At 37.7% G+C, this 71,587-nt stretch overlaps 5 protein-coding genes and 1 long non-coding RNA gene across 14 annotated transcripts; 5 read left to right on the top strand and 1 right to left on the bottom strand.

Annotated features, from left to right (window-relative positions):
* The first annotated feature begins 29,892 nt into the window (after nt 1–29,892).
* On the top strand, nt 29,893–36,278 carry LOC104239687 (serine/threonine-protein kinase Nek6-like). 3 transcript variants are annotated; one of them, XM_070170687.1, is made up of 14 exons: nt 29,983–30,072; nt 30,149–30,269; nt 31,239–31,305; nt 32,869–32,934; nt 33,053–33,099; nt 33,329–33,374; nt 33,465–33,545; nt 33,620–33,662; nt 33,746–33,798; nt 34,120–34,201; nt 34,276–34,325; nt 34,416–34,489; nt 34,615–34,666; nt 34,754–36,278. In XM_070170687.1, exons 2-14 carry the CDS (start codon nt 30,154–30,156, stop codon nt 35,927–35,929), a joined length of 1,953 nt encoding a protein of 650 aa, XP_070026788.1. In that variant the 5' UTR covers nt 29,983–30,072; nt 30,149–30,153; the 3' UTR covers nt 35,930–36,278. The 3 variants fall into 3 exon arrangements, with proteins under 3 accessions (XP_070026787.1, XP_070026788.1, XP_070026789.1); XM_070170688.1 differs by having other exon boundaries at nt 29,984–30,072; nt 30,153–30,269; XM_070170686.1 differs by having other exon boundaries at nt 29,893–30,269.
* A 2,490-nt stretch (nt 36,279–38,768) lies between these two features.
* Nucleotides 38,769–39,986, top strand: LOC138886846 (extensin-1-like). Its single transcript, XM_070168543.1, has one exon. It carries the CDS (start codon nt 38,769–38,771, stop codon nt 39,858–39,860), a length of 1,092 nt encoding a protein of 363 aa, XP_070024644.1. The 3' UTR covers nt 39,861–39,986.
* Nucleotides 39,987–41,476: 1,490 nt separating this feature from the next.
* On the top strand, nt 41,477–46,793 carry LOC138888719 (uncharacterized). The gene is made up of 2 exons (XR_011406000.1): nt 41,477–42,434; nt 45,840–46,793. It is a non-coding gene; the product is annotated as an uncharacterized lncRNA (long non-coding RNA).
* A 1,121-nt stretch (nt 46,794–47,914) lies between these two features.
* On the top strand, nt 47,915–55,852 carry LOC138888718 (pentatricopeptide repeat-containing protein At2g30780). 7 transcript variants are annotated; one of them, XM_070170685.1, is made up of 5 exons: nt 47,915–48,095; nt 49,033–49,469; nt 50,073–51,627; nt 51,739–51,792; nt 55,142–55,852. In XM_070170685.1, exons 1-3 carry the CDS (start codon nt 47,930–47,932, stop codon nt 51,186–51,188), a joined length of 1,719 nt encoding a protein of 572 aa, XP_070026786.1. In that variant the 5' UTR covers nt 47,915–47,929; the 3' UTR covers nt 51,189–51,627; nt 51,739–51,792; nt 55,142–55,852. The 7 variants fall into 7 exon arrangements, with proteins under 7 accessions (XP_070026786.1, XP_070026785.1, XP_070026782.1 ...); XM_070170684.1 differs by having other exon boundaries at nt 54,133–55,852; XM_070170681.1 differs by having other exon boundaries at nt 53,840–55,852.
* Nucleotides 55,853–60,962: 5,110 nt separating this feature from the next.
* On the top strand, nt 60,963–63,571 carry LOC138887098 (uncharacterized). The gene is made up of 5 exons (XM_070168814.1): nt 60,963–61,251; nt 61,786–62,347; nt 62,731–62,821; nt 63,379–63,443; nt 63,541–63,571. Exons 1-5 carry the CDS (start codon nt 60,963–60,965, stop codon nt 63,569–63,571), a joined length of 1,038 nt encoding a protein of 345 aa, XP_070024915.1.
* Nucleotides 63,572–64,240: 669 nt separating this feature from the next.
* On the bottom strand, nt 64,241–69,807 carry LOC138887097 (uncharacterized). The gene is made up of 11 exons (XM_070168813.1): nt 69,358–69,807; nt 67,967–68,035; nt 67,233–67,865; nt 66,729–66,968; nt 66,406–66,529; nt 66,045–66,323; nt 65,872–65,934; nt 65,351–65,699; nt 65,157–65,277; nt 64,549–65,039; nt 64,241–64,451 (listed from the first exon to the last, which is right to left on the bottom strand). Exons 1-11 carry the CDS (start codon nt 69,805–69,807, stop codon nt 64,241–64,243), a joined length of 3,030 nt encoding a protein of 1,009 aa, XP_070024914.1.
* Nucleotides 69,808–71,587: the final 1,780 nt, after the last annotated feature.

Raw genomic sequence — 71,587 nt, 5'->3', positions numbered from 1 at the left:
ATCATCATCATCATTCAAAACTCAATTCTCTCTCAGCTTCTGCAATTGCTCGTGATATTGGTTTTCCTGCACGGCACTGATAATCTAGTCTAGCATGCGGAGGGGACCTCATTGGCGGACAACAACCGCACTGACATCGGTTGCTTAGCCTTACGTTTCCCTTTCAAGGAATATCAGGAAGGCATTGCGTAACAGTAATCATGAGGGAGAAGATAGAAAGCCTCTACCCAAGAAGCCACCGATTGATAAAGATGCATAAAAAATAACAGTAAAAGAGAAAGAACAAAAAGAAGTCATGACACAAATGAGAGTAAGACTCTTGAGGTGGACACTAAGGACAACAAACAAAGCATTAATCCACCCATAAAAATACAGGAGAGGGCACGACCACACAGCCAAATAGGCCAAGTGAGGTCCCAGTTTAAACTAAGGAGGGAGATTCAAGGCTACCTCCATCAAAGAAGTAGAAAATAGTTAAGGTACATGGAAAGGGGAAGTCCGCACAAGTTATTGTGTCGGAGTCTAAGTCTGACTCATCTGATGATGAGACAATCATTCCACCACCTGAGGGTGTTATGTCACCCAATGAACGAGAGGATGGAAGGATAGATTTATGAGTAAAGAGTCATGGAAGTTGTAGGACAATATTCGATGAAAGCGAGTAAATCAGTAGTTATTTGAGAAGCACCTCAATTTAGATGCCACAAAGAGTGCTTGCCTAGAGATTGTGAAAGTTAAAACTTGAAAAACTTAAGAGAGTTCAAGTTTGGACCTTTATTCCTAGTTATGATATTTCTATACATGTTTTAAGCCCTTAGACAGGTTTGTATAGGATATATTCACTAGTCGAGATGGTTTATGGGGGTCTTAGGGGAGCTCGTGTGAGTTTCGGGGTGGTTTTGGAGTATTTTAGAGCAAAATGCATCTATAGATTTTCTAATGCATAGTAGTGCATCGCGATTGCGAAGGTAGGGCTCGCAATTGCCAAGAAAAAATTGGGCAGGGGGATATTTGTTCATCAGGGATGCGATGGGGGCCTTTGCAATTGCGAAGAGCAAATTTAGCCCAGGAGTATTAAATGTCCAAAATTTTGGGATTGTACTCATTTCTTCAGTTTTAAGTTTTGGACAATGGACTAAGGTAATTTTGGAGGATATTTTCATACAAACATTGAGAGTAAGTAAATCAAACTTGGATTTAATCATAGATCTTGAATACCTAGTAATTTTTGCATCTAGAATAAGGAATTAAAGAGTGGAAACTAGAGTTTTTATTTAAAACTTAAGAGAACGTATTTTGTGATTTTAAACCCGATTTGGGGCCGAAATTGGAAATAAACTATATATTGGGACTCGGGAGGTTATGGTTCACCAAGATTTGATCGTGCTTTCGAGTTTGGACCGCGTGGAATCAGATTGATATTTTTTTGAATTTTGAGATTGTTAAAGATCGAAACTTTATCATTTAGAATTGATTAGCTTTGTTTGACTTTCTTAGGTACTCTTTGGCTAGATTATGGACGTTTGGAGGCTAAAGATAAAGGAAAAAGAATTTTGAATGGTTAAAGCCTGCTTCGAGGAATGTAAATATCCTGATTTGAGAGAAATTCTTTCTAAAATAGATTTACATGCTATATGCTATATTTTGGGTGGGGTGGGAGGGGGGATGGATTATATGCAAGGTGACCAGCATATATGTGGTTACTGCAGTTATATCATGTTGGGATAGAATTTAGGATTCTTTATAACTTATTTTGATATTTATTCTACTTGTAACATGTATTAATTATTTTTATGACTACTTGAGCATTCTTATTCATGATAAAAATCATGTCTAGAATTTTAATTCCTTATTTAGGCATGATGGGATAAATTTGTATGTTATATTAAGTGTGATAGTCGTATTCATACTTTATGCACTTACATACATCTTTACATATTTATCTCTCTTGTACATATGCATTACTTATACTTATCTCCTGTACATATGAATACGCCCCTGTATATGATTCCTTTATATGGATTGGGGTTTTGACATGATGGAACATTTTGTGCAATTGAGCTGATTATAACACGATGCAATATTTCATGCTGATTAAAGACTAATTAGTGAGATATTGATATCTGATATGGCGCATGGATTTGAATCTATCCCTTCGAAGTCACGTGATCACCTTGGGTCATGTGTGTGCAGATTTGTTAAGTACTTAAAGGGTATTAGTTAATGTAAAGATTGAGTGTTTATCATGAATAAACATTTGAGACTCATGTAGAAGCATTCGTATAAATACTATTTGTTTCATATCATCTCTATATGCGGATACAATGCATTAATTATGCTCTGATTATTTTACCTAAAAACAAGCTAGTTATTATTCTCTTTAATTGTGCACCTTCATATATATATATATGTTGTTTTTATTATATTTATGTGTAGCTTATGATTATTAACTGCTTAGTTTATGGAAAGTGAGTATCATTTTTGTCAAATCTCGCCACTAATTTATCGGGGTTAATCTTGATACTTACTGAGTATACGTTATCTTTTATACTCACGCTATACCTTTATATATTTTTATGCAGATTCTGGTATTGGTTCTAGCAGTGTTTAGGATGGAGCTTAAGAGCGTGTTTGAAAACTTCCTAGTAAGTTATTGTGCTTGGATTTGCAGCTCATGAAGTTCCTCTTTATCTCATCTGTTGTTTCTTATCCCCGATAGTATTTTGTATTGGATACTATGTCGTATTTTATTTAGTGGCTCATGACTTATACTACCAGTTCTTGGGGGTTGGTGCGGTATTTTTGCACTTTTATGTTGATTTCAGACTTATCCCTACATTTATCTATATTACGACAGTTGGTCATCTCTTATGTAGTCTCGTTATGATTACTTGTTGTATGTTAGCTCGCTTAGCAGGTTGAATTAAGTGTAATCAAAGTCATGGTGAGATTTAGGTTGTGACAACAAATTTCAGTCTCATATGAGAATTGTATTCAAACTGGATCCTGTGAGCACGTGATTTTTGTTTCGCACGACAATCGCTCCAAAAAGAAATAAAAAATAATAATTGGCCCTGCTGTACAATTTTTGGATTTCTGTGCGGCACCTTGTTGATTTATTTGTGACTTCGGCCCATTTTTATTTATTTACTTTATTAAAACAAAATTCAAAAAAATATATGTGTCCTGCATAATTCGAACCGTAATCCGGTCGTTAAATAGAAAATCATGAATAGGCATCTTCGTCCGTGATTTTATTTTTGTTTGACTTTACCTATTTTGAAATATTTTAGTGTGTGTGCAAATAATTGTATTGAGTGTGTATTTAATTTTAATTTGATTTTTTGGCTTAGTTTTGTTTTAAAATAAATAAGAAAAAAGAAATAAAAAAAAATAAAGAAAGGACCCCTTCCCTTCCGGACTTGGGCCAATTTTAACAAAATTGGCCCAAACAAACAGCCCAAGACCCAGGCCTGCCCGGTCCAGGCCACCTGATGCCCAGGACGTCCAAACGACGACGTTTTAGTCCAGTGTGATCTGGGCCGTTGATCTCAGATTGATCAACGGCCAAGATCACTTCCCCACAACCCACTGAGGAACCCGACCCGTTTACACCCGGACCGAACCCAAACCCTCAACACTTGAAACGACACCGTTCCACTTAACCATCAGATCCAGACCGTAGATCTAAATTGATCTAACGGTCGAGATCCGTCCACCCACTAACTATATAAGTTCATAACCTTACCCTGCCCCCCCATCCGACACCCCAGCCTCCGTCTTCAAACTCATCCTCATCAAACCCTAGAGCCGCCCCTGTATCCCCCACCATGAAAACCGGCGGCATGAACGCCGGTGACCTTCCCCTTAACACCCTAGAACCCCATTGCCATCCTGAACATGGATCTGTTAACCATGTAGTTCGAATCATCCCCTAGGTCCTCGAATCTTCATTTGAAGATTCGAGTCAAAACTCGGTTTACACCAACCAACCCCAGCTTCACACCAGACACTCCCCAGACCCTCCTCGTGACCAAACCATACTTGGTTTGGTCCGAATCTGACCAGGGAAACATGAATCCCGGATCTGAGTTTTGGAACTTTGTAGCTCTTCATCACTGGCCCATGTCTGGCCGAGCCTAAGAGATTAAGGTCTAATGGACCTTAATTGAAGTGTTTCTCATCTGAGAAACACTTCAATTAAAGTCCATTCAGCCTTAAGAGAGGTCTGTCCAAATCCGGGTTCAAACTTTTAACTTTTCAAGTTTAAGGTGAGTCTGCTTTCTTTCCTTTATTTGTTTTAGTTCGTGTGATTTGTTTTAAGAGTCTATTCATATTTGTTTTAAATTTTATCGACTTTTGTTTGTCCACTTTACTTGAACCTCTGTGTTTGTCTGAATCCCCCCTCCTATTCTGATAAGGCCTGTGTATTGGTTGTATTCCAAATTTGTACTGACTAACTGATTCCTCGAAGTATAATTCTGTTTAATCAGTATAAGTCGAGTCATGTGTCCTATACTTTTGAATGTCTGATTTTTGGCTACGATTGTGTATGTTAATGCTAATATAGTCGAGTCGACATGTGTCGTCAATTAGTTTCAACTGTCTGAGCAAAGTAAATCGATTTGCTTCTGTTGAACATTTGTTGAATCAATTAAGAACCAGTTTTGTTTACTTATAGCTGTTGAATTGGATCAGTAGTGCTTAAATTCTGAATCAGAGGGCATGTGCACTTGTGCGCAGCATGTGTATTGGTGCACCTCATGTGTTTTGTGCACAGCCTGTTTTCCTGCATAAAAGGGCTTTTAATTTTAAAATGGTTTGATAGCATATGCTGTCAGACATATTCTACTGCCCATACTTGCTTTTAGTTAATAAAATGGAAAAGTTAAATCTGCCAGGGAAGGATGGGGTTTTAATACCTAATTAGCTAAAGTGGAACTGAAAAATGGAAGGCACATGGGAGGGTACGATGATATTCTAAAACAGGCTGTTAAAAGGGGTGGTGTTGGGGCTTATAAGAGGGGCACATTGAGAGATATAGGGGGGGAAAATCAGAGGATATAGAGAGGATTAGAGGGGAAAAAGAAAAAATAGATAGACTGTGAGGAATTCTTTGAAAGAGAGAGCTGGAATACACACTGATAGAGACACACAGACAGAGCACACAGAGATAGGGAGAGATACTAAGAGGGAATATCTGAGAGTTCAAATTTTTTGGAAACAGAAAACTGGAAAAGAATTTTTGTCTGATAACTCAGACAGACAAAACCAGAAGTTGCTTCCTTTCCTTTTGTTTCTGACTTCACTAAATCTGGACCTGTTCTGTGCAACATTGATTTCTCACAACTGAGTCTGCTTGTTTGTTGTTTGTTCTACTCGAAAGTTTGGTTTAGTTGGGGTTGATCTCACTCCAATTGTTTTGTGAGTTGTGGTTGCTACTCTACTGTTTCTTGTTGCTGTTGCTATACTGCCCTGCTGCTACTGTTAGTGCTGTTACTGCTGCTGCATTTGTTCATTGTTACTCTACTGATTGCCCTCTTCTTCAATTGCAAATATTCCCAGGTACACAACCTTTGAACCATGTATTGTTGAAAGTTTGAAGTTGAAGCAGAAATAAAGAAATGAACATCAGTTTATGTTATAGCATTGGTGTAAAAAGATAGTTCGAATGTTAGTTGGGCCTGTATTTTTACTGCAAACTGCAAATATTCTGTATAAACTAGCATACATTCTGTTTAAGATGAACTGTTAGATAGCATGGCTCAACAGTAATGACAGTATGACATAGACAGCATGTTTGATTTAGTATACATTCAGTTCAGTATAACACTTGTTTGGTTTAGTTATGACTCTATAACATAGAGTCATGGTAAGCACTTGTATGTATTTTTCCTAGACCACTGAATTGACAAATCTGTGGTACTAGGTCCGGGATAAATGTATCCCAAACAAATTCTCATGCGGTCGCATTAAGAGTTTGGCTATGAAGGCCAGCTTTCCTGTCAGATTATGTGCTCCAATATAAGTTCGATGTCGGGTCTCGGTATAGATTCCTTGTTTCGAAATAATGTGATGAATGTTGAGGGAAGCTAGTAGTCGTTTTGAGGTCAATTAGTCGTAATTTTCCTAATAAAACAGCCAATTTCGTTTATCAATTTCAAATAGGTTAGAGTTAAAAAACAGAACTTAGAGATCGTTAAATATAACTCAGTATATGTTGTTAGTTTGCTTGCAATCTCACTTAGCAAATTAATAAGCGCGTTCATTCGATGAAGACAAAGCATGAGGTGACTCTCACCTCATAAATATTCAATCGGGTAATCAAACAAACTTAGGTTCGGCAAACATAATAAAGATTCAGTCTGTATTTGTTCAAATAAGTAAGTTCGGTATCATCTTTCTTTTAGAGACACACATAGCAGAAATGTCGTCACTGTAGGATACCTTTCTAAAATAAAGAGACGAGCCTCGCCAAATAAAAAATGCAAATTGCGGGGCCCTCGATAAATAACCATAATAAATATTTTAGAATTCAGGCTAGGCCGTTTAGCGAATCTCACGGTCCTCCACTAAATAATAACGCGCTAGACTCTTCAGGCACGGTTTAAGTAAATTATATTCTTAAATTCGGGTGCACATTGATGTGACCCAAATTCAAATCTCAACGAAGTCGAAATGTGTTAACAACTACGGGTGCATTGATTGTGACGTGGTTCGAGATGCATTTTCACGACGTTGCAATTCTATAAAAATAAATGATAATGATAAAAGCGGTTTTAAACTTAATAAAAGCACATATAGTCATAACATGTACTTGAATCAGATATTTAGCCATTATAACAATTTAAGCGACCGTGCTAGAACCACGGGATTCGAGGGTGCCTAACACCTTCCCTCGGGTCAACAGAATTCCTTACTTAGAATTTCTGGTTCGCAGACTTCATTTGGAAAAGTCTAAAAATTCCTCGATTTGGGATTCAAGATAAACCGGTGACTTGGGACACCAAAAGCCAAACCTTTCCCAAGTGGCGACTCTGAATTAAATAAATAATCCCATTTCGAATATTGTCACTTAAATTGGAAAAACTCCCTCGCGCATTTAACCCTTCGGGGCGGGCGCGCAAAAAGGAGGTGTGACAGCTCTGGCGACTCCGCTGGGGAATTTTGACCCAGAACCACTAGTTCAGGGTCCAAGAATTCGAGCTTAGAATAATTGTTATATTTGGCTTTATTATCTGATCTTTATTACATGTTTTGCATAAAAGTGCTAAATGTTGTCTTTTACCGCTTTTGATATTATCTGAACTGTATATAAACTGTGCCGAAACCCTTCTTTTCTTACCTCCGGGGAGAAGCTCGCTGGTCGAGACTCCCTATTCTGTTAGTGTCAATACCTGAAATAAGAAAGAGGTCGGACAAGTTACAAAGCCGGACGATCTCGCGGGTCCCCGGTACGTAGCCCCCTCCTCGACTCGAGTTGTCCGCTCGGGTACACAGTCTAGAACAAATACCAAGGTTTAAACCTAGTATAACGAAACTTCATGCCGGATCCCTAGTAGGAACGCTTATTTGCATCATATTGCATTTGACTTAGGGGACTCAACACAGGGGTTGGGTCCGTCTAGGACAGGCAACCTGAAATGGAAAAGACCATCATGCTGCATTCCTATCTGTGTTGTGCATTTATTTGCTTCGGTTCCGCATGTCGACCGGTTCTTAAAAAAAAGGGGAAAATAGCAGCGTAGGGGAGATAATTACTTATTTTTGGAAAATAAAACCAATGTCCAAGTAGTGTCAAAACCTCGCCGGAATTTTTCTAAAAAAAAAACTGTCTTGTTTATTGAGAGTTATTAAAAAAAATATAAAATAAAAGAATTCTTTTATCACTTTCAAAATCAAAAAAAAAGAAAAGGTATTTATTTTAAAAGTAAAAAAAAAATCGAAAATTCATAATTCAAAAAATGTGTAGTTTCTTTTGTAGTACCCTTTTTACGAATTCAGACTAATAGTCCAATTTTTTTCTAAAAAAAAATATAAAAAAAAATATAAAAAAAAAATAGTTCCTTTAATCTTTATCTCTTTTCAAAAAAATATAAAAATACGTATTCCTGATTTCTAGGTTTATTCGATTTTTCCTATTTTTACGATATCCCCGAACTACGCGGGTTTGATTCTCACCGGATGTGAGATACGTAGGCAACCCTCATCGGGTCCAACCCCACCTTTTTGCTAAAAATCCTAAAAACAAATAATAATGAAAAACAAAAAAAAACATGTCAAAGATTTTCAATTCGTCGTAAATAAGTCTAGTAATGTCAAATTTTAATTTCATAAAGAAGTCGGGTGACGCTGTTTTATCAAGACATAGCCGAATATTCCCGAAAGGGACGCCGGAAGTCGGACTTTGCATAAACAGCCACCTTTTGGGTCTTGTTTAGCATTTTTGTCCAGTTGACCCGCACAGCCTTAAACTCTTCATCCCCGAAGTGTTTAAAGGCCGTGTTCAAAACTTGATCCCCTCTGTTTAAAATATTTTGAGTCAAGTCGCTTTGTTAAAATCACCTTAATAAATGTGCAGGATGAGCACGATGCAAAATGAACATTTTTCAATAATGACCAAAATCCCTGTCAAGTTACGGCTATGGTGGAATGATCTAGGTGTTGAAGGACAAAATGAGGTTAAGAAATATCTGAAAGGTCTTGTGGGTCTGTTGGAAGTCCAGCCCCGGGGAGATATCATAAGAGCTTTGATTACCTATTGGGACCCGGCGCACAATGTTTTCCATTTCTCTGATTTTGAACTCACCCCGACTTTGGAAGAAATGGCCGGATACATCGGGAATACTGAGCTTCCCTTGAGGGAAAAATACTTGGTCGCCCCAAGAGTCGTCACGGTACATCGGTTCCTAGATTCATTGAAAATACCTAGAACAGTCCACAACCCGGATCTAGCAGCCGGATTCTGTACTCCATGCTTCATATATGATAGGTACGGTCATGAGGGGGATTCAATAATCCAATCAACAAACTGTGCAGCAAAGGAGTTCGTCAGAAGTGGGACGAGCACAGACGGGTAGCATTCATGATGATGTTCCTGGGCCTTCTGGTATTTCCAAGGAAAGATGGAAACATTGATTTGAAGATATCTGGGGTCGTCAGCACTTTACTCACGCAAAGTGACAGTACTCTCGCGCCTATGGTGGTATCCGACATCTTTCGAGCTCTCACAGCTTGTAAAGCTGGGGGAAATTTCTTCGAAGGTTGTAACTTGCTCCTACAGATATGGATGACCGAGCACCTCTGCCATCATTCCGAGATTTTGAGCCATGGTTCCCCGGAAAAGACCCGCATAGAAGAATCTTACACGAGAACCAAAGAGATCAGTTTGCCCAAAGGAGTCCTGGCATGGACCTCGTTCTTTCAAGCTCTTACCGCCAGCCAAATACAATGGACGTTGGGATGGTTGCCTGTTAATGAGATCCTATATATGTCTGCAGCTAAAATTCATTTCTTACTGATGGGGCTTAAGAGCATTCAACCTTACGCACCCTGCCGAGTTTTAAGACAGTTCGGAAGATGCCAGACAGTACCTCATGAGGAAGATCTAAGCACTCAAGCAGTTGAGATAAGTCCTAACGGACAGTTCCCAGAAGCAAAGATTCGCCAAATCTGGAATGAGGGTCAATATTTGAAATCAGATACTTGCGTGCGGGATCGAGCCAAAGGAGAAACGGCGCCAGGTTACCTTGCATGGTACAGAAGGGAACTCGAGCATGAAAGGCCAGCTAAGAGACCCCACATCCGGAATTTTACCGAATCATCACAAAAGCAGTGGGATTGGTTAGCAAAAGAAAGAGGCTATTGCGCCGAAATCAGCAGGTTAAAGCAACAAGTGGAAAACTTGAAATATGAACACAACGTGCAAGTTGCTACCGATCTGGGAGAGCGGAACAGGTTGATTCAAGAAAATGAAAAGCTCAGAGCCCAGATCAAACAGATAAGGTTGGATGCAGATAAACAGCCAAGGCGTCGATCAGACGAGCACCTGATAAAAAGGCTAAAAAGCGAGATCAGAGAGTGGCAAGATGGTTTGGAGAAATCTGAAAACGTCATAGCAGAGCTCGAAGCACAGTGGGATACAAGAACAGATAAGCATCGCAGATACCTGAATCAATTGGAAGGCGACCACGAGAAGACTGTTGCTAAGATAAAGAGAGAGATGGCAGCACTTGAGATCAAAGCAGCTAGTCAGGCCAAGGATTTCCAAATTGAGAGCAGATACTGGTATGACTCAATAGCCCAGATGAAGTTGGAAGTACGGCGATTGGAGCATCAGCATATACAGGATATTCAAGTATTCGAGATATGCAGCGATCAGATAAAACGCCTACTCATAGAAAAGAAGCAAACCAGAGATAGGATCAAAGCCATTGCCCATGCCATCACCAGACGATGTCTGCGATGTGAGAACATGTCCAGTGTTACCTTCCCCTCGGCAGTAATGGTTTATGTCAAGCAGACTATGCACGAGCTGGAGCAACTTGAGAGGGATCTCACGCCTAGGACCGCGGCGAGGCCGAACGATGCCCCGCGGACACCAATTTTCAAAACCATAATGCACTCATAAGTCAAGCCTGTATCTTAGCGTCTTCTGTTTGTTTTTCCATCAGGGTGATTTTTAGTCTATTTTTGAGTCTAGGTTTATTTTTCAAAGTTTGATTTTTGCAGAATGTAGTTTGTAATAGACTGCTTCAATAATAAAGAGTTTGCTTCTTTCACGCTCATTTGTGTTTTTCGAACTACGTAATGATCTGATTCACGTAGGCATCGTCATACGTAGGCAATCCTCATCGGATCCGGTCGCATTTCTTTTACTGCAAAATAAATAAAATAAATAAAGGAAAAACAAAAGAGAAAAAGAAAAGAAAAGAAAGAAAAAAAAGGGAAGAAACTAATAAGAATGCCGGAATGACGCATGCTCTCGTAGCAAACATATAGTAATCCACTTAGCTGTATAGGTGCATCATGCCCAACGTGAGATTAACTATCTGTTATTTGCTACAAATTAACCGTGCGTTTGTCATTGAGCATTTTTCCAGGGTTTTTGAAAGGACGGTTGGTTTGGTGAAAGTCTGGCCTCGCACTCATATTTCACGAGGTCAAGGAGAAGTGTTCAACTACCTGTTGTTAGGGTCAGAAGCAGTACTCACACTTACTTCACCAGGTCAAAAGGAAGTGTGGAAATGTCTTCAGAAATTCCATTGCAAACGACCCCTGTTTCTGAGGAGAGCTCAATCTCAGCCGTCCTCACACCTGAATCCGCAACTGTGGAGGAAAATAGAATCCTACGGCTCCGCATGTTGGAAATGTTGGACGACTGGAACAACGGGAAAGAGCCGCCAAGTGTCGTCCCCGGATTCCCTGAATTATTCTCCAGGTCAAGTGGAACGTCCAATGTCCCCATAAATTATCCTGCTACTCCATTTGGGTACCCAGCCACCTCCGCCTTCTCTGCTGGATCACCTTCTGAGCCTCATCCCCGAATGTCGGCCACTGATGCAAGCATGAACATCTTTACTGCATCGCCTTGCCCGGTTACGGCACAACCTACCACATACAAGCCAAGCTTTGATTCATCCTCTTTTACATTCCAAGCCCCATCGTTCTCAATGGAACCAACTAGGTTCGCTACCAATACTAATCCTCTACCGCCTCAGTGCGAGCTTGCACCCGGGCAGGATCAGAACCCCAGATTTGCAGAACAAAATGAGATTGCCAAAAGGATGAGAAGCCTTGAACAAAGTCTGAAGAATATGCAAGGATTGAGCGGGCAAAAGAGCGTCTCTTACGCCGACCTGTGCATGTTTCCTCACGTGCACCTGCCAACGGGTTTCAAGACCCCCAAGTTTGAGAAATACGATGGGCACGGTGACCCCATTGCACATCTTAAGAAATACTGCAACCAATTGCGGGGAGCCGGCGGAAAAGAAGAACTGCTAATGGCATACTTTGGGGAAAGTCTAGTAGGGATAGCTTCGGAATGGTATATGGATCAGGAAATGTCCCGATGGCATATATGGGATGATCTCGCCAGAGATTTTGTAAAACAATTCCAATATAACATCGACATTGCGCCAGACCGAAACTCTCTGTCGAATTTGAAGAAGAAGCCTTCGGAAAGCTTTAGAGAGTATGCTATTAAGTGGCGTGAACAGGCGTCGAGAGTGAAGCCTCCCATGGATGAAGTGGAAATGGTCACTACCTTTCTCCAGGCTCAAGAGTCTGACTATTTCCAAAACATGATGTCAGCCATGGGTAAGCCATTCGCGGAAGCGATCAAGATTGGAGAGATGGTGGAAAATGGCTTGAAAACAGGTAGGATTCTGAGTCAGGTAGCCATAAGGGCAACCTCTCAGGCCGTCCAAAGCGGGTCTGGAGGAACGACAAGGGGGAAGAAGAAGGAAGAAGCGACTATGGCAGCCTCTGAAGCAAGGGAGTATCGTCATCCCAGGCCCCATTTTCCGGAAAGAGCCCCACAACACTACTACCCTCACTCAAATTTGGCATATGCTCATCAACCTTATATGGTCATGAATGCCCAACCTTATAACCATCCACCACAACAAGCCAACCGAGGCCCAGCTCCACCTCCCAGAAATCAGCCTCCTTACCGCAACCACTATAACCCACAACCCCCGCAGAATAACTTCCGCCCCCAGGAGCCACCTCGACGGCGGACTTTCACGCCCATCGGTGAACAATACTCTACTTTGTTCCCTAAGCTAGTCCAGTTGGGTTTCTTGCAACCAATCCCCCAAACGAGGCAAAACCCAACATCGCCTTCTTACAAAGCCGGAAGTCAGATGCGCCTATCATTCAGGGGCTGAGGGACATGATACAAACGATTGCTGGTCATTGAAAAGAGTGGTCGAAAATTTGATAGAGCAGGGGAAAATAGTGCTAAGGGACGAAGAGATCCCTAATGTGACTAACAATCCATTGCCCGCTCACAATAATGGGCCGCTGATCGGAATGATTTGTGAAGACAAAGAGTTCGACCCTGCTCTGAAAGCCATAATTGCCATTGTCGACACGGGGAAGAGGCCAGAAATAAACCAGAAATCAGAAAAGGGGGAGGAGGCCAAGGCTGTAAAGAGCAAGCCCGAAAAGAAGGTGGAGAAGAAAGTAGTACCAGCAAAGGGTGGAGTTCTTTACATACCACGAGGTCAAGCCAAGAAGACGCAGAACTTCGGGATCAAAAAGACAAAACCTATGTATGTGCCAAAAGGGGCCTATGTGGTCCGGGGGACGATTCAACCACCTCGGCTGAATGAGCCAGTGGTTATCGGACGCGTGCCACAAAAGCCAATGACCAACCCGTCCACAGTGCCGTGGAATTATCAAAAGACTTTGGTAATGTACAAAGGTAAAGAGGTCATGGGAGAACTTCCAGAAAATACTTTCATTGGAAGGTATTCAAATACCCAAGAACTGAACAACGCCACACAAAGGCGCTTCCCGCCAAAGAAGCCCGTAAGTGTTGAAGAAGCGGAAGTGTTCTTCCAACAAATGAAAATGCCGGATTACGAAGTGATAGATCAGCTGCGCAAGTACCCTGAGCAAGTATCCATGCTGTCATTATTGATGAGGTCAACCGAGCATCAAAAGATCCTGCTGAAAACCCTGAATGAAGCATATGTACCAGTTGAAACCTCGGTGGAGCAACTAGAGCGGATGACAGAAAGATTCTTCGCCGTCAACCAAATCTCTTTCAGCAAGAATGATTTACCCCCGGAAGGAGCAGCACACAACAAGGCCTTGCATTTAACAGTTAAATGCGAGGACTACTATGTCAAGCGGGTAATGTTGGACGGGGGATCAGGTGTTGACATTTGCCCGCTCTCCACGCTACAAAGAATGGAAATTGGGACAGGAAGAATCCGACCCAACAATGTCTGCGTAAGAGCTTTTGACGGCATCAAGAGAGATACCATGGGAGAAATAGACCTGTTGTTGGTCATAGGACCAGTCGAATTTCGAGTCACCTTCCAGGTAATCGACATGGACACATCCTACAACTTTCTCCTTGGCAGACCTTGGATCCATGCGGCAGGAGCCGTTCCTTCCACTCTTCACCAGATGGTGAAGTTCGAGTTCAAAGACCAAGAGATCGTGGTCCATGGGGAAGACGAGCATGCCATTTATCGGGACCCATCCATCCCGTACCTTGAACCAAGAGAAGGAAGCGAACATACGGTCTATCAAGCTTTCGAGGTTGTACTGGCAGAACAGCACGAAGAGGGAATACCCTGCCCCCAGCCTTTCTTGTCTAACGCCTCGTTTATGGTGGCCAAAGAGATGATCCGGCACGGATTTAAGCCAGGGAAGGGGCTTGGACGAACCCTTCAGGGAATAACAGAACCTATTACTTTGCCAATCATCAAGAAACCTTTTGGATTAGGCTTCAAACCTACTCCAGCAGACGAAGAATGGGCAAAGAAAAGGAGAAATGAGGGATGGAAGCTACCTCAGTCACTGTCGGATTTATATGCAACTTTCATCAGGCCGAGATATATTGAAGAAGAAGATGATGAGGTCTTCACGGCTGAGGAAATCGAGGAGATATGTGGGGCAATGAGAGAGATGCTCTACGAGATCCACATGGTTCAGCCAGGTGAAGGAACGAGCACTGCTGAGATACTGTACATGGGGCCGAGCGCCCAACTCCAAAACTGGGAGGCCACGCCATTCCCGACTAGACGGAAGTCCGGGTAGACATGTCCTGCCACCTTTCCTGTGTCACAAGTTATATCCAGGACATAACTTGAACGTTTTCCTCTTTTCAATTGTTGCTTTGAATTCCTAATTGTAAACATTGTTGTCTTCCAACTTTTCAAAGAAAAATAATAAAAAAAAAATCATCATTGCTTTCCTATTCTTTCTTTTTGTTCTGATTTTTATCATTTTTCCTTTTATCTTCCTTTTTCAGTCCTAATAATGCGGATTTAAATATGACATGCTTGCGGACTTCACGCCCAGATCACAATGAGTTATTTAACTGCGAATTAATGAACCCAGAACCAGAATATGATGCGGAAGAGGCTTTTAGGGAGATAAACCGAGAGTTGGAATATTTCGAGAATAAACCTAAGCCAAATCTGAATGACACTGAACCGGTAAATTTAGGAACCCCGGAAGAAATCCGGGAGACCAAGATAAGCATTCACACGGACAAGAAAACGCGAGAGGCGATAATTCAACTTCTTTTTGAATTCAAAGACGTGTTTGCTTGGTCATATGATGACATGCCGGGACTAGGTGTCGATCTAGTGGTTCACAAATTGCCGATTCATCCTGATTGTCCTCCAGTTCAACAAAAGCAACGAAAGTTCAAAACTGAGGTCAGTGACAAGATTAAGGAGGAGATCACCAAGCAACTGAAAACAGGAGTGATCCGGGTAGTCCAATATACAACATGGTTGGCGAATGTGGTTCCAGTACCCAAAAAGGACGGGAAAACTCGGGTATGTGTAGATTACCGAGATCTGAACAGAGCAAGTCCTAAAGATAATTTCCCGCTGCCCAACATCCACATCCTCGTTGATAATTGTGCCAAACACGAGATACAGTCTTTCGTAGATTGTTACGCTGGGTATCATCAGGTATTGATGGATGAAGAGGACGCCGAGAAAACTGCCTTCACCACGCCTTGGGGCACCTACTGTTACCGGGTCATGCCATTTGGTTTGAAGAATGCTGGGGCTACTTACATGAGGGCCATGACTGCCATTTTCCATGACATGATGCATCAGGAAATAGAGGTGTACGTGGATGACGTGATAGTCAAGTCCAGGACGCAGGATAATCACATCCAAGACTTGAGGAAATTCTTCGAGAGGCTAAGGAAGTATGACTTGAAGCTAAACCCAGCCAAATGTGCTTTCGGAGTTCCGTCGGGCAAACTTTTGGGCTTCATCGTAAGCAGGAGAGGTATCGAGCTAGATCCAACTAAGATAAAATCCATCAGAGATCTACCTCCCCCGAAAACAAAGAAAGACGTGATGAGTCTGTTGGGCAGGTTGAATTACATCAGTCGGTTCATTGCCCAACTGACAAGCACGTGCGAGCCCATATTCAAGCTGTTAAGGAAAGACACAGCGATCAAATGGACAGTTGAGTGTCAAGAAGCCTTTGATAAAGTCAAAGAATACCTTTCGAATCCCCCGGTCTTGGTCCCTCCAGAACCAGGGAGGCCACTTTTCTTGTATCTGACAGTCTTGGAAAACTCTTTCGGCTGCGTCCTTGGGCAACACGACGTAACCGGAAAGAAGGAGCAAGCGATCTACTACTTGAGCAAGAAATTCACTGGCTACGAGGCCAAATACACACTGCTGGAAAGGACATGCTGCGCTCTCACATGGGTTGCTCAAAAGCTAAGACATTATCTCCAAGCCCACACTACATTCCTCATAAGCAGGTTGGATCCTTTGAAGTATATATTTCAGAAACCAATGCCTACTGGGAGACTGGCTAAATGGCAAATCTTGCTTACGGAATTCGACATAGTTTATGTCACCCGCACGGCGATGAAAGCCCAGGCGTTAGCAGATCATTTGGCCGAAAATCCGGTTGATGAGGAATACCAGCCATTGGATACCTACTTTCCAGATGAAGAGGTAAACACCGTAGAAGTGATCTCGGAGGAAGCTCATGTTTGGAAGATGTTCTTTGACGGAGCCGTGAACGCCAAGGGTATAGGGATTGGGGCAATTTTGATCTCGCCTTCCGGTCAGCATTATCCCGCCACAGCTAGACTGCGTTTCTTTTGCACAAACAATACAGCTGAGTATGAAGCCTGCATTATGGGCATGCATATGGCAATCGATCAGGATGTCGAAAACTTACTGATTATGGGAGATTCTGACCTGATCATCCGGCAAGCTCAAGGCGAGTGGGAAACTCGGGATGTCAAACTTATCCCATACCGACAACATGTGGAGGACCTCAGCAAGCGCTTTACCTCAATAGAGTTCAGGTATATTCCGAGGTGTCACAATGAACTGGCAGATGCACTTGCTACTTTGGCTTCAATGTTACCCTACCCGGGCAACGCCCACGTCGATCCTTTGGAAATCCAAATCAAGGAAAGACACGGTTACTGCAGTGTAATCGAGGCGGGATCAAATACGCAGCCTTGGTACCATGACATCAAGAAATTCCTGAAGACACAAGAATACCCCGAGCACGCTACAGGAGATCAAAAAAGGACCATTAGGCGACATGCAAGTGGTTTCTTTCTGAGCGGCGAATTGTTGTATAAGAGGACCCCGGACCTCAATCTCCTAAGATGTGTCGATATCGAGGAAGCGAGAAAGATCATGCACGAAGTACACGCAGGTGTGTGCGGACCTCACATGAACGGGTATGTCTTAGCGAAGAAAATCCTTAGAGCAGGTTATTACTGGATGACCATGGAAAAGGATTGCTTCAGCTTCGTTCGGAAATGTCATCAGTGTCAGGTGCACGGTGATTTGATTCATGCACCTCCCACGGAACTGCATCCCATGTCTGCGCCTTGGCCATTTTGTCGCCTGGGGCATGGACGTCATTGGACCAATTGAACCAAAGGCCTCGAATGGACACAGGTTTATACTGGTTGCCATCGATTACTTCACAAAATGGGTAGAAGCTGTCACTCTCAAGTCGGTCACTAAGAAAGCTGTAGTAGATTTTGTGCACTCAAATCTTATCTGTCGTTTCGGTATTCCTGCGACTATCATTACAGATAACGCAGCAAACTTGAACAGTCACTTGATGGGAGACGTATGCGAGCAATTCAAGATAACGCATAGGAATTCCACTCCTTATCGGCCAAAAGCCAATGGTGTCGTGGAAGCAGCAAACAAAAACATCAAGAAGATTTTGAGGAAGACTATCCAAAGTTCCCGACAGTGGCATGAGCAGTTACCATTTGCACTATTAGGGTACCGCACTACGGTACGCACATCGGTGGGAGCGACTCCTTATCTTTTGGTTTATGGGACCGAGGCTGTAATACCGGCAGAGGTAGAAATTCCTTCGCTTCGAATCATTGTCGAAGCAGAAATCGAAGACAGCGAGTGGGTTAAGGCTCGACTGGAGCAATTGACGTTGATTGATGAAAAGCGAATGGCCGCAGTTTGTCACGGACAATTATACCAACAAAGGATGGCCCGTGCTTACAACAAGAAAGTCCGACCCCGGAATTTCGAAGTAGGTCAGCTGGTACTGAGGCGTATTCTGCCGCATCATGAAGAAGCAAAAGGAAAGTTTGCCCCAAATTGGAAAGGCCCATACATCGTAAGGAAAATATTGCCAAGAGGAGCATTGTATTTAGGTGATATCGAAGGAAATGACCCCGACACAGCAGTAAATGCAGATGCAGTCAAGAGGTACTACGTCTAAATCATACTCCAGTGGTCCTGACACATTTGAAAATGGCGAAGGTTTTATTCCCCACTACTCCCCAAACACTACCCAATCCTCTCTACAAAAAAAAAAAAAATATAAAAAAAAAGACAAAACAAAATTTGATTGAGGCCTGAACTACGTTTGACTTGATTCCGAAAGGATACGTAGGCAGCCTCTCCCTGAGGTTCAGTCACACCAACAATAAAATCCCATCCACCCTGAAATTGAAACCGGGGCACATCGAGCAGTTGAGAAATTGGTATCACTACCTCTCCTTACCAAGCACAAGCCTTCAAATCAATTACCAAATATGGTAGGGAACCAATAAGCGTCACGAGTGGAGACCAGCACACTCTGAATTGAGAGAGATAAAATGAGAGAGTCTCGGCGGTGAAAACCTTCGGGCACCACGAGGCGACGGGAGTAGAGAAACCAAAATGAGAGAGAGCTTGTTTAGTAAAAACTCGCAAAGAGTGCTATCAAGCGATGACAGGAAGATAAATGAGAGAGGTCAGCCAGCGAAAACCCGCAAAGGGCGCTGTTGGCCGAAAAAGAATGACGCCACCCCAAGAAAGTTTCGGCAGAATGCCACCAGCTTGGAATCACAGATCCGTTCTGGTTCAGGAAAACGCAAGCTCTTAGAAGGTCAGACGTCCAGTCCAAAGAGCATGTCATGTCATTTAAAGCCAGCGTTATCTTCCTCAGATAAGTCTTTCTCGTCCCGAAAAGAATATTCTTTTTCTGATTTGTTTTCCCCTTTCTTTGTTTCTTTTTGAATCCCTTTTTGCATTCTAACCCCGAGTTCAGGACACACCGGAAAGGACAGGTGGCATGGTTTGTTTGCATGGAATCCCGTCTCACGAAGGAAAGCGCCTCATCTCGTTGGTATGATTGCCCAAGCATGATGAATCATGACGTTTGATGGTGTTTCAGAGTAAAGAGGAAAAGAGAGAAATCTTGAAATCTTCCCCAGCAAGTCCGCCTTCGGACAAGTCCCCACAGAGTCTCCCCCTGTACAAATCCCCACAGAGTTTCTCCTTTTGAACAATCTCCCACAAAGTCTCCCCAATATACAAAAAAAATGGAATCTCCCCCAGCACATCCCAGCGAGTCCTTTTGTAAAACTTCCCCAGCAAGCTTACCCCAACAAATCCTAGAAATCCCGCTTTGAAATAAATCCCCAACATGCCCCATTGTACAAAGATCCACACAAAGAATCCACTTTGTAAATATTCCCCACATAGCTTCCTTTTGTACAAGTTCCCACAGAACACCTCCAATAAAATCCCCGTTGAGAACCTTCAATCAAAATGGGACAAAAAGAAAAAAAGAGGCCTTACGAGGCAAATCATCACAGAATCCGGAAATACAAGCCTGAGCAGTCTAAAGGTTTCGCCACTCGAATCAAATCAATGGCGGGACTTCGCAACAGAAATAGAGACGCAACAAAGCAATTGGGAACGATCAAGGTCACCGAACCAACCGTCGTCTCCGAACTAACAATTGTTCTTTGTCTGAAAAGTTTGAAATAGGAATAATCCAAGACAACCATGCAAGAAGCGGGTGTCACCCAAAGAAGGAGGTACACGGGTACAAGAAACATTTTGGCAATAAGGAATTCACTCAAAAGGTAAGTTCCCGCAAAACTCCCTTTTATCTTCTATTAAAACAAGAAAACTCAAAAATAGATCGTGTAGTATTCTCGAGCTTTATCCCCAGCCAATCAGCATTAGGGTTTTAAACCCTAAACTGAATTTTCCTTTTAGTCAGCATTAGGGTTTTAAACCCTAAACTGAACTTTTCCCTTTCAGCCAGCATTAGAGTTTTAAACTCTAAACTGAGCTTTTTCATGCAATCAGCATTAGGGTTTTAAACCCTAAACTGAATTTTCCTTTTAGTCAGCATTAGGGTTTTAAACCCTAAACTGAACTTTTCCCTTTCAGCCAGCATTAGAGTTTTAAACTCTAAACTGAGCTTTTTCCATGCAATCAGCATTAGGGTTTTAAACCCTAAACTGAATTTTCCTTTTAGTCAGCATTAGGGTTTTAAACCCTAAACTGAACTTTTTCCTTTCAGCCAGCATTAGAGTTTTAAACTCTAAACTGAGCTTTTTCCATGCAATCAGCATTAGGGTTTTAAACCCTAAACTGAATTTTCCTTTTAGTCAGCATTGGGGTTTTAAACCCTAAACTGAACTTTTCCCTTTCAGCCAGCATTAGAGTTTTAAACTCTAAACTGAGCTTTTTCCATGTAGTCAGCATTAGGGTTTTAAACCCTAAACTGAACTTTTCCCTTTCAGCCAGCATTAGAGTTTTAAACTCTAAACTGAGCTTTTTCATGCAATCAGCATTAGGGTTTTAAACCCTAAACTGAATTTTCCTTTTAGTCAGCATTAGGGTTTTAAACCCTAAACTGAACTTTTTCCTTTCAGCCAGCATTAGAGTTTTAAACTCTAAACTGAGCTTTTTCCATGCAATCAGCATTAGGGTTTTAAACCCTAAACTGAATTTTCCTTTTAGTCAGCATTAGGGTTTTAAACCCTAAACTGAACATTTCCCTTTCAGCCAGCATTAGAGTTTTAAACTCTAAACTGAGCTTTTCCATGCAATCAACATTAGGGTTTTAAACCCTAAACTGAATTTTCCTTTTAGTCAGCATTAGGGTTTTAAACCCTAAACTGAACTTTTCCCTTTCAGCCAGCATTAGAGTTTTAAACTCTAAACTGAGCTTTTCCATGCAATCAGCATTAGGGTTTTAAACCCTAAAATGAATTTTCCTTTTAGTCAGCATTAGGGTTTTAAACCCTAAACTGAACTTTTTCCTTTTAGCCAGCATTAGAGTTTTAAACTCTAAACTGAGCTTTTTCATGCAATCAGCATTAGGGTTTTAAACCCTAAACTGAATTCTCCTTTTAGTCAGCATTAGGGTTTTAAACCCTAAACTAAACTTTTTCCTTTTAGCCAGCATTAGAGTGTTAAACTCTAAACTGAGCTTTTTCATGCAATCAGCATTAGGGTTTTAAACCCTAGACTGAATTCTCCTTTTAGTCAGCATTAGGGTTTTAAACCTTAAACTGAACTTTTCCTTTCAGCCAGCATTAGGGTTTTAAACCCTAAACTGAGCTTTTCACGCAATCAGCGTTAGGGTTTTAAACCCTAAACTGAATTTTCCCTTTAGTCAGCATTAGGGTTTTAAACCCTAAACTGAATTCTTCCTTTGTTAGGCGTTAAGGTTTTAAACCCTGAACTGAACCTTTCCCAGCTAGTCGGTATTAGGGCTCCAACCCTGAACTGAGCATGCATATCCTCTTTCATTAATTTTACGAACTTCCTGGTGAATAATTAACGAAATTTTCCTAGTGAAACTGGGGCAGAAAATTTCGTTCGTTTGTTTTCTCCCGCAGGTCTGACCTCGAGCCACACGGATTGAAATGACCCACGAGATGAATCCCAGTTCGGAATCAAAAAAGAAAAAAAGAAAAAAAGAGAAGATGTCCCGAGATATCGGAGTAAATGCAAGAAGGATTGACTCCAACGTTTAATTAAGGGCCTGAACCTTGCCAATCGCGTCTCACTCAGTATCCCAGAGGTTAAACAAGTCGCCACAACTCGCAAGCATCAAGATTCATATCGGAGTCTACAAGCAGAATCAGCTAAGACCCAAGATCAAGTCGTAAAAGAATCATAGATAGGAATCTTGTAACTAGCAGTTGACGTGCATATAAGTAGTTAGTTCAGTTTCCAATTTTCGTTTGGTTGTAATAAGGCGGTCAGTGACGTAGCAGTGACAACAGCAGCAGCAGTAGCAGCAAGCATTGCAGTCCCATGGTAGTCCCAGCTACCAAAACTTCTCGAACTACATTGACCTGATTCCTGTTTAGCCCAGGATATGTAGGAAATCTTTGAAGCAAGATTCGGTCAGATCTTTCAAAAAAAACATGCTTCATACGGAGTGGTCCATAGGCAAAAATCGCTCATACACGCTCACTTTATCTTTGCACGAAAACTCTTCGTGTTTCCGAACAAAGAGGGGCAGCTGTGAGCACGTGATTTTTGTTTCGCACGACAATCGCTCCAAAAAGAAATAAAAAATAATAATTGGCCCTGCTGTACATTTTTGGATTTCTGTGCGGCGCCTTGTTGATTTATTTGTGACTTCGGCCCATTTTTATTTATTTACTTTATTAAAACAAAATTCAAAAAAATATATGTGTCCTGCATAATTCGAACCGTAATCCGGTCGTTAAATAGAAAATCATGAATAGGCATCTTCGTCCGTGATTTTATTTTGTTTGACTTTACCTGTTTTGAAATATTTTAGTGTGTGTGCAAATAATTGTATTGAGTGTGTATTTAATTTTAATTTGATTTTTTGGCTTAGTTTTGTTTTAAAATAAATAAGAAAAAAGAAATAAAAAAAATAAAGAAAGGACCCCTTCCCTTCCGGACTTGGGCCAATTTTAACAAAATTGGCCCAAACAAACAGCCCAAGACCCAGGCCTGCCCGGTCCAGGCCACCTGATGCCCAGGACGTCCAAACGACGACGTTTTAGTCCAGTGTGATCTGGGCCGTTGATCTCAGATTGATCAACGGCCAAGATCACTTCCCCACAACCCACTGAGGAACCCGACCCGTTTACACCCGGACCGAACCCAAACCCTCAACACTTGAAACGACACCGTTCCACTTAACCATCAGATCCAGACCGTAGATCTAAATTGATCTAACGGTTGAGATCAATCCACCCACTAACTATATAAGCCCAGATCCTTACCCTTCCCCCCCATCCGACACCCCAGCCTCCGTCTTCAACCTCATCCTCATCAAACCCTAGAGCCGCCCCTGTATCCCCCACCATGAAAACCGGCGGCATGAACGTCGGTGACCTTCCCCTTAACACCCTAGAACCCCCTTGCCATCCTGAACATGGATCTGTTAACCATGTAGTTCGAATCATCCCCTAGGTCCTCGAATCTTCATTTGAAGATTCGAGTCAAAACTCGGTTTACACCAACCAACCCCAGCTTCACACCAGACACTCCCCAGACCCTCCTCGTGACCAAACCATACTTGGTTTGGTCCGAATCTGACCAGGGAAACATGAATCCCGGATCTGAGTTTTGGAACTTTGTAGCTCTTCATCACTAGCCCATGTCTGGCCGAGCCTAAGATATTAAGGTCTAATGGACCTTAATCGAAGTGTTTCTCATCTGAGAAACACTTCGATTAAAGTCCATTCAGCCTTAAGAGAGGTCTGTCCAAATCCGGGTTCAAACTTTTAACTTTTCAAGTTTAAGGTGAGTCTGCTTTCTTTCCTTTATTTGTTTTAGTTCGTGTGATTTGTTTTAAGAGTCTATTCATATTTGTTTTAAATTTTATCGACTTTTGTTTGTCCACTTTACTTGAACCTCTGTGTTTGTCTGAATCCCCCCTCTATTCTGATAAGGCCTGTGTATTGGTTGTATTCCAAATTTGTACTGACTAACTGATTCCTCGAAGTATAATTCTGTTTAATCAGTATAAGTCGAGTCATGTGTCCTATACTTTTGAATGTCTGATTTTTGGCTACGATTGTGTATGTTAATGCTAATATAGTCGAGTCGACATGTGTCGTCAATTAGTTTCAACTGTCTGAGCAAAGTAAATCGATTTGCTTCTGTTGAACATTTGTTGAATCAATTAAGAACCAGTTTTGTTTACTTATAGCTGTTGAATTGGATCAGTAGTGCTTAAATTCTGAATCAGAGGGCATGTGCACTTGTGCGCAGCATGTGTATTGGTGCACCTCATGTGTTTTGTGCACAGCTTGTTTTCCTGCATAAAAGGGCTTTTAATTTTAAAATGGTTTGACAGCATATGCTGTCAGACATATTCTACTGCCCATACTTGCTTTTAGTTAATAAAATAGAAAAGTTAAATCTGCCAGGGAAGGATGGGGTTTTAATACCTAATTAGCTAAAGTGGAACTGAAAAATGGAAGGCAGATGGGAGGGTACGATGATATTCTAAAACAGGCTGTTAAAAGGGGTGGTGTTGGGGCTTATAAGAGGGGCACATTGAGAGATATAGGGGGGAAAAATCAGAGGATATAGAGAGGATTAGAGGGGAAAAAGAAAAAATAGATAGACTGTGAGGAATTCTTTGAAAGAGAGAGCTGGAATACACACTGATAGAGACACACAGACAGAGCACACAGAGATAGGGAGAGATACTAAGAGGGAATATCTGAGAGTTCAAATTTTTTGGAAACAGAAAACTGGAAAAGAATTTTTGTCTGATAACTCAGACAGACAAAACCAGAAGTTGCTTCCTTTCCTTTTGTTTCTGACTTCACTAAATCTGGACCTGTTCTGTGCAACATTGATTTCTCACAACTGAGTCTGCTTGTTTGTTGTTTGTTCTACTCGAAAGTTTGGTTTAGTTGGGGTTGATCTCACTCCAATTTTTTTGTGAGTTGTGGTTGCTACTCTACTGTTTCTTGTTGTTGTTGCTATACTGCCCTGCTGCTACTGTTAGTGCTGTTACTGCTGCTGCATTTGTTCATTGTTACTCTACTGATTGCCCTCTTCTTCAATTGCAAATATTCCCAGGTACACAACCTTTGAACCATGTATTGTTGAAAGTTTGAAGTTGAAGCAGAAATAAAGAAATGAACATCAGTTTATGTTATAGCATTGGTGTAAAAAGATAGTTCGAATGTTAGTTGGGCCTGTATTTTTACTGCAAACTGCAAATATTCTGTATAAACTAGCATACATTCTGTTTAAGATGAACTGTTAGATAGCATGGCTCAACAGTAATGACAGTATGACATAGACAGCATGTTTGATTTAGTATACATTCAGTTCAGTATAACACTTGTTTGGTTTAGTTATGACTCTATAACATAGAGTCATGGTAAGCACTTGTATGTATTTTGCCTAGACCACTGAATTGACAAATCTGTGGTACTAGGTCCGGGATAAATGTATCCCAAACAAACTCTCATGCGGTCGCATTAAGAGTTTGGCTATGAAGGCCAGCTTTCCTGTCAGATTATGTGCTCCAATATAAGTTCGATGTCGGGTCTCGGTATAGATTCCTTGTTTCGAAATAATGTGATGAATGTTGAGGGAAGTTAGTAGTCGTTTTGAGGTCAATTAGTCGTAATTTTCCTAATAAAACAGCCAATTTCGTTTATCAATTTCAAATAGGTTAGAGTTAAAAAACAGAACTTGGAGGTCGTTAACTCAGTATATGTTGTTAGTTTGCTTGCAATCTCACTTAGCAAATTAATAAGCGCGTTCATTCGATGAAGACAAAGCATGAGGTGACTCTCACCTCATAAATATTCAATCGGGTAATCAAACAAACTTAGGTTCGGCAAACATAATAAAGATTCAGTCTGTATTTGTTCAAATAAGTAAGTTCGGTATCATCTTTCTTTTAGAGACACACATAGCAGAAATGTCGTCACTGTAGGATACCTTTCTAAAATAAAGAGACGAGCCTCGCCAAATAAAAAATGCAAATTGCGGGGCCCTCGATAAATAACCATAATAAATATTTTAGAATTCAGGCTAGGCCGTTTAGCGAATCTCACGGTCCTCCACTAAATAATAACGCGCTAGACTCTTCAGGCACGGTTTAAGTAAATTATATTCTTAAATTCGGGTGCACATTGATGTGACCCAAATTCAAATCTCAACGAAGTCGAAATGTGTTAACAACTACGGGTGCATTGATTGTGACGTGGTTCGAGATGCATTTTCACGACGTTGCAATTCTATAAAAATAAATGATAATGATAAAAGCGGTTTTAAACTTAATAAAAGCACATATAGTCATAACATGTACTTGAATCAGATATTTAGCCATTATAACAATTTAAGCGACCGTGCTAGAACCACGGGATTCGAGGGTGCCTAACACCTTCCCTCGGGTCAACAGAATTCCTTACTTAGAATTTCTGGTTCGCAGACTTCATTTGGAAAAGTCTAAAAATTCCTCGATTTGGGATTCAAGATAAACCGGTGACTTGGGACACCAAAAGCCAAACCTTTCCCAAGTGGCGACTCTGAATTAAATAAATAATCTCATTTCGAATATTATCACTTAAATTGGAAAAACTCTCTCTCGCATTTAACCCTTCGGGGTCGGGCGCGCAAAAAGGAGGTGTGACAGATCCAGACTAAGGTGACATTATTTGGCTACGAGGGATAGGAGCAGATATCTCAACTCAGGCGATGAACTATCATGCCAATCAGCATGCAATGTCAGAGTATTTGAGAAGGGAGTACTGTCCATATTAGGACCATATGCCAAAGATATTGTGCGAGAACTCCAAAAAAACACGTTACTATGTACTAGTGCTAAATAATTGTTTATAAACCTAGAAAAGATAAAGAAAAAAAACCATATACTAGTACTATATTTAGTATATTTTTTATACTGGTTTCGTCCCGAATTTTCTTTAAAACACAATTCTTTCCCAATGATGTCATTTTTCTTTTTTAGGGTACTTTTTAGCTAGATTTTTCAAAATTTTAGACTTTTTCCGATGATGAACTTTCAAGACAATTTTTTAAGGGACTAAAATCTGAAGAAAAATTCAAAAAATATTTTTTTTTCTTTTTATAACTGATAGGTAAGAATGGGAGTACTTGAGTATTTGTGCTATCGTACGTGTTTGTATACATTTGGAGGCAAAGAACACATGAGGAGCGAATACAAATGGGATTCGGTGACGAGTTTCTATTTCTTCATTCTCTTTATTAGTTATGAATTTCTATAATTGTTTTGAGATGACAGCTATGCGTGGCTAACGTTTTTATTTTTGGGATTGTGGTTAGCCATGAATATTAACATATAGCAAAATTTTCTCTTTTAATATGACTTACCATCATATGATTATTTTTTAAATTTTATGCATAATTACTTGATAGTATGGACAATAATTAAATTCTATTTACTATCTAGGTTATGCATGAAAAACCCGTTCTTAAATTAGAGAAGAATTAAAGAGAGCGTGATCTCTGCCATAGGATTAGAGTGCGGATTTGTGGTTAGAACATGAATATACCTAGTCACGTCGCTTAATTACATGTCGTGATCTCATTGCATTTTTAAACGATTAATTTCATAAGAATATATGCGTTAATTTATTCTGAGTATGCGAGTAGTAATTTGAGGGAATACTACGAGTAATTTTAGTTCGATTAATTAACAACCCTCGGTAATTGGGATAAAGGAGGAATAAGCAGAACTCAATGGGAATGGTGAAACGGCCATAACCCTGAAATATTTACCTCTACTAAATTCAGCTCATAACAATAATCTTTCACTGTGGTAGTTTTATTACTTGTTTAATTTTTGCAATAGCAGATTAATAACAAAATTCCCAATTTGGTGAACTCAATTAGATTAAAAAAATCAATTGAATTAGTGAGTAGTTAAAGATATATCTTTGCGGGTTCAATATTCGACTCTAAGTTACTATACTATTTGTTAAATATATATATACTTGCGTGTGTATTTGGACATTAAAATAATTTAGAAAAATATGTAGTTGAGGATAGTGACATCATGGCTGTGCCCCAATTAGAAGGTGTTTAATTTTCTCCCTTGTGTGTGAAATGGTCAATTCCCACACCCTTTTATTGATTCTGGAATTGCAAGCAAAGGTCTTTGGTCCCTCACTTCTTTTGGTTGGCTCTTCCATACCTATCACTCAAAACTTCCTCTTCCTTTTTGCATTATAATAGACACATGTACCTTTTCGTATTCTCCATTATTATGTAGTAATTTACTAGTCTAATGTTGCTTTAGGACAATGTCTCTCTCTCACACGCACACATAGAGTCGTGTATCTAGATTTTTTTTTTTACTTTATTTTATTTTACATTATCATGATATGATGAAACCAACATGGTGCGATTAGACCACTCATGTGTAACGAGGCTAAATTCTTTTCCTAGTTATTAGTCAAAACACTGACTATTAATGTTGAGACAAAGGAATTTATAAGAAAGACTAAGGAATTTATTAGACTAATCTTCCTGCTTTGCCATTAGGAAAATTCATCGTTCATATGTGCGCTTCTTTTTACTTTCCTGACACCTCTTTTATTACTTCCTCCCTTCACTTTTATTTGTCCAATATTTTAAAAATAAATTTTTACTTTTATTTATCACTTTTCGCTTATCAAGAAAAGACAATTTTATTTTTTTCCTGTCATACCTACAATATTAATTACTTACTTCAAATTATTTTCTCAAATTCATTAAAAATATGCATCAATTAATATGGGTATTATGATAAATTATGTATTTCATTTGTTATTTCCTAAGGCGTGTACAAAGTACATAATATACAAATAAAAGTGAATGGATGGAGTATATATTTCTTCTCTTACTTCATCAAATTCATATTTAAAGAGGTTGAGTACTAACATATATGGTTGCTGATATTACAAACAGGTTTTCTTCAATTATTGTCGAAATGAGACTAGTAAATAATTAAATTCAAAAGTATTGTATAGTACTCCCTCCGTTCACTTTTACTTTGTATGTATATTAAAAATAAATTTTTATTTTTACTTGTCACTTTACACATATCAAGAGAAGACAAATGTTTTCTCCTGTTATATCCACAGTATTTATTACTCATTTCAAATTATTTTCTCAAATCCAATAAAATATGTATCAATTAAGATGTGTATCATAGTAAATTATGCACTTCATTTATTATTTCTTAAGGGCGTGAAAAGTCAAAACGTGTCAAGTAAAAGTGAACGGAGGGAGTACTAAACTTCCTTTCGGAATAAATAATTATTTTGTCCGACAAATTTTCTTTTTGTTAAAAGATAACAACTCATAATAATATTTTTGTATAATTTTTAGATATTAAAATTTTCATAAATAAATCATTTCATATCTAACTTATGTTTAAAATTGATCAACTTGGATATAATTTTTCCCGTCATTTATTTTTCTCGTATTCCATTTATGCAACAATGTTTGAATGAGTATGAAGTTTACGAAATTAATATTAAAATAATATAATATTAAAAAATCTAGTTAAGAAAAAGCATCATATCAAATTTAAATTTGAATGATATAGTAGTTAAAGTAGTAAAAATATTTAAATAAATTGATATTAAATATTTTGTGATATTGAGAAAAAGAAAAGAGTGTAGTGTAAAAAACAAATATAGGAAGGAGGGGGATTTTGATTAAAAAAAAAAAAGAGAGAGAGAAGAAGAAGTGGTAAACCAATAGTAATAGTAATATGTTAATTGACTTTTCCTCCAATATTGTTGAAATTTGTTGTCTTCCTAAAATCTTAAGGCCCAACCAACCCTCCTTCCTCCTTCTGCACTCTGGGCCCTCTTTCTTGTCTTTCTCTCTCTCACACACACGTACACATAGTTGTTGCAGCTTGACATCATTATAGCCTTGTGTGTAGCTTTTATGCAAATTCCATTCCTAAACAGCCTTTCATTATTTCTAAGAAACCCAACTTTCCTTAATTTCTGCTTAAGGGTGCAAGACCAAAGATTTGCTTTTTGCTTTTACTTGCATCTTTGAAGAGAAATTTCTAGTGTTGACCCTCAAATATTTTGTCTCAGGTTTGAGTTGGGTGAGTTCAAGAACCAGTTTAATTACCAAAGATTGAATCTTTGTTTGTATTTTCGTTGACCCTTTTGAGTTTGAAGTTAGAATGGAGACACAAAATGGTAGCAAGTCAAAGATAGATGATTATGAAGTGATAGAGCAAATTGGAAGAGGAGCTTTTGGTGCTGCATTTCTTGTTCTTCATATAACTGAGCAGAAGAAGTAAGCAAATAATTCTTTGTATATTTCTGGTTTATTGGTACTAATGCTTCCTAATTCTTTGTATATTTCTGGGAGGTATATGGTTTTTAATTTCATAGATTTTTGCTTTTTTAGGTGTTAGCAAACAAGCATTTCTTAGAATTTATATACTTAGTTACTATTTTTATGTTGGTATTTGCTTCACATGACATATGTAGGTCCATGGTTTAGAAATTTAGTAGAACCCCTTGTAAAACTTGGTTATGGTAATAATGCACTTTTTACTATCAATTTCTAGAACTAATTGTAATATGCTTCTTTCTTGATAAAAAATTGTCTTGATGGAGTGGCCCCCCCGGGGCTTAATTCAAGTGGCAAAGGTTAAGGGACTTGTGACTTAGGTCACAGGTTCCAGCCCTGTGCCATGCGAACTAATCTTGGTGTTTAATAGTAGGAAAAGGGTTGATGGGTGAGCCCATTATCCCTCGAGTATCGAAGGCTGCAGTTCGTCCTTAGGGTTGGCCCCGATTTCTCGGTCTTCAAGAATACAAAAAGAAAATTGTCTTGATGGAGTGTTTCTATCTACTTAAAGCATGTAGAGGAAACTTGTTATGTGCTGTTATCGATCTTATCTTCTTTTAATATTCTAGTCTTTCAGTGTTCATAATGTAACAGAAAATAAAGAAATTCAAAACGAAGTTATTTGTACTGGCAACAAGGTACTCAGAGACAGAAACCAACAATTAATATTTAGCTACATTTGCAGTTTTAAAGTGAGAATTTATGTTGGCTTTTATGGACTGTGTAGTTGGCTTTAATTATGGAAACATAATGATACAACTGTAAATTACCCGTATTCCGATTGAGCTACATATCTTATGTGGTACTGAACCCCTTGTGTAGAACATTCAAGTTATTGACACTGGTAATAATTGCTGAAGACTATTTTTGAATGGACTATTGATATCGCTATCGTTTTTGTCCTTTTAGATATGTTCTGAAGAAGATACCTTTAGCAAAGCAGTCAGAGAGGTTCAAGCGTACTGCACATCAAGAGGTCATTTTAAATGCTTTTTTATATTTGTTTTCTTTTGTATGGCTTTTATAATCAAATGCTAGCCAACCATGTTTTTAGTTCATTCTGAGGCTAGATTGCCTATTTTAATGATTCTTTTAGTTTTTATACTGACTATAAAAACTAACAGCAGTAATATTATACTGGAGAGCTATACTATATAAAAGTGATCCATCATTAGACCTAACAGAAGTGGTATTATATCATCGATGGTTTTTGTTTCATTTCCAATATCTTGGGGGTCTAATTAAAAAAAGGGCAGCCCGGTGCACGAAACAGTCCGCGCTCGCGCTTGGGGTCTAATCGAGGACTATAGATCTGTTGTCTTAGATTCTTGTGCACATGTCTTTCCTCATTGGCCATCAATGTCCTTGCCTTACAATCCTTTGGTTCAACCTAATTTTTTTTCCAAAGGCTGCATTTGCTTTCTATTATGAGATAAATTTTCCAAATATTTAAGTTAAGCATTTCCTTAATCTTCCATTTTGAATTGGTCTTCAGTCATGGATGTCAGTGAGACAAGTTAGGTATATAATAGAAGGAAAAAATTTCTTCAATAGTTGAACTTTGTTAATTTTGGTGTACAAAAATAAGAGCACATATTCTATAGCTTAACCAAGACGTAATTACGGAATTTTGAACAAATGCTAAGGCATTGGCCATCATTCTCATACCCTTTATGTTAATTTTGGTGTCATTTCACTATGTTACTCTTGTACATTTGAAGGGGCAGTCTTGCTCTTCAAACCCTTTCTTATTTGAGCAGTCTTCCTTAGTAATTGAATCATGATCAGTTAGACCATATGGTTAAGAAGATTGGAGAAGATCTTCAGCGATATTTGAAGCATAGATTTTCCATATTTTTTGGTAGAGAAGAAAAGTAGAAAACTATTGTGAGTGTGACCATCCAAACCAAAATCTCATAGCAAAGGTTAGCAACTTCAGACCTTAGTTGAAGGAAATTCTTAGGTTGGAAATTTATATGTAAATTTTGCTACTTGTGGATCACTGGATCATAGTAAATGCTAAAATCGCTTTCTTTTAGGACATGGAGCGCATTTTCATACTTCATATTATTTGGTGCCTACTCCTAAAATGTTCTTGTGAAGAACTTTATAAGCCAGATGGTTTCTCAAAGAAATACTCCCTGTTGTTCTAATTATGTGGCCATTATCCTGTCAAAGTTGGGTTGACCTTTATAAGCAAACCTTTTGCTGCAGCTTTCGAGTTTCGATACTGTTGAGTTTATGGTAAAAAATAGATATTGTTCGGACAATGCCTTTTGACTTTTAGAAGGCAAATAGTCATCGCAGTCAAGAAAAGTTAAGTAATTGAAGAGTTAACTTTATTCTTACCTTTACCGATCAAAAAAAAGAAAAAAAAAACTTACCTTTGAACCTGCACACATTCAGCTCATCTTATTTATTTAGTGTTCTCATCAAATTAGGCCACTTAAAAGTGGACGAGTTTAACAATGTTGAGTAGATATGTTTGTATAATATTATGTTATCTGATGATATGTTTGTATGTTTCGTTCTATGGCAGATGAATCTGATAGCTAAGCTAAGCCATCCATATATCGTGGAGTACAAGGATGCTTGGGTCGACAAGGTATATTATGTTATTCAGTTCTAGCACAGGATTTGAAACTACAATAACTATCCTTCATTTGAGAAAATGTCCACATCGAGTTGCCTTAGGAAAGGCTTGACTTTGTTTTTTCTTTCAGGGGAACTCTATATGCATCGTTACCAACTATTGTGAAAGTGGAGATATGTGAGTGTTATCCTAACCTTGCTAGCATTTTTAGATGATTTCCTTATTTGCACTTAGACGCCTCTTTTGATGGTTGAAACATATTTGTTGAGGTGAACTAGCCTTTGATGCAAGTATATGAAGAATCTTTTGACACCTCTTCCTATATAAAAAGATCGAAAGCAATGATATGACCATAGGAATGTTTTATGGTCTAATACGAGGACACTGACTTTTTTTGGGTGATCAGGGCAAAGATCATCAGGAAGTCAAGAGGCACACTCTTCCCAGAAGAGGTAGTTTAGATACAACTTCCATCATAATGGCTTCTCTGTACTAGCTTGTTTCACTTAAAGTTATGTGCTCACCATCTCTTTCCTCCACAGAAACTCTGCAAATGGCTGACTCAGCTATTACTGGCAGTGGATTATCTGCATTCCAACCGTGTTCTACACAGAGACGTGAAGGTATAAACAGGCCCTGATCTGTTTATGAGTTTTCCTCGTATGACATGTTTTAACATGAACTACTTCGGTTTCAGTTGTCTAACATTTTTCTCACAAAGGACAATGACATCCGGCTAGGTAAGAATGACGGCCAAGTGTTTAATTAGCTCCTTGCTTCTCTGTTATCTATGATCAAACTTGTTTTCACTTTATTTACGCAGGTGATTTTGGATTAGCAAAACTTTTAGATGGAGAAGGCGGTCTTGCTTCCTCGGTATGAGTTCTCTTTATATTCATACAGCTATAGTGGAAAAATCAGCTCCTGCTTATTAATGACAAACTATGATCACCTACACAATGACTCAATATGCTTAAGTAGTTACTAGATAGAGGGTACCCCATCACCCCCCCCCCCCAAAAGTTTGGGAAAACCAGCTGTTCTTTTTAGGTACATTATAGTATGCCATCTTGTAGTGAATTTTATATTAAGGCAGTTGTCAATTACAAACAACCCCGTCTTCATGTGTTTGAGGAACATGCAACTACTTCTTACCTTGCCAACAACTTCTATTAGTGACCTGTTCCATCCAAACAGGTTGTCGGTACTCCAAACTACATGTGCCCTGAGCTCCTTGCTGATATACCATATGGATACAAATCTGACATATGGTCTCTTGGTAAGAGACGAAGCAATGTATTTCCTTTTTTATTATTTCCTTAATACTGGAATAATAATTTGATGTGATTGTAGGATGCTGCATGTTTGAGATTGCCGCACACCAAGCACCATTTAGAGCTCCAGTAAGTTGACCTTAGCTACCTGTGGACATCATAATACATTCATTACCTTAATATATTTGTGCGGTATATTGAATTTTTTTTATTCGGCAGGACATGACTGGACTTATCAATAAAATAAACAGGGGTACTTTATCGCCACTTCCAATTATATACTCCTCCAACTTGTGAGTAGCTTCCAACCATTGTTAAGAAGTGGTTCCTATTTCCTACTACTAGCACTTATGATTGTTATTCTAGCCACAAAAATACAGCTAATCATCAAACTGACAAAATGGATTAATCCTTACAGGAAACAGATTATTAAAAGCATGCTAAGGAAAAGCCCTGAACACAGACCAACAGTGAGTGCTAGCTGCATATATTCAAATGTAATTCAATCTGAAATCGTCATTCTTTCTGATTTTTTTTCTTTTTATGTTCACTTTTAGACTGCAGAGTTATTAAGGCATCAACATTTGCAACAATACCTCCTTCGCTGCCGCAACCCTTCATCTGCTTTTCTTCCAGTGAAGTCCCCAAACAGCCCAAAGGAAAAAACAAAGCAATCACCTGGAAAATCTGGCAGTCCTAGATTCATAAGAGACAGACCTCTAAGGCTAAAAGAGAAGGTTCCTGTTTTTAACTTTGATGAAAGTGACAAATCTCTAAGGCTAAAAGAGAAGGTCCCCGTTATTTACTTTGATGAAAGTGACAACATTCGGCCACGAAATTTATCAGACAACTATGACACTTTTAAAAGCAAACTCGAGACTAAGAGAGTTGATCCCACTAGCTACTCAACAAAGATCTTTGTAAATGGTGCGGATTCTAAATGTTGGGACACTAGTGAGGCAGCTATTTACAACGGAGACGGTCAATCCGACTCTCTATTGCAAGAAGGAAGTACAAATATGCCAGAATCTTCAAGATTCATGGCAAACACTGAGCAAGTTTCTGTTGAGCATGCTCAACAATTTGAAGAAGGTGACGGGGAGAGTGACAAAACAAAAGACCTTGAGGTGTTGAGCACTCCAAGTGGCAGTGGAGAAGCTGACTTGAATGAACTAGATTGCATCTCCGAAAAGCCTAGCAGAATGATTTCGTCTAGTGGAAGCTCCACTGAGAAAACACGGTCCTTTGACGAAGAGAGCACTTCATCGACTACGCAACCTGCAAAATCTGATACTGATGCTGAACTAAGGTGTCATGCATCTGAAACTGAAAACGTTGGCGAGTTCAAAGAAGTTGATGTTGACTGCAATGCTTCTGAAAGAAATGGTTCAACCCCACTTAAAGATGACATAGAAAAGAAAGGAAATATGGTTGAAGATGCTAAACAGACTGATAAAGATGCTCTTCAAGCACTAGATGATAGGGTTTCACTGCTTAAGGCACTAGCTGCATTAGCTGAGCACAAAAATAACTGGGAAACTCCGACTCAACAAAGAGCTGAAGCTCTGGAATCCCTTTTAGAGGTTTGTGCACGACTACTTAAGCAAGAAAAAATTGATGAGCTCGCTGGTGTGTTGAAACCATTTGGCGACGATACAATTTCATCTAGAGAGACGGCAATATGGTTGACTAAAAGCCTCATGAGTGCACAAAAATTGGCCAAGGGATCGTGATTTTGTGATAGCAAGCTTTCCCTTTACTGGAATATTACTGTACAAAGCGATGTGTTTGCTTTCTGTGGGTTGACATAGATATTTAGCTAGACTGTCGTTTGATTTTCCTTCTAAATGATTTGATTTATGGGAAAGCTTACTTTGATTGTATTTTTCATCGAAGGAGCTTCTCTGGTGTGTAACATGAGCAACCAAGGTGAGAACTAAGTTATTGTTGGAGGCTTGTTGGATTGAGGTTTTCTTAGTTTTTGAGTGTATAATTGTAGGACATCTGATGGAATTGTGAAGATCTTCTGTTTTGGTTTTTGCACTATATTATTAATAGAAGTGAACTTGTGCATTGCGTGAACGCGGGATGCCTTGTGCACCGGGTTACCTTTTTATTTATTTATTATTATTAATAGAAGTGGACTTGTGCACCGGGTGAATGCGGGAGCCTTATGCACCAGTCTGTCCTTTTTTTTTTAGCTGCTCCTTCTGGCTAGAACAACTTATCACATTTGGTCACAGAGGACATGATATTACTTCAGCTTCTTGCTTTTGAACTTTTAGCGATGCTTTAACTTTGTTCTTTTTGATGAAAATTTCTTGTAAGTTTGTCATTTTTTGGATGTTCTTTTGGGGATAAGGTCATTGGGAATTGTGTTGGATCAACGCTACAAGCTTTCGCAATGTAATGAAATCTTTGTAAAGTCATAACTACTAGGGTTATAAATCATTCAATTGGTAGGGCCAATCAGTCACACTCATCCGTGCCTTTTTTACATCTGGTATCGGTCGATTAAAATGATGCCGGATGTAAAAAAGGCATGGATGAGTGCCAAGTGCCCCCCCTCCCTTCCAGTCCACTTAAGGATAAATGTGTGCGGATAGTAAGACAACAGGGAGTTTTATGGTCCGATCATATAACGGGGGTCAACTTTAAACAAATTATCATAGTAAAAGAGGCATGGATGAGTGCCAAGTGCCCCCCCTCCCTTCCGGTCCACTTAAGGATAAATGTGTGCGGATAGTAAGACAACAGGGAGTTTTATGGTCCGATCATATAACGGGGGCCAACTTTAAACAAATTATCATAGTAAAAGGACATGTCAGAATCCTTTTCCGTAATATAAAGTATTATTGGTTCTACGTTTTTGCATGATTGATAATTCTTTCACCAATGAACAACACAAGCAAGATTTGCTTAGCTCATTTAACAGAATGGTTTCGTAACATGTTCTGGTTAGCCCCCTGCTTAGTTTGAAATTCTCCCTAGCTTTACTAGTTAACAGACATTATAGAGCTGCTGTGGACTTGTAGTCGATATTCAAACTTAACGCTTGTATATAATACATATATGAATGACATTGTATAGCTGTTGTAGTCCAAAAAAATGTATAAAATTTGTATATGTAAATATTATGTATGTTATATACAAAACTTATACACGTTTTATACACTTTTTCAGTTACCAGATATAAATAGTTTCTGGCGCATGATAAAAGTGATAATACCCCTAAATGAGACTTCTTAAAGCTAATTTTTCAATTTTTCCTTGAGCCCAATGGCCTTATTTGTTTTAGGTTTGGGATAAGGGACTCTCAAATCCAGATGTATATGGTGTCTCTTGTGTGTGTATTCAATGTTTTCCTTGAACTCCATGTTCAATATTTAGGGGTCGTTTGGTAGGGCATATAAGAATAGTATTGAATAGGATGTATTAGTAATGTTGAGATTAGTTATGTTAGGATTATTTCTTATCAACTGTTTGGTTTGTGTGTTAAATCTTTTGAAAGGGTAGTTCTATCTTTGTACTTACTTATCCATGTATTAAAACTCATGGTACTACTAATGTCATAGTTTGCTATGTATAAGAAATACTGAATAGGGTGAATAATTAATATAAGTATTAGTTATACATAGGTTGAAAAAAATAAAGAATTAATAATATCAAAGCTAATACATGAATAGTTTTTCGTAATACATTCTAACAAATGACCCCTTAATGTTATGTTGTTGATAGAAGAACAAAAGAACTGCCCCTTTTTTCTGTTTATTCTTTGAGAAAAAGTCACCATTTTAGTTTGATAGTAGGATACCATAACTCAAGCAGTATCCTGGCATTTATAAAATTACTAAAATTTATTTTTCTCAGTGTTAATAATTATTATTTCATCACCAGAACCACTAAGTGGTGACCTAGTTTTTATTTGGAATTTGCTATTATCTTAGTGGATGACCACGATGGCATTGCATTGATGTCAAGAAGGATATCACATTACAACAACAACAACAAACCCAATATAATCCCATAAATGGAGTTTGGGAAGAATAGTGTATACGCAGACCTTTCCCCTACCTTATAAAAATAGAAAGGCTGTTTCCGATAGACCCTCGGCTCAAGGAACAATAGAAATAAGATAAAGCAGCCAAGTAGTAAACAAAGGTGACAACAATGCATTATGGTGACGGGCGTGAATGACACAGCAACAACAACAACAACAAACACAACATGTAATAATAAAGAACCATGACTAAAATAATACAAAAATAATCTTAATACTACTTGTAGGCCTAGGAGGAACACACTAATAACTGTCAACCTACGACCCTAAATCACATTGCTAAATAATAATCACAGGTCCCTACTCAATTCTGCAAGACAAGTCTTAGTACTGACCAAGTTTTTATTTGGAATTTGCTATTATCTTAGTGGGTAACCATGAAGGCATTGTATTGAGGCAAAAATAAAGATGTCGCATTGCTATAAAAAGCCAGAGTTCCCTACTGTTTTATGCAACTCAAGTTTTAGTTCTTTTTCTTTCCTTCTCCAATTATATTTGGTTGCAAAACCAAAATGAAAAGCTCAGGAAAGCTGGGGCAATGGTCTCTCATTGCAGTTGCTTTGGCAATTTGCTTAGCAGCTAGCACCGTTGTTGCTGATTACTCTTATGGTTATGCTTCTCCTTTACCTTCTTACAACTCTAAGAAGCATTACAAATCTCCATCTCTACCCAAGTACCCAGTACTTACTCCTTACTATAAGTCGCATGCTCCTTCAAAGAACTACTACAAATCACCGGCTCCCGCAAAATACTACAAATTTCCAACCCTCGCAAAATACTACAAGTCACCGATTCCCACAAAATACTACAAGTCACCGGCTCCTACAAAATACTACAAGTCGCCGGCTCCCACAAAATACTACAAATCTCCAGCTCCCGCAAAATATTACAAGTCGCCTGTTCCCACAAAATACTATAAGTCGCCAGCTCCCGCAAAATACTACAAATCTCCAGCTCCCGCAAAGTACTACAAGTCGCCTGTTCCGGCAAAATACTACAAGTCGCCAGCCCCCGCAAAATATTACAAGTCGCCATCGCCTGTAAAATATTACAAATCGTCATCGCCTGCAAAATATTACAAGTCACCATCCCCAACAAAATATTACAAATCGCATGCTCCCTCTAAATACTATAAGTCACCTTCACCAATAAAATATTACAAGTCCCCTGTTTACTATAAGTCTCCACCACCACCAGCTTATTATGAGAAATCACCTTCGTACTACAAGTCACCTCCACCTCCTCCAAAATACTATGAGCAGTCATCTTATTACAAGTCACCTCCACCCCCACCAAAATACTATGAGCAATCACCATCTTCTTACAAATCTCCACCTCCACCATACTATAAAGAATCTACGCCTTCCTATAAATCTCCTCCACCTCCAACAAAATACTACGAGCAATTGCTTACTTACTTTTCACCACCTCCACCAGCAACCTATGAAAAATCACCATCTTATTATTCACCTCCACCACCAGCGAACTATTACAAGCAAACTCCCACATATGCATCACCTCCACCACCTGAGAAGTATGAGCAATCCGCCACCTATGCTTCACCTCCACCCCCATCAGCATCTCCTCCACCAACCTACTACTAATATTAACTATTCAATCATTTTCCGCCATTTCCCATGATTTTAAATTCCTTTTTGTCTTTTAGTTTTGCAGCTCCATTTCCTCTGCCAAAAATTGTTGTATGCTTCCCAAAATGATCGGCTTTTGCTTATTGTGTGTTCAATATTTTTTTATTTTAATAATTTGTATTATATATTTATTTGGGATTTATTTAAGATCCTCAATATCTTCATCAATCAACTGTTTTTATTATATCGAGATTCTTTGCATTCTATTTTTCTTAATTTTGTTGTCTTCTTTGTCTAATACTGCGTGCTTTAATCGAGTGAATTCTTTCATTGGTTCATAAGTATATCTCCTGGACATTTATTCAAATTTACTTGAAATAACGCGATATTGTCTCTTGAGAATTTTTTCCCTAGAATGGTTTATAACCTATATGTGCGATTATATTGGGTACGTTGTTGTTGTAATGCTTTATAACCTATCCACTAAAGAATTGCTAAAATTATGAATATATTTCTAAAGATGTAATAAAATAATCGAAAGCCTAAAATGGCACATTTCAAATTTTAATATTTTGACATATTGCATTAAAAGTCGGGGACACAAAGAGAGGTATAAGCTCGTAGGCATGGCGTGTAAACCCATGAATCTTTTAAATTATGCTAATTTATAAATTACAATAATTTGTATAATTACATGATATACGAATCAACTACAATGTCCTAACAATCCAAACATCACTTACGTATACCTCAACTATTTCACACCTCCCACTTGTATGTGTACCAAGTAACTCTAACCAACAAAACTTAGGTAGGTATAAAAATCATCTAATATTTTAAAACTAATATTTACATTACTAAATTCCTTGTTTGAGATACAATCAAGTGTTAGATAAGTTAGAAATATGATATTTAGACTTATAGGAATAATAACAATTACATGTGCTTCCAACTGATTAATCTCCCTCTGATCCACAATAAGTGACCATTTTACCTTTGTCACGCCCATTAAGGAAATATGAACTCCTAAAGAAAAAAAAATGTATTCACCAAATTAACCTTAATTAATTATTACCTTGACACATTGAAATATGTAAATAAGCGTAAATTTTGAAAAAAAATAGAATTAATTCCTTCTTGATTATGTAAATAAACACTTATTTTGGACCAAAATAAAAGGATAAAATGGTCACTTATTGCGAACCGGAGGGAGTAATTTAACAAACATCTCACAATACTATGATTCGTCAAAGATAAATTTTTAGATATAGTTGTTCGTAAATTGTTACTTTCTAACACTTATTGTAGAAAATAAAAACTAGAGATTGAATTTGAGAGAATTTTTCTGATGATCTTCTCATTGATGAGTGTAGGTATTTATACATGTATCTGACTTAAAAATAAATAAATAGCTATACACTTGTCTATTTTCTATTGAACCTAAAATAACAGAAAAGAATCTTCTATACACTACTAAATACATTGATGTGTAACAAACTTCTGTCATGTCATCTTTATCTTTCTTATTAAATGAATCGTCATGATGAAAGTTTGTATAATCTAATCCAACGCTCCTAAGCTGCCCACTTATTTCATTCAAGACCTGAGAAAGGGAAGATATATAACTTCCTGTCTTTGACACAGGCTGGAAAATATCGCCTCTTTCCCTTTCTTCTCTACACATTCAACATCATAATTAGGGCATAAATTATCACTATTTCCAACACCCCCCCCCCCCTTCAAGATGGAGGGGAGTGAAGTGACCGCCATCTTGCAAAGAATCAATTTGTGGGAAGGATCAGATAAGGGCTTAGTAAAGATGTCGGTAACTTTAGATGAAGAAGGAACAAAAGTAAGAGAAATCAAGTCGGAGAGATACTGTTGGCAGACGAAGTGACGATCGAGCTCAACGTGCTTCGTTCGCTCATGGAATACATGATTTCGAGCAATATGCAAAGCCGCCTAACTATCAGAGTGAAGCGGAATCGGAAGAACCGGTGGAGCAGAGAGATCGTGGAGGAGACGATTTAACCAAGTCAACTCAGCAAGGAGTCGTCGCATAGAGCGATACTCTTCTTCAGCAGAAGAAAACGAAATAGAGACCTGCTTTTTGAACTTCTAAGAGATTGGAAAGCCACCAAGGCTAATGAAATAGCCATTAATAGATCGACGAGAATTAATACAGAAGGCCCAGTCAGCGTCACAAAAATTCAGGAGCGAAAATGAAGAATTTGCTGACATTAACAATCCTAGACCCGGATCTGTGCGAAGACAGCAGATCACTCGAAGAGCAACAAAAAAATGGGGTAGACGAGGACTTTACATGAATTGAGATAGCTGTTTTACGGCGAAAGACAAATCCGGCCGAGTATGGGTCAAATAATTAAGCTTTCCAATAAGCCGTCGATAACAAGAAGGATCTGCAAGTAATTCACCAGAATCAAAGGAAAGTTTACAAGAAGGGTCCAGGGGAGAAGATACTGATGTCAAATGAGCACAATTGAACTCAGAGATAAGATCAAGAGTGAACTTTCGTGAGAAACAATGATCCCTTGCGGTTCACGGAGGACTTTCAGGCCGAGAAGTAATGTAAGTCTCCAAGATCCTTAATTTTGAATTCTTCATGAAAAAATTCTTTTAATTGGGAAAGTTCTGTAGGATTGTTTCCCGTAACTAGAATATCATCGGCATAAACTGCTACAATAGAGATAGAACCCTCTGATCTTTTATAAAAAAAAGTGAATAAATCATTCAAAGATAAAGAAAACCCCTTGAAATTTAAGGTTGTTGTAAGTCGTGCATACCATTGCCTCGAAGCTTGGTGTAACCCATACAAAGATTTCTGTAGACGACAAACATGAGCAGGATTGGGAGAAGGCATACCAGTAGGAAACTTTATGTAAACCTCTTCATCTAAATTGCCATGTAAGAAAGCATTGTCCACATCTAGTCGTGAAATAGGCCAACCTTTCTTGACAGCCACAACAAGAATACACCTGATGCTGGTCATTTTGGCCATTGGAGAATAGGTTTAATTGAAATCAATACCCTCTCTCTGTGTATCACCCCGTATGGCCAATCTAGCTTTTAGCCTTTCAATAGTACCATCAGACTTGTGCTTGACCTTGTATACCCACTTGCAAGGTAAAGCTTTGTGACCAACCGGTAGTTCAACTACATCCCATGTATGGTTAGCCTCTAGGGCTGCAAACTCAAATGCCATAGCTTGTTGTCATCCAGGATGCATGATAGCTTGTGAAAAGATAGTAGGTTCAGTAAAATTAGAAATAGATTGGAGAACCTGCTGGTTAGATATTGAAAGAGCAGCAAAAGGAAAAATGGGGGTGTTAAGAGGGTGAGAAAAACAAGAGTCAGTGAGATTAGTCAAGAAAACTGAACTACAAATATAATCTTTTAAGTAAGTAGGCTCTTTGTGTTCCCTCTCTGATCTTCTAAGCATTGGAATAAGGGATGGGGAGGTAGTAGAGGGAGAAGAAATAGGGGTATCTGAACTACTGAGGTTGGGAACAGGGGAAAGAGCAGGGGAATGAGAGGTTGAAGGATGAGGAGGAGGAGGAGGAGGAGGAGTGTGAACTCTGGGTGTGTTTGGGAAATCTGGACAATTAGAATGAACAGGGGATGAGGGAATGATTGTAGGGAGAGGAGAATCATAGACAGTGAATTGAGAATGAGAAGCAGTAAAGATGGGAGGGGAAATAGTGATGAAAGAGAAAGGAAATACAGATTTAAAAAACTGAACATCTCTGGAGATAATATTCTTTTGGAGGCTAACTCTAACAGTTTGTAGTCTTTCTTTCTAGGGGATAGCCTAAGAAAACACAGGAAATGACTCGAGGGGCAAGGTTAGGTCTGTTATGAGACAAAGGAGAGGCATAGAATAAACAACCAAAACATCTCAAAAAATCACAGGGAGGGACTTTGCCAAAACTGACTTCATAAGGTGTCTTACCCTTTAGAACAAAAGAGGGAAATCTATTAATTAAAAAGGTAGCAGTGAGCAAACACTGCCCTAGTAGGAAATACGCAATTTAGGCTGATGTAACAATGCTCTTGAAGTCTCCAAAAGGTGTCTATATTTTCTTTTAACAATGCCATTTTGTTGAAGGGTGGCAGTGCAAGAGATCTGATGAATAATCCAAGTAGAGGTGAAGAAATCAGAAATAATAATGCCCCATCCCAGTTCTAAAGCATTATCTGATCTAACCATCTTAACATTGGTATTGAATTGTCGTTCAGTCATAGCTAAGAAGGATTTTCAACATGAAGAAAGCATTGCTCTTAGCACTTAACAAGTAGGTCCGGGTGCCTCTACTAAAGTCATCAACGATAGTAAGAAAATATTTGTAACCATTGTGTATTGGAGACCTATAAGGTCCCCAAGTGTCAACATTTATTAAATCAAAAATACCAAAAGATTTGATAGAACTCAAAGGAAAAAGTAACCTTGATTGTCTAGCTAAAGGGCAAGCATCACATGAACAATTAAAATTAGAAGAAGAAGAGATAAAACTGATATTTTTCATTGCAGAAAATGGTAAATGGCCCAGTCTAATATATCAGAGTCGTACATCTGAATCCCTAGAAACAGGAATAGAAAAAGAATCTGAAACAACCGTACAAGAAAATACAAGAAAAAGAGAAAACAATAGGCCTAGAAACTAAAAGAAGTCATTGAAAAATTGAAGGGAAGACTATAGGAGAAAGATCCCATCCCTAGCTTTACCAAAAACTAGAGGGGTCTTCACTAAAGGGCATGCAAAATACAAATGATAGAAGAGAAAATAAGGAGGCAGCTCAATTGTTTGCAAAATTTCTCTACAAAAATAAGATGGTTCCTAAAACATGGGACATATAAAGCATTATGAAGAACAAGATTGGGAAATAAAGAAACAGTCCCTCCATGAGTGACTTTGACCTTGAAAGAATTAAGCAAGTTGATAAACAGATGAGTAGGTAAAGGTGATATACTGGTAAAAAACTTAGTATCAAAGGATATATGTTCAGAAGCTCCGGAATCAATGATTAAAGAGCTTGTATTAACACATGTAAGATATGCAAGGGGATTCTTGAAAATGGTACCAACACACTGAACAACATTAGCATTGACATCTGATAGAGCAGAATCTGAGTTCCCAATCTGAGCATTTTGGAGCAACTGAACCAACTGAGTTAATTGAGGCTGAGTTATAGAATTGGAACCCCAGCTATAGGATGCTCATTAGGAGAAATATAGGGAGCTACTTGTGCAGGAGTTGTCAAAACAACATTAGTCTTGATCCCCCCTTGAAACTTTGTGGTTCTAGTAAACTTAAAATCATGAGGAAAAACAATGATCCAGCAACATTTTCAACAGAGTGTAGGGCTGCGCATGGATCGGATCGAATTTAGCACATTTCGGATTGAATTTCGGATTTGGGATTCTAGAAAATGCAATCCGAATTAATATCAGATCGTATTTTAAAGTTTGGATCAGATCAGATTTTCGGATTTCAGATCGGATTATTATGCCTCAAAGTTGCAAACTCATATGTATATTTTCTTTGTAAAAGAGGCAATACAGTAAGAAAAATTCATGTTTTTGCAATTATGAGAGTACTATGGTGCCAATATAGCTAATCCATCAATTGTAAAGGCAATAACTTGGAGAAAAATATAAAAGAAGTACTAACTATCCGAAATTAAAATTCAGTATTTATACATGCCCTAATAATTTCGAATTTCGGATCGGATTAAAATTATACCAATCCGAATCCGTTCCGAAATCTGAAATTTTAATAAACACAAATCGAAATCCAATCCGAAATTCGAAATTCAAAATTGAACGGATCGATTCGGATTTTAGATATCCGATCCAAATGAACAACCCTAACATAGTGACCTGGTTTCTTGCAGCGAGAACAAGAAGTTATTTTTCTTTCCCTTAAAATCATAGTGCTGAAGTTTCTGACTTGCAATGTTCTGTTGTGTAACCAGGAAAGAAGAAGAATCACCATGGAACTGTGGACTGACATAAATCTCGTGCTGCTTCTCATCGAGTAGGCATGATTGAGATTGGGTAAAGGGGACATCATCAGGATGTTGCTTCGAACAACGGCATAAGAATCATTCAAGCCCATGAGAAATTGATGGGCCTCTCATCTTGAAGAGATTTCACAAGTTTAACCCTCCCACAGATGCAATTGTAAGAACAAGTAACAGAAGAATAAAGAGAATCAAGCTCATCCCATAGCAACTTCAGCTTAGTGAAATATCGAGCAACATCACTAGAGCCCTGAGTTAAGTCACTGATATCTTTTTGCAGGTGATAGAGTTTGGCACTATTGGTTTGGCCAAACCTATCTTCAAGTTCAGTCCAAAGATCCTGGGCAGATTTAGAGTAAATAACACTGGAAGCAATTTCCTTAGAGAGGGAATTCAGAAGCCAGGAGGTAACCATATCATTAGATCTAGCCCATAGGTTGAAGGAAGGAGAATCAGGAGGAGAAGACTTGTAACTGCCATCAATGAAGCCCAACTTATTTTAAGCTTAGAGTGAAATGAGAAGATACCTCCTCCAACCACCATAACCACGGCCATCAAAGATGGAGGTGACAAGAGTCATACCAAGAGAGTCAGAAGGGTGGAGAAAGTAAGGATGACTAGTATCCAAAGAGACTGAACCGCCACGGCCAGAAGAAGCATCACTGGTAGTAATAGAGAGAGTAGAAGAGTCTCTAGTAGTAACCATTTGGAATGATCGGAGAAAGAAAACAAAATAAAGAGAAAAGATAACTGAAAAAATAGGATCTAGACGGCGACTGATACCATGTAGAAAATAAAAACTAGAGATTGAATTTGAGAGAATTTTTCTGATGATCTTCTCATTGAGTGTATGTATTTATACATGCATCTGACTTAAAAATAAATAAATAGCTATACACTTGTCTATTTTCTATTGGACCTAAAATAACAGAAAAGAATCTTCTATACACTACTAAATACATTGTTGTGTAACAAATTTCTGTCACGTGTCCAGAGAATCTAATTTCTCATCTCTATCTTTCTTATTAAATGAACCGCCATGACGAAATTTTATATAATATGATCCAACGCTCCTAAGTTTCCCACTTGTTTCATTCAAGACCTGAGAAAGGGAAGGTATACAATTTCCTGTCTTTGACACAAAACACAGGTTGGAAAATATCGCCTCTTTCCCATTCTACTCTATACAATCAGCATCACAATTAGAGCATAAATTATCACTATTTCCAATACTTATAGTTTTCATACCCCATGAAACGAAAAGGATAATATTATTACCAACCGCAATAGAATAAAAGAACAGGACTTGAAAAAAAATAACATTGAAACTATATTATGAAGACTTTGCAAAGTTTAGCGATAACTATTTTTTTCTGATTGAAAGGTTCCATCAAAATTCACCCTTATGGTGTTCTTAGCGCAAATCATTCGATATTAGGACACATTTTTTAGTTGCACTGTAATCAACGTCTAATTTATGATCGAATGATGGCTCTTAAAGAGTTCTGATTTAGTAAAGAAACTTTTGGATTTACAAGGCTAACTATACTTGATTAAACTAAAGTAATGGGATGAGCGTCGTGCGTTGGGCGTATATTTTACAAGACAAGAGCCCCACGCCAGTCTTAGACCGTCTTACGGGTGCCTCGTCGTAGGTGAGCTCCTGAAGAGTCTTAATTCTGCCTCTGTACGCAGTTTTGTACTACCTATATATTTAAAATATATACAACTGATATGCGTATAAACTATTTTTGCCCGAATAGCACCCTTTGTTGCTCAAATCTTGCAGTTAAGAATTTTTTCTAAGGTATAAATTGGGAAAAATAAATAAAAAGTATCTTTTTTCGACTATGAATGTTTTTTCTTCCCAGTTTAAACGGTTCAGATGCTATTCACATGCTACTTCTGTCAAAGATGTCATGTATAAATATATGAAAGATTTGATAAACATAAGGACTACAACTGCTAAAGTATACTACTATATAAGACTATTTTACACCAACCGAAAACATAAGGGACCAGTTTTGTCATTTTCTCCTAATATGGCATTTAGGATTTGTAACTTCGAGAGGAAAATAGAAAAAAGAAAAGCTTCGACCTTCTCTTTTCTCTCGACATTCACCGCCGCTGCTCCGCCAGTCCAGCCTCCGATATCGACTGCTCAGCTACTCCGCCACTCCGCCAGCCGTCCACCAATCGCCGGAGCAGGTATACCTGGATTTACACCTCTCCAGCATTTCCTAAAAAGAACATTCCTTTTTTTAAAGATAAGTTGGTTGAGAACATTCCTTCAAATTTTTAACATTCACATATTGTAGTAATTAGTATCTGTGCAAGCAGCAGACATTTGGTTTGGAGATGCCCAAATTTGAAAAGGCTCAACTAAATCCCAATCCCTACATAGCTAAGTTACCAATTCGCACAAATCCAAACCGAAAGAAAAAAACTTAATTGTACCGAATTTAATTTGGTTTGGTTTCAGTTTAGAGTTTTGTAGAAACCGAAAATACCGAATCAAATTTTCCAAAACCTAACCGAGCTGACTGATAGGTGCTCAGACGAAATTCAGTTGTACGTTTAGCCCTCTTTTTTCCTCCTTCCCTCAGATTCTTTTTTATCTGTAGTTTGTAAAAAAAGTCATTATCTGCTTTTTGTGGTTTGTTTGTGGGGTTTAGTTTGGTTTTTTGTCTGGAATCTGGATATAAAATAACTACAGAAAAAATCTTGAAATGTTTTATTGAGTTAGTTATTTTGGAGGATTTTTCCTAATCAAAACATTTGCACTCGATAAACCCTTGAAAAATGTCGCATTGATAAATGGGTATGGCGAATCTTGATTGTATATGATGTATGCTTTATGCACCATAAAATACGAAGCATTCAATATTCTATATTTCGTATGATTCTTTGGTGTCATTTATCTTCCAGATTTTTGGGCTTTCAAATAGTTTTGCTTGGATAGAGAATAATTTTTCTTGCCAGTTTTGAAATGGTTTCGTCTGGATAGAAAATTGCTTTTGAAATTTTAGAAGTTGGATTTTGATTTTGATGTTATGGAGGTTGTTAACTAAGCTGCTGAATGAGCTGATTTAACCTTTTGCAAACCTCAAGTTGGCTGACACTATTGTAATTATATGTAAATTAGGGTACCACTTTACCTGGCTGTCAATGATGAAGAGGGTATGGAGAATCTCGGATGCTTCCCAGACGGAAGCAATTCTCCAAAGATTTTCTGAAAATTATAGAAAACATTCATGGTGTTACACAATTGCACGAGCTTCAGCCAATACGTTGTGGGTTCGAGGACTAGCGGGCGGAGCAGCTTCTTCCCAACCTGCCTGGTCACAGGTATTTGCTTTGTTCGCAGACAGGTGGAGTCACGCTGATTCATTGGTCAAACAGGATCTAAGAGAAAGGGTTTCACATTTAAGGGATGAGTTGCTAGCTTGCAATGGTGATGCTGAAAAAATTGAGAGAATATTAGCGGATAGAGGGGTTTTGTTGTTTAGGAGGTATGCAGATGGTTCTGCAGTTGTTGAGCTCTTAAAACAACTAAAATCTTCGCCCCAATTAGCGCTCCAGGTGATTTTATTTCTGTACGTAATATACTTATTATCTGTACTTAGCAACATACCATATCCTCATTGTAACTGAACCGATTTTGTTTTGCGATGGTTGACTTATTTTTTGTCTGACAGATTCATTATTGCCCGTTATAAACTACATTAAAATTCTGCTAACCACCAATCTTTGAAATAAAAAAGGATAAAACAAATATAAATATGGAATCTTGGTCAAAGAGGACTTGTTGACACTCCAAAGGTCAATCGAGTAGACTGCTTGTGTGAATTTAACTTATATGATTACATTATGTAAACTAGGCTCACTTGTGGGATTTTACTGGGTTGTTGTTGTTGTTGTTGTTGTTGTTTTGTAAACTTGGCGTGGAAAATAATAATGGAGTTGAGTTTGTGGGTGAGACAAAAATGAGGCGTTTCTCTTCTTTTGGCAATATTAGACGATTTTCTTCTCGGTTAATCAATAGTAATTTCGTGTCATTCTAGTAGTCACAGTTTAAGAAATTATCTTCTCAATGTTTTCTACCTAAGTCCAGATGTTAAGTCTATGATCACTGCAATTTTTTTTTTGGGTTGAGGAAGTAACGTACTTTGTCTGTTTTCTCAGGCTTTTGACTGGAGGAGAAGACAATTGGATTACTGGACTCCCATGACAGCTGAGGAGTATTCCAAGGCTATTGTTGTGGCTGGAAGGTTAAAGAATGTTGATCTTGCAGCTGAACTATTCAAAGAGGCTTCCAACAAGCAACTCAAGTCCACCTCTTTATATAACGCCCTTATGACTGCTTATATGTTCAATGGTTTGGCTGTAAAGTGTCAATCAGTTTTTCGGGACTTGAAGAGGGAAGCAACATGTACTCCAACTATTGTAACATACAACATACTTATCTCGGTGTTTGGTAGATTAATGCTGATAGATCACATGGAGGCAACCCTACGGGAAATAAATGATTTGAATATCTGCCCAAATGTTAGTACATACAACAATTTAATTGCTGGGTATATCACAGCATGGATGTGGGATGATGTGGAGAAGACATATAGAATCATGAAGGCAGGAGGTGTCATACCTGATCTTGCTACCCATTTATTGATGCTTCGAGGATATGCACATTCTGGTAAGTTGGATAAGATGGAAGAGATCTATGAGCTTGTCAAAGGTCATGTTCATCAGTACGGGATCCCATTAATTCGATCTATGATATGTGCTTACAGTAAAAGTTCTGACGTAAATAAAGTTCAAAAGATTGAAGAGTTGATGAGGTTGATTCCTAAAGATGATTATAGGCCTTGGTTGAATGTCATATTAATCTGTCTGTATGCAAAGGAGGATTTATTAGACGAGATGGAACATTCAATAAATGAGGCATTTAAACGTAACACGTCTGTCACAACAGTTGGTGTCATGCGTTGCATCATTTCAAGTTATTTCCGAAACAATGCAGTAGACGAACTTGCTAATTTTGTTAGCCGTGCAGAATGTGCTGGTTGGAAAATATGTAGGTCCCTTTACCACTGCAAGATGGTTTTGTATGCTTCACAAAGGCGACTCATTGAAATGGAGCAAGTTCTTGATGAGATGGATAAAGTGAACTTGGTCTGTTCAAAGAAAACGTTTTGGATATTACTTAAAGCCTACACAACGTGGGGGGAAAAGGATAAACTTCATCAGGTCTTGGGTATGATGTGCAAGCATGGATATGGAATTCCTACGAATGGATGAACGTGGTAGTTCATATTTCAATTTCCTCCTGTCATCTTGCTTTGAAGGTCATGGTTAACTGATTGTACTGCTTGCTGGAATTTGGGATTTTGATGAAGCCAGTTGACACTCTTATTTAGTTCTCCCTTTTCTTGTTCCCTCTCATTGCTGATATACAGCAGTTAAAAGCTCAAGCGATGAAAGCATTTCTATTTTACAGAAGAGTTAAGTCAAGCATGTGTGATGAACATGTCTGCTTATTGTCAATAAAATTCTGGGTAATTTAGACATCTCATAGTACTTAGTTATGTAACTTTACGTGTCTTATAATGGGAAACTGCATTGCCATGTACCGCTTCTCTATTTTGCTCTCTGTGGCTCTAAAATCTTCTACAGCCTCTTCGGTTCATCGCCTTCCAGCTTTTCTGGGTTTTAGCATCATCTCTCCGCTACTAACTTTGTATGTTCTTTCTATTCTGCTTTCCTATTTTTTCTTGTATTATTATCTTTTATATATACGCTTCTGACTCTGGCGATATAACTGCTCTCTCTTCTTGGCTGTTCTTGCTAGATTCTTTGTTGCTGCACCCGCTTGGATATTATGTTGTTCCATTGCCTCTGATCGGTGAGTCTCACCGATATTCTATCACTTTTTCTTCTTTCTCCCTGGTTTCTAAATTTAAATCTGGGTTAATGGTTTTAATTCCACGATAGAGCATGTAGTAACATAGATGATGCTACTTTTGGTCTATTTATTTTTAGGGTAATTACAGCCCCAGGGCCTAGCTCAAGTGGCAAAGGGTGGTGGATTTGTGTCTTAGGTCACAGGTTCAAGCCCCCATACCATGCAAAGCAAAGCCTGGTATTTAAGTGGAGAAGGGTAGAGGGGCGGGCCCATCATCCACCGAGTTTTTAAGGCTGCGGTTGGTCCAAAGGATCGGCCCCAGACGGATTTCTCGGTCATCAAAAAAAATTACACTAAGCACTCCTACAATATTGCTCAGTTTTATATACACCGCTTGTATTTCTAAAAGAAACACGCATTCCCCTATATTATGAAAATCCAACTCATTCTTATTTCCTTATATAAAAATTAATACATGGACAAAGTTTCCCTTATCCCGATTTTCATTCAATCCTTCTAGAACAATTTCCATTATCCAACTTTTCCTCACAACTCAATAAGTTTGTGCCTTCTCCTCTATTGCTACTGTATCCCAGCAGCCTTACCAAGTGTGGCCTTATCCTCCAAAGTGTCTTGATTTCTCTTGTAAAGCTTTTATCCAATAAGAGATTCACATTTTAGTTGATTTATATATAACCGCTGTTCGGACTAATGGAGGCACAATTTCGGCAAACACCTTTGGTGAATGGTTCGTGACCAATTCGATCGACGATAATTACATCTATATATTTCTCTTTGAAAATAAACTTTTATTGCAAAGAAGAAAAAGAAGAGACCGGAATACGGAAGTGTTTCAAGTTTAGAGAGTGTCCAACGGAATGGCCAGTAAGGGACAAGTGAGTAAGGATGGGAATAGGGATAAGGGCAGCCTCCATATATTAATTTTTATATGAAGGAAATAAGAAATGTGTAGGATTTTCATAATATAGGGGCATTAAGTGTTTGATGTTTGATTTAGAAATACAGGGGTGTCTCTAAAATTAAGTGATATTATAGGGGTGTTTAGCGTATTTTACCCTTGCTTTTATAGTAAAATAGATAGATGATTCTGTTTAATTAATCAAGTATTTTAAATGGCCTTCATAGTAGTTATTTGATCAGTTATTCATAGGAATCGTGAATATCTGGAAAGCTACACTGCTTGAATGCCCATTCTTCCCTCTTTACTGATGGAAATGCTAAAATTGGTGTTGCCTCTATTCAACTGCTGGTTTACAAATAATTCTCGTTCTTATTCTTTTTTCTAGAATAAACTTTTCTCAAATGACAGCGTTACTTTTCTATCTTGTTTTGAGAATCGAGTATTTTCACAGCCTTTGTCGTGGTTGTTATTCGAAAAGATTTATGCATTTGGCTTCAAAGATCCATTGTGTGTATAGTTAGAAGAATGTTGCTACGGGATCCGAACTTCCTGTTTTCCCATTTATTTTCTGACAAAAATTGCAGAGCCTTGAGATTGATATTTTATCAAGGCAAAGAAAAAACTTTTTTCTGACAGTTCTATTACTTCAGAATGAGTGCTAATATTTGGCCGAAGTGACAAATTACTCATTTAGAATGAACTATCACATGAGATATAAATGAGGTACCATCTGACATATTGTGCATTATTCATTCTCTTCTGTCAGTTTTTAGAGGAGTAATAAGAAGAATTCTATGAACCACACTGGGTAATGCCTTCCCAAATTCATGTGGCATATTGTCATGCTCTTCGCTCCTTTAGCTGATAAGTCTTCTCTTCTTATGTGTGGGGTGTTTCTCCTATCTAAGCTTTAAGTGAGGATTGAGAAAGCTACACATATCTTTGTCAGAAGACTGACATATATTTATGCTTCTAACTGAAATTTGTCACTTACATATATAAGAAGAGAAATTTGCATTGAAAGAGCTTTCATTCTGGAATAAACTATTTGGAAGGTCTGCCATAAGCGCCCAACTAAATTCCATGTTGAAAATTTCTGAGCAGTCGTATGCTTTTCTCTGTCAGGACATCCAATTTGATTGCAGACTTCATTTTTCTTAGTGCATGTGGTCTTATTCATCTAGAGGAACAAGAAAGTAAATTTCAGATAACCATGTATGGGTAAATAAATGTGGTTTCAATTGCCTGAGGAATATGCAGCTGTACTAAGGGCAATTAACACCCCCATTATGCTGGTTGAATCTATGTAAACCATTGTGAGTTTGGATTTTCTGTCTTTTACCTTCCTGTTACTGTGCTAGCATAATGTTCAATTCTTCCATTGGTACTTGTATGAAAAACCTGTGTTTCCTGAGCAGACATGCGCAGAGACAAATGACAAGCATTTCTGTGATTATTTTTGCAAGCACCAGCCAACTCATTGCGGTTTTGTATTTGAACCAAGCCTCCGAATTCCATTATTCTACTATTTCTGCATCCAAGTCAAATTGTTTCTCATCTTCTGTTCAAATTGAAGGATCTCAAAGAAGATATTTTGGGTCTAGTATCTCCAAGCTGAAGAACAGCTGTCACTTGTTAATACTTAGAACTGCAGTGAATCCCAGATATACTTGGAAGCCGTGCCTTGATATTTCTATTCAGTTCCAAAATGTGAATATGAGGCTGTTCTTGCCCAATCAGTCAAAAGTTCCGGGAAAAACTGATGCAGAGTAGGGCATATTTCTGGGCTGTGATGTATATGAGTTTTTTCTTGCCCAATCAGTCAAAAGTTCGGAGAAACTGAAGCAGAGTAGGGCATATTTCTGGGGCGACGTTTTACATCTGCTGGTTTATTTATTGGTTTGTCAGTCTGCTATTTAGCCTCTCAACTAGTGCATACTGAGCTGAAGCATCAGAAGAAAATAGGGGAAATAACTGTGCTTCCTCAACCGCTGGCTATTCACATGGAAAGGTCTATATTGACTATGTAATTGGAGTGGTGCATTCTGGACTTTTATGTTCTGTTTCTTTCCACTTTCCAGGTTTGGTTGATATGATAAACTACTCTTCCACCTACTGATTATGTGAAAGCATATTACAGTAACTTTAAGGCCCTTCCTTAGAAATACAAACTTAATGATAGATGTGGATCCATCCGTATTAAAAAAAAAGTTAGATGTGGACCCAAGATTTAGAGTCATTGAGGTCGGAGGTGGTGCAGTGTATGTACTTTCTAATTTTTTTTTTTACATTTGTATGCATGGTTCGAGTTAAGAAAATTGTGTCTGGTTGAACTCCCTACAAAGGGCTAGATCTGCCTCTACTAACTAGTACTAATAGTTACTATCGAAGTTATTTTAATTGAAAAGACTGCTTCATTTCATGCAGGTATATCTGGAGATGGAAGATGTTTATTTCATTCTGTTGCTCATGGTGCTTGTTTAAGGTCGGGGGAAGCCCCTGAGAACCTACAGAGGCAATTAGCAGATGAATTGTGTGGGAGCACAATGGAGCATGTACAACAGTGGCCAAAACCATGCCAAGATCACTAGAGGCACTATGGGCTTACCAGAAGGTTCTGGAATGTGCGGAAGTCTATGGAAGCCCCCAATGAGTGGAATGTGAAGAAGGAATGGCGAAAACACCGCGGGGAGAGAGTGATAGATAACTGGGAGAGAGCGTAGGTAATGTGAAACAGTAGGTGGTATCGCATTAGAAATGTTATTGGACCCGAGGTCTGAAGTTTTCACTATTCTTTTGGGTTAAACAGAAGTGTTTTATTTAAACCAAGTATAACACATCAAGAGAAGGTTCCGCGGTAGCTATAGCTTTGACTTAATGTCAAAATTACTAGAGATGCAGATTTTTTGAATTCTTTGTTTTTGTTAGGTTTGTACCTAAGACTTATAACTATGGATGCCATTTAAGCTTCTTGTTGGGAGAAAGGCGGGGGAAAGTGGAGTAGGGATGGGGTTCTGTTAGCTTGGTTGGATAAAGTGGATTTCCTGATGTTTGCCATTATCATATGCTAAAGATATTTCCATTGCTCTGAACAGTGTATTAGTAAATTTCTGTTCCTAATATATGCCTATTTTGACATGTGAGACTTCATATGGTTGAGTTATTAGACAAAATAGTTTCATAAACTATACTTATTTTTTATAGCCTGAGACCATGTAGTACCAATTTAGAATCCAGTGCCATGTATGGTAAGCATTTTTAACTATTTTTCAAAGGCCAAATACATAGACGGCCCATTAAACTTGGCACGATTTTTCACTTTGGTACTTTAACTCAGCCTTGTTCCATTTTGTTCCTGCAATCCCATTTCTTTTGTTCCACTTCGACACAAAAGCTGATTAGATTCCATGTGTGATTTGCCTCACACTTGTAGGCGCGTGAGAAGCATTTTTTAAGTTAAATTTTATACTCCCAACGTGGAGGGGAATTCAGAATTTAAATCTTATTTGGCTAAGTTTAATGGTGTGTACGTGTATTTGGCCATTTTTCAAACATCTAAATACTTTAGAATAAACATACTGCTTTCTAGTTCCACTTTCTAAGCAGGTGGCGACAACAGATTTCTTTTTTAATTAACATGATGCACATTTTCAACATCTTTTTTTTTAATAAATGTCCCAACAGGAATTACGTAACGTAACAGAGTGAGGGCATCTCCAACCTTTACCCTTATTTTTATCCCCAAAATGGGGATTTTTCTATTTTGGGGACAACTTACTCCAACCATTCCCCAATTTTTTTCCCCAAACTTTTTTATATTCTTCTAATTCTTCTATATTATATTATTATCTTTCATTTCAATTTCATTTTTTAATTTTCATTAAACAAATTCCATCTTTTATTTTTATTAATTTGTAATTTCCATAATTAAAACAATTCCATAAAATTTTAAATAATATAATTTATAAGCAATTATTATAGATTAACTAATAATTCAAATAAAAGTGAAATCATTGCGATACAAGATTAATTAAATACATATTACATAACGATAAAATTCATTCGAAATACTAGATAAATATTCAACTTCAACCTCTAGTATTCTCCCATAAATAATCTATTAATGCATTACGAAGTGCAAAATGAGCATTTTTGTCCTTAATTCTTCTATGTCGAAATAAAAATTCTTGAAATCGTTGATTTTTATCTACTGCCATTTCTACAAATAATAATAAATGCACGAAAATTAATTTATCAAAATTATACACCAAAGTTAAGATATAATATTAATAAAATAAAGACATTACATAAACATAATTAGGTATCTATAAAGAGATAAATTAAAAGATTAAATAATAAAATAATAATAAAAAAGTGATGAATAGTAATGGGGGAGATGAATAGTGTACCCCCATATTTGAGGAAACACTATTCATCCCCCATTTTGGGGACAAAAATGGGGGAGAGTTGGAGCTAAATTTCCCCAAATATTTCCCCCATTACGGGGGATGGGGGCAAGGTTGGAGATGGCCTGAATAGAAGTTAAGGTACGAATATAAGCCCGACTGAGCACGAATCAGCCTCAGAAGTCATACCAAGAAATCCTTTTTCTCTTCCACAATGGTGTTGCTCCCGGAAGGGAGCCTTGGCGTAACTGGTAAAATTGTTGTCATGTGACCAGGATGTCACGGGTTTGAGCCATGGAAACAGCCTCTTGCAGAAATGCAGGGTAAGGTTGCATACGATAGACTCTTTTGGTCTGGTCCTTCCCCGGACTTCACGCATTGCGTGAGTTTAGTGCACCGAGCTATTCTTTTTAATCGGTTCTTTGGGTATTTATGATGTAGTGAGTTTCTACATGTATTTAGTGAGATTCAGTTCTGATGATTTGGTTAATTAAAATATCTGTCCGCTATTCTGTCCATTAAGAGGTGTTTCAGTAGCAGCTTTCTGTTAGTGGGCAGAATGAAAGATGGTAATTCACTTGGGCAAAGTTAAGCTAATTGAGTTTTACAAAATGATGGGAAAGAAGTTTATTTTCAATTTTAGAAAGCACAATCTTTATTGATATTGGGCTATTGGCTATGGAGTTGGAATTCTTTTCTTCATGTTTTTTTTTTTTTTTTTTTTTTTGATTTTGAATACCAAGTATAGTAGACTTTACTCGCCTAGGTATCTTGAGTAGGTGAACAGTGTGAAGGTGGTTTTGATTTCATCAATCTTCCATCTTTTATCACTTTGCAGGAGTAAGCTTTAGTTCTACTGTTGTTTTGCATAATTAGAGGTGAATCTTAATTATCTGAAGAAGGGTGTGAGAAAATAAGATTAGGGAAGAAATATATCAAAAACTTTATGAGTTGATGAATACAAGTCTCACCTATTATAGGTGTTAGATACAAGACGTGATATTTGTCTAATATTGGATGAAATCTTACACAAAGAACTTATTTCATCCTTTTTACTGACACTTAATATTCAGACTTTTGTAAAAAATAAATTTTTTATCACACCTCTTTAAAATAAGAGCGGGTAAACCAAATTCATTTTATTTGTTTTGAAAGCATTTCGTAGACGAGGAGGAGAAGAGGACGAGTAAGGGGTGGTATAAGAAAGTTAAGAAGGAGGCGAAATTAGCGGTTACGGCGGCTAAGACTGCAACATTTGGTAATTCGTACGAAGAACTTGGAGGCAAAGGCAGAAGACAGAAGTTGTACATGCTAGCCAAGATGAGAGAAAAAGAAGGCCCATGACCTGGACCAAGTGAAGTGCATCAATGACAAGAAAGACAGAGTTTTGATGGAAGAGGTACATATTCGACGAAGATGGCAGACATACTTCTATAACTCTTGAACGAAGAGGGGACATGAACAATTTGCTGGGTGATTTGGAATGATGCGAGAGTCGTCAAGACTTTGGGTATTGAAGACATATAAAAATTAAGAAGGCCAAGGGGGTTATGCGTAAGATGAGCAGGGAAAGAGAGATCAGGCCAGATGAAATTTCAGTAGAATTTTGGAAGAACGCGGGCAGGGCAGGCTTGGAATGGCTCACTGAGCTGTTTAATGTCATTTTTAGGAAGAAGAAGATGCCCGAAGAATGGAGGTGGAGTACGATGATCCCTTTCTACAAGAACAATGGTGATATAAAAAATTGCAACAACTATAGAAGTATCAAGTTGCTAAGTCATACTATAAAAGTCTGGAGATGGTGGTGGAGTTGAGGGTGAACAAGAGTATGTCTATTTCCGAGAACCTGTTCGGAATTCATGCCAGCACGTTCGTTTACGAAAGTCATTCACCTTGTTAGGAGATCGGTGGAGCAGTACAGGGAGAGGAAGAGGGACTTACATATGGTGTTTATTAACTGAGAAAAGACTTACGATAAAGTCCCGAGGAGGTCATGTGGAGATGTTTGGAGGCTAGAGGTGTATCTGTTACATATATTGGGGCGATTAAGGGCTTTGTATAATGGGAAAAAGACAGGGTACCTATAAAAGTGAAACTATTTACCTTGCCCTACCCATTAAAGAATTCTACCCACTAAATAATTACAATCTCCTACCTATTTAATAAATAAACGGGAATATCAAAATAACTACCCCACGCTTAATGCCCTACCTATAAAAACGCAAAAGCTGCTCAAAATTTCAGAAAATCAGCGCACAAAATTGAGATTTCCACCGACATTCCCTAATTTGAAGATCACTAAGTGTGAAAAAACAGATAGAAGATGTTGATTCGCATCTTCTTTTCGGATTTTGATTTCACTGTTGTTTTCAGATTTTGATTTCGCTGTTGTTTTGATTTTGATTTCGGAGCTAAACTTCTGAATTTTAGCTGAAAATTCTAATCTAGGTTTGGAGATCTGGAGATCTAGAGGTTTGATTTCGAAAAATCTGTTGCAGCTATATACTGTTGAAATTTCGAACATTATTGAAATTTGCATTGTTGAGATTCAATTTTAGACATAAAAGTGATTATAACTTTAGAATCATGGAAAATATTCCAATTCTACTGCAGCATAGTGGAGAATGGGATGATAACAATAATTTCATAAATTTTCATGTTGATGCAATTCCAATAAAAACCTCTTGGAAATTTGAACAACTTCTCAGAGAAATTGCAAAGCAACTGCAAAAGGACAGTAAAACAATAGTTATTCAGTATGCTATTGCTCAAGGATATCCACCAATTACAATTTGCAGCGATATGAGTGTTAGTGTTTACATGGAATTGAAAAAATCAAGTGCAGGGATGACAACACTTTCCCTGTGTGTGTCGTTTGCTAAAAACACTATAGCTGCAAGCACCTCCAGTTTCGATGTTGCTCCAATTTCATCAGAAATTGCACAATTTGAAAGCACTGATATGATTACTACGTTTGATGTGCAAGAAGGAGATGACACCATTTTAGAACTTGATGATGCAAACATCATAACTGATCAATTTCATCAAAATATTGTAAAAGGACAAATTTATGAAGACAAGAACCTGCTGGCTCTCGTTATGAAACAGTATGCCGTTAGAGAAAAATGTCAATATCGGGTTCATAAATCATGCCCAAGAAGGTCCGTCTGCATGTTTTCAAGTAAAAAACTATGTGATACCTATATAGTATATAAGTATGCTAATATACTATGCGAGTATGGAATTGTATTGGTTTGTCTGTGTTTTTTATCAGTGATACTGGTATAGTATATAAGTATGCTATATCAGTATACTATGCGAGTATATAACTGTATTGGTTTGTCTTTGTTATTATCAGTAAAACATAATACCAATATAGTATATATGTATGCTAAATCAGTATACTATGTGAGTATAGAATTGTGCTGCTTTGTCTATATTTTTTATCAGCAAAATATGATATTGATACAGTATATAAGTATACCAACAGAGTATACCATGTGAGTATATAATTGTATGGATTTTTGTGTGTGTTTTTATCAATAAAATATTATACATAACTGTATTTGTATTATAAACAGGTATATCCTTGAATGCGTGGATGAAAGATGTACTTGGAGACTTAAAGCATCAAGCCTACGAGCATCAAATCTTTTCAAAGTGACGGATTTCAATTCTGTCCATAATTGTTTAACTGATAAGAGATTTTGTTCACAAAAGCAAGCTGTCTCAGCTTTTGTTGCAGCTGTGGTACAAGATAAACTTGTTGACCCGAAACCATATATACACCAACAGATATCCAGAGAGATATCCAAAAAGCATATGGTATGGACTTAAGCTACATGCAAGCATGGAGATCAAAAGAAAAAGCAATGCAATTATTGAGACGATCACCAAGTGAATCATACAAGAAAATGCCAACATATCTTTATATGTTAGAGTACGCTAACCCAGGATCAGTGACACGACTACACACTGAAGGAGATGGGAGCTTCTTGTATGCATTCATAGCTATATATGCATCGATTAGAGGATGGGTCTATTGTAGGCCAACAGTTGTAGTTGATGGAAGTTTTTTAAAGTCAACATATAGAGGGACCATACTCACGGCTTCTACGCAAGACGCAGAGGGTAAGAATACAATCCAATTACATTCAGTTAAAGAAACAAAACATATTTTCAAATATTATATGATACCAGTATGGTATACAAGTATACCAACAGAGTATATAGTTGTTTTGCTACACACCTGCGCGTACCTATAACTATACTACTATATAAAATGCTAAATTAATATTTTTTGTACAATCCAATTACATTTAGTTAAAGAAACCAAAAACATTTCAAATATTATATGATACTAGTATGGTATACAAGTATACCAACAGAGTATATAATTGTTTTGCTACACACCTGCACGTACCTATAACTATACTACTATATGAAATACTAAATTAATATTTTGTGTACAATCCAATTACATTCAGTTAAAGAAACAAAAAACATTTTCAAATATTATATGATACCAGTATGGTATACAAGTATACCAACAGAGTATATAGTTGTTTTGCTACACACCTGCACCTACCTATGACTATACTACTATATGAAATGCTAAATTAATATAGTGTGTTGTAATTGATATTTTATTCTTTGGGTTTACAGGACAAATTCTACCCTTTGCATATGCAATTGTTGATTCGGAAAATGATGCATCGTGGGAATGGTTCTTCGTGCAGTTCAGAGAAACCTATGGACAAAGAGAGGGAATGTGCATTGTATCAGACAGGCATGATGCTATATGGAAAGCAACTTCAATTGTCTATCCAGAAGTCCCTCATTGTGCATGTATGTTCTATCTGTGGAACAACATAAAGACAAACTTCAGGAAGAGCCAAAAACAAATCAAAGAAGTATATTTTGAGTTAGCAAGAGCATACACTATTGAAGAATTCAACAGGCATATGGCAGAGTTAGAAGCTATTGATAGTAGAGTGAAAACATACCTAATGGATATTGGATATGATAAATGGTCCCGGGCGCATTCCAAGGCAAATAGAACCATGACCATGACATCGAATATTGCGGAATCAGTAAATGCAGCAAACAAGCACGCAAGAGACCTCCCAGTTGTGAATTTGCTTGACTTTATGACAACATTGATTCAAAAATGGAATTACACCAATCGGAAGGATGCAGTGGAATCATTTATGAAGATTGGTGTAAAGTATGAAAAAATATTGGCAGATAATACTATCTTATCACAGACGATGACGATATGCATTTTCAAAATCATAAAAACACTGCATTTACTGTATTTTTACCTTTTTACCTTAGTGATTTCACTAAACAACTGAATATTGTTATTTAAGAAATACTATTACTTCATATAGCTAATGACTTTTCTTAATTAAAATTATACTAGGTGTTGCCATAAACTGAATTCTTACATTTAGTAATTGATGGCCAAACAAGAAATGTGGTGCGCCTATATGAAAGAAACTGCACTTGTGGGAGGTTTCAACTAGACGATATTCTATGTCCACATGCAATGGCAGTTATACAAAAATTCCATATGGATTCATACAAGTATTGCTCAAATTACTACAGCATAGACTACTTGCTGAAAATATATGAGATACCAGTAAATCCATTGCCTGATGAAACAACGTGGCAAATTCCAGAAGATGTCTCTTCGCAGGTGGTACTGCCACCAAAAGGAAAAATCAAACCAGGAAGACCTAAAAAGAAGAGATGCATAGGAGGCTGGGAAGGAAATACTGTTACATGTGCACTATGCGAGAGAAAAGGACACAACCGGAGAACATGCCGAAATATTCCAAAGAGAGATTGATATAATGCTTCAATGTTTTTATAGAACTCATATATCGTAGAATCATAGCATTTGAATTGCAAAAAAATAAAATGCATTTCTTGCACTAGACATATATTTGGTATGATGATTCTTTGAGAAATTACTTTTTGGCAACAAATTTATATGACTACTTGTATTTTTAATAAGAATCTATTTATTTTCTATTTTAGTATATAAAAGTGGGATGCATTTACATTTAGTTGTTGCAGGAAAAAAGATGCTAAAATATATATGTGATACCCAAGTGGTATATCTGTATACCTTATTGGTATATCTGTATATCTGTATATCTTATTAGTATCAAAATATGTGCAGAAATAGAAGTGGTGCTGCAAATGCAACATTTGTACATACTTTGTTAACAAAATGGGCACGCTTTGCAGCTCATGTCTGTATTGAAGTATAACAAATTGGAAGCCATTTACATGCAGTTATTGCACATCATCAGGTACATTAAAATAAGGTGATACCCAAATGTTATATTTGTATACCTCGCTGGTATATAGTGGTATTGCACTAATATGGCTAAAACAAAATGTGCGCAGAAATACAAATGGTGCACCAGATACAACGTGATACCCAAAATGTGCACGCTTTGCAACTCATGTCAGTACTTACATCTAGTTGCTGAAGGAAAAAAGGTGAGTCAAATACAATGTGATACCCAAATGGTATATCAGTATACCTGATTGGTATATAGTTCTACTATACTAATACACCATCTATGCTAAAACTACAGATGAACATTAAAGCTTAGACCATCATCACATTCGAAAGCAGATCATTTAACTTCTGTCACAACTACTTTGTATGTTGTTGGAAGTGTTCGCTTCATCTTCCCCTAATTTTTACTTGTAGAATCCATTAAACCTTACCCTCTGGCAAAGGAATGGACCTCGACATCCTAATAAACCAACAACTTTATGAAAGAAGCCTAAGAAAGGCCTAATAAAACAAGCTGAAATCAGAAACAAAATTAGCAAATTTTCAGCATCAAGAGACATAACTAAACTGATAACCCCCATGTACTTGAAGAAATCTATACCACATATTCTGAACCAGAATAATTAAATACGACAAAAGAAACATTAGCAGCTGGAAATATTTTATAAAGGCACAAGTTTCCTACAGTCTTGAATCAGCAGAAGGTCATTTACTACTAATAATACCATACTTCACCAAAAACTATTAAAATCCTGCAAAGTCTTCATGATACGATTAACTAAAACCAAAAAGAGACCTATACTACTTCTTGTGTTTCTTTCCATGAGTCTTTTTAGGTGCTACTGGAGCCTCAGATTCACTTGATTCGCCATGCAACTGCTTGTTCCTCCCATAGTGCCACAACAGTTTACCAAACCTAGCTCGAAGACCATCCACATCAAAATTGGTAACAGGGATTGGAAGATCTTCAATAATATACTCAGCAAAGTAAGCAATATATACTCTACAATCTCTGAAATAAAACAAATGAATAGACTATAAAAATCAATTAGAAGTGAAAATGTTAATATGAATGAGGAAAACAAAGTAAAAAAAGTAACTATTCTTACGAATTTTGCTGTGTTGACAGATTTGTAATCAGTTCAATCTCAAAAGGATCAGTCAACTTCTTTCCCATGTGCAGACCATTTTCTACTACAATGTCACTTCTTTGGTTATAAAATTCAATACTAACTAGAAATAGGGGGATCAACACAACATAAGACTCTTCCACTTTTTGAATAGCTTTTTTGTGCTTTCGACTACGTAGCGAGTCATATACGTAAAAACATCTCTTGTGGAATGACACACACCCCAATATCCAATGCCAAATTTCTGCCAAATTAATTGGAAAAATGACATGATCAACCTGGTGCCATGGAGTGTTGCAATGCATCCTAAATTCTTTCATGTACTCCATGATATCGTCTGATCTATCAATCAAATGATCTTGTTTCCCACCTTTTACAAATTCTGTGAAAACCCTTTGAATGATATTATGAAAAAGAGTATCTGTAGTTATAACTTTGATTGGCATATTAATTCCATATTCGCCTTCTTCCTAAGATAGTAAAATATAATATTCAAGTGCTGCAAAAAAGAGAAGAAGAAAACATGACTACCACTAACAATATGAATGAACTACTACAACAACAAAAATAAAAAGCAGTACACATACCGAACTAGAGAGCGGCCTGCCAGAATAGTTTAAGGTATGGAAAAACGTCTTATCATCAATCTGTTCAACTTCAAAGTCAAAACAAGGCTCTAGCTTTTGATCACCAGGTAAATACACTTCCCTATTTCGTATAAAAGAAGATATGGATAATAAATATAACAACAAACATTAAGAAAAAATGAAAACAAAAGTACATGGAAACGAATATGCACTCTCCCAATTGCATGTTTGCTTCAACAAAGTTTGAGAATGCAGTCATAAGCTTAAAATCAACAGACTCTGAAATGTCATTTACAAATGGAAATCTTCCTTTGATAACCTTCGAGGATCCCCCAACTGCACTAACACCAGATTGCCAGTCATTCCTATACGGCGACTGTTTTACAGCTGCGGGGCGCCTTCTCCGTGCGAAAACTGCAGGAGTAGTTTCAATGTCTGTTTGTATCTGGACAATACTTCTTGATACCGACTGATCAGGTTTAGACTTATTTACAGCACGAGTTGTCAGTTCATTTCCAAAATGATTTACATTACGTCTCCCTCCTTATGTAATGGCAGCAATTATATCAAGTTGAGAATCAGTATATTCAAAATCAGAATCCAAGTGAAGATCACCCTCGTGTCGACATGGAGCTTAAATTAGAAAATGCTAGTGAATAAATAAATATACAAATTTAGAAAAAAAGAATGAAAAGTTATATATAGAAGACATTACCAGAAGGCAAATTCACATTACTGCCACCAACATCCACTTGACCAACATTATCAACCCGACATGCTGAACACATAAAAGCATTATCAGTATCACTACTTAAATAAAAATTAAAAAACTATCAAGAACCTATCATTTACATACTAACTACAGAATTAGTAACATCAACATCGTACCCTGTGAAGTAGTATTAGACTCAATAACAACATTTGCTCGTATCTGTACAGGGATTCCTGATGGCAGCAGAGCAGGACCCGACTTTTTAACATCATGAGATGACTGCTTATATGTTGCTTGTTGTGTAATGGCGGTGATTTGATCAATTGCAGATGCAGACAGTTCAAAGTTAGAATCTAAGCCAAAATCATCATTAACTACACCATCACTTGCTGTGACGTTCTTCACATTGACACCAGTGGTACCTCCATCTTGACCAACCCCACCAAAACCAGATACTAAACATATAAAAGTATAAGCAAGAGTACTATTTTCAAAAAACAATAGCAAAAAAAAAAATCAAATTTGTGATTTACATACTAGAAGGCGCTTTGGGCGTGCTATCTCCAAGAACTACAGGATTATTCCCAACGTGGCAACTTTCAAACTGGTCATAATCATTATGCATCTCACGAAAGTCAGGATCATTATCTTGTTGCTTATTCTGAAAATAAGAAACTAACAATTTTAGTATTATGTATATTACAAGAATACTATGTGCACTAAAAGTAAAGAATGGAATAGTATCCTATAAGCATATATTGCATCTTTGAACAATATACTATAGCATTATATTATATAAAATATCAATACCGCTGATATCCCTCTGGTTTCATTGATTGCCTACCAATAGCTGCAAGCACCTCCTCAAACTTGGTCTCTACAAAAAGCTTCAAAGCTTGTAACTCCTTCATTACCTCAGCATTGGTAGGTTGGGAATCACCTCCAGTACTTTCATACATACTTTGTGTCTTTGGTAATTGAGTGCCAAAAACCTGAAAGCTATCGGGCTGACTGTCAGTGCATTCAACTTCAATTTCAAAGTTTAGACCACGCACATCAAATAGTTGCTTCTCATCATCAGTTGAGGTGATGTTCTTTAGCTGCAATTATTAAGCACACTAATTAGAAATAAAAATGATAATAAAGTATGGAAAGATAAAAGATCCCTATTACCATATGATACTAATATAGTATACATGTATACCAACAGAGTATATCACTGAACTGGGATATAGTATACATAATACCAATATAGTATACATGTATACCAACAGAGTATATCACTGAACTGGGATATTGCTACAACTGTGACTAAACTACTGTACCAAATATTAAGAGAGGCAATAAAATTATGAGAAAATTACCTGCTCGCGTTGCAAGCTACACATTTGCAAAGCAACTCGCTCATTCGGTATTTGACCCATGACTACCCAATTCAAAATTCGTGGAAGTTTGTTTCCAAGATGATCAGCAAAGTGACCATCCAAACTTGGGCAGCATTCATACAACCAAGTCTGTAAAGCCAACGGGAAGCCACCGAGTCTATAAAAAGAAGGCTTATCTTGAAACTTGTTGGAACACGAGTCAATTGTAGCTTTATAAACATCTATACCCCAGGGATAACTATTGAAATCACCGCACTCAACCAAGTCAATGTAAGACCGTGAAATAACCTTTGTTTTGAGTTGAGAAAGTAAGAAGTTGTTCACAAAATAAAGAACTGCTATCTTCAACGCATCATCATCTGTTTCCCATTTCTTCTTCTTAAAACATTCTGCTAGTTGAGCAAATGTCATGGATGCAGTCTCAAAATATTTTGAAATCAACCTATTCTCTGCTATGCTCTCTATACTTGTATCACCCTTACATTTCAACCCAGTAACAAGTGCAAATTCACCCAAGCCAAAGCGCAACCTAGAATCATTCACTACAAATCGAATCTCATTTTTCACCTCATGATGTACTTCTCTAATAAGCAAATGGTGCATAATCCGAATCTGCACAATAACTGGTGGCAGATCCAAAAAAAGCCAAAGCATGTTTTCTTAAACAGTCGAAGTTGCCTCTTTGATAAATTCGCTTTCAATTGATGAATAACATGGTAGTTGGTATCCCAATCAACCTTTGGTTTATAATCTAAGTCCATAAGCACAAGGAAATCCCAACACTGCAAAACATGTTCATATAAAATAATTTCAGAAATAGAATTCACTTAAAATGCAACTAAACCAACTAAAAATATTACAACTACCATACGATACCAATACGACATATAACTATACCGGCAGGGTATACAATTCTACTGACTAATTTCCGGCAACTACAAATTTTACTTATAAGGAAACAAAAGGAAAATAGTGTGGGAACAATTTGCAGCAATACTAAGTGACCATCAATGCATACACTTACTTTAAGTTGTTTCATTTGAAGATGCATATTCAATATTACTAGGGAGGGAAAGCCAAAAGAAACTTAGCTATTAAATCTACAGTATCCGGAAACTATTTTATCAAATACATATTTTAGAGGATAGTAGCAAAATACTTTTCATCTTGCATATTCTTGAGATTACTAAGGAAGTAAAAGAATAGCATAAACTCACATCAAATTGCACTACAAGATAGCTAATATTCGACAAGGAACTTATGCTACAGTACCAGCGCTTCTCGCCCATTGACCCCATCCACACAATGCCACCTATAAAGAAAAGCTTATTCTGCACTCCTAACTTACACGGTCCCATTCCTTCCATGATTCTCTCCACCACTGTCAACTAAATACTAAATCATGTACAAAACCATCTAATGCAAAGCTGAAAATCAGAAATTACACAGAGCAGCTCTGGCTTCAATAAATATGGTTGACTAGAACAACTACTGAATCAGTGACTCTTTTTAAACCTCAAACAGAACATTAATTTAATCTGTCTATATTGATTCAAAAACATTGAGAAACTAATAGCAAAGAAAAATATGCCATCCAAAATTAACAAGCTCATTATTGCAAATTAACTGGTCTGTACAATATACTAGAAAAGATCACTCAATTCCTTCATGCTCAAACACAATGTATACAAACTGATATCTTTTACTTCTTCTAAGCAGAATGATAGGCCTAAATTTTGCTAATATCACAGAAACATACACATAGAATAGCTCAAATGAACTTCACCCAAAAACTCAAAATTTGCTGGTACTTGATTTTCTCTTAGTTAATCATCTAATGATGGATTTTGACAGCTATAAATACTATTACGTCACACTGAACATTGATGAAACGGATAGCTGGAATAAACAGATAAATGGAAATCGTAATAAATTTACAACAGTTCTCGTAAATGTACAGAATGAACTTGAAGAAATAGAATCCACTTAAAATTAACACAACTGACTATAACTATAATATAATATAAAAGCATAACAAGAAATCAAAAAATAACAATGTAATATACATTAAAAATCTCAAAGATCATAATTGTAAGAAAATTACCTTCTTGGGTGCGATACCAATTTTTTTCTTCTTTAACTGAGAATCATCGCTACAATCAACATTTACTGGTTGAGTCTCTGTTTTAGGCACGAATTCACGTCGGCTTCCCCCTAACTCAGAATTCTCAACAACTTTACCTTTTCCCTTATCAGTCATAGGAACACCTCCTATGACTGGTTCGAAATTTGTGTCGGGTAATGACAGGTAGGGAGTTTCATCGACTAACGAAGCATTAATATTGTTGCCTTTTCCACCCTCTAATTCTACATTTTCAGTTGTGTTTTCAACATGACTACTGCTAGGGTTACGACTAAATAGAGACTGAGAATCGGAAAATAAGGAAAAACTAGGAACAGACATGGCTGAGGCAACGGATTCAACAACTACTTGTATTGAAGAATGATATTGTCCACGACGCCACCATCTACGCGCACGATGCTTCCGACCCATAGAGAAACCAACAACCCATAGACATTGATTCACAAAAGTACAAAGGAAAACACAAAAATCCTATGATTTTGAAAACCCACTTTCACTAAAATGTACTTTCAGAAGCAAAAATTTCACCCAAAGCAAAAATGTCACCCAAAAATAGGTACTAGACGAAGAGATAGAACGGAATCAGAAAAAAAAATTAAAAACTCGAATGTGGGTGAATTTTGCGTTCTCATCGGTTGGCTATGGAGATTTGGAAACTGTACTCTAGTCTACATGTTAACTGTTAAAGAACGAAGAAAAGCGTGGGAAACTTGTGCCGGGTGAAATAGGTGGGCTGGATCGAAGATAAGGAGAGATGGGTAGATTGGGCCGCGTGAAATATGGGGGCCGGGTAAATAAATTGGGCCGACTGGGTAGGCAGGGTAAATAGTTTGGGCATGGGTATTAAAAGGTAAATAGTTTGGCTTAATAGGTATAAAGCGAGATTTTCACTTGTATAATGGAGCTAAGACCCATGTAAGAACCGTGGTAGGAGACTCAGAACACTTTCCAGTTGTGATGGGCTTGCACGAGGGATTAGCTCTTAGCCCATTTTTATTTGCCCTGGCAATAGCCACATTGATGCGTCACATTCAAAGGGAGGTGTCATGGTGTATGTTATTTGCCGATGACATTATAATGATTGACGAGATGTGAAGTAGTGTTAATGCAAGGTTAGAGATTTAGAGGCAGACCATGGAATCTAAAGATTTCAGTACGCATTACCTTTTCCAGACTCTACTTATGAGATTACGTTGGATTTATTGTTGTTAATTTGAAAACATTGAAATGGTAGGATGGACATAGCTATAGTTTGATGCTGACTAATTTGATATATGCCGTACATTTGCCTCTACGTACTAAAGGCTTTTTTAGCATGTTGCTTAAACATTTATAACAAAAGTTATGCCGATCCATTAGCGGCTTAAGATGTCTCAAAGCTTATGGTGTTAAACTAGTAGCTTGTTTGGCCAATTTTTTTTTTTTTTTTTTTTTTTTTGTGTTAAAAATTGAGGTGTTTGTCCAAGCTTTTAGAAGGGAAAAAGTAATTTTGAGGAGAAGTAAAAAAAAATAATTTCTCTCCACAAGCACTTTTATGAGAAGGACTTTTGAGAAAAATACAGTTAGAAACAGTTTTTAAAAGTTTGATCAAATACTAATTACTGTTCAAAAATACTTTTGAAACTAATTAGCCAAACATAAACTGCTGCTACTCGGCCAAACATGCTATAATATAAATAGTATTTGATAATCTACCACAGAATTAGGTGGCAGCGGTTTGTAGTCTAACGTGAATGACCACTGTATTTGCCAATATAATTAGGCAACTTACAGCTTGTTTGGATGGTTGTTACACATCGTTTCATAATTTATTGTATTGTATTGTATTATATCGTGATGAATACAATATTTGGATAGATTGTATCGTTTGCCGTTGTTTTATGATATCATGCACTAGCAATATGAAGAATAAATTTGTAATATTATAAAGATAAATTATGATACAGGGTAAATTTATTATATAAAAAGTTAGGGTAAATGATAAAATAAAATAATTTAATAATAGTTAAGGGTGAGATGAGAGAAAAAGACAAGATAACGACGCAACTACACCAAATCGGTCTTTACATAAAGTGGCATATTTCGTCGTTACGTAGCGACGGATTTAACAATACGATACAATAAAATTTAAGTAACAATAAAAACAAACATCGTATTTAAAGTAACAATACGATACGATACAATAGGTAAC

This window comes from Nicotiana sylvestris, chromosome 3 (assembly GCF_000393655.2).
Source record: "Nicotiana sylvestris chromosome 3, ASM39365v2, whole genome shotgun sequence".
Classification (NCBI taxonomy): Eukaryota; Viridiplantae; Streptophyta; class Magnoliopsida; order Solanales; family Solanaceae; genus Nicotiana; species Nicotiana sylvestris.
Note: the sequence above shows the minus strand (reverse complement) of the source record. Positions and strands in the feature narration are given on the sequence as shown.

Bases quoted from the DNA above. Each gene is read 5' to 3' on its own strand.
- LOC138888718 (XM_070170685.1), top strand. From the start codon at position 47,930: ATGGCATTTAGGATTTGTAACTTCGAGAGGAAAATAGAAAAAAGAAAA. The intron at 48,096-49,032 runs GTATACCTGGAT...TATGTAAATTAG, and splicing joins TCCACCAATCGCCGGAGCAG to GGTACCACTTTACCTGGCTG. The intron at 49,470-50,072 runs GTGATTTTATTT...CTGTTTTCTCAG, and splicing joins CGCCCCAATTAGCGCTCCAG to GCTTTTGACTGGAGGAGAAG.
- LOC138887097 (XM_070168813.1), bottom strand. From the start codon at position 69,807: ATGGGTCGGAAGCATCGTGCGCGTAGATGGTGGCGTCGTGGACAATAT. The intron at 65,935-66,044 runs GTACGATGTTGA...TTATGTGTTCAG, and splicing joins GTCTAATACTACTTCACAGG to CATGTCGGGTTGATAATGTT. The intron at 64,452-64,548 runs GTAAGAATAGTT...GTTTTATTTCAG, and splicing joins CTGTCAACACAGCAAAATTC to AGATTGTAGAGTATATATTG.
- LOC138887098 (XM_070168814.1), top strand. From the start codon at position 60,963: ATGCAAGCATGGAGATCAAAAGAAAAAGCAATGCAATTATTGAGACGA. The intron at 61,252-61,785 runs GTAAGAATACAA...TTGGGTTTACAG, and splicing joins TTCTACGCAAGACGCAGAGG to GACAAATTCTACCCTTTGCA. The intron at 62,822-63,378 runs GTGGTACTGCCA...CACGCTTTGCAG, and splicing joins CAGAAGATGTCTCTTCGCAG to CTCATGTCTGTATTGAAGTA.
- LOC138886846 (XM_070168543.1), top strand. From the start codon at position 38,769: ATGAAAAGCTCAGGAAAGCTGGGGCAATGGTCTCTCATTGCAGTTGCT.
- LOC104239687 (XM_070170686.1), top strand. From the start codon at position 30,154: ATGGAGACACAAAATGGTAGCAAGTCAAAGATAGATGATTATGAAGTG. The intron at 33,100-33,328 runs GTGAGTGTTATC...TTGGGTGATCAG, and splicing joins TATTGTGAAAGTGGAGATAT to GGCAAAGATCATCAGGAAGT. The intron at 34,202-34,275 runs GTAAGAGACGAA...ATGTGATTGTAG, and splicing joins ATCTGACATATGGTCTCTTG to GATGCTGCATGTTTGAGATT.